The sequence below is a fragment of the Pinus tabuliformis genome, chromosome 3_2, assembly GCF_031772625.1.
Source record: "Pinus tabuliformis cultivar Carrire ecotype Pingquan chromosome 3_2, CPIR1, whole genome shotgun sequence".
In the NCBI taxonomy this organism is placed as follows: domain Eukaryota; kingdom Viridiplantae; phylum Streptophyta; class Pinopsida; order Pinales; family Pinaceae; genus Pinus; species Pinus tabuliformis.
The window spans coordinates 22,926,463-22,998,551 of NC_142302.1; the positions used below are offsets into that span (position 1 = coordinate 22,926,463).

At 39.5% G+C, this 72,089-nt stretch overlaps 1 pseudogene; it reads left to right on the top strand.

Moving 5' to 3' along the window:
• Window positions 1–16,274: 16,274 nt before the first annotated feature.
• Window positions 16,275–54,961, top strand: LOC149179616 (uncharacterized; annotated as a pseudogene).
• The last annotated feature ends 17,128 nt before the right edge of the window (window positions 54,962–72,089 follow it).

Here is a 72,089-nt window from a genome sequence, read left to right on the forward strand (position 1 = left end):
TCGGCTCTGTGCGCCGTGCACAAACCCAGTGCATCGCACGGCCTATATGCGCCACGACCTCCTCCAATGCACCGCAACCTCGTCCAGCACACAATTTTTGGATTTCAAACCCTAGATTCGCTCCTTCCAAACTCAAGTCCACTTCAAATGATCTCTTGGCATACCAATGGTGTTTTAAACAATGAAAATGTCTTACACAGTGGTGGGTTTGATTTTTGCTTCTCCAAAAACCCACTTTCTTATGTTTTAACTTTGGCACTTTTTCATTTTAATACAACTCTGTTCTTTTTGTTTCCTTTTTGATTTTTTGGCTTAGAATGATGAAATTCTTGTCAATTTTTTGCAAGGATGATGGCATCGAGTTTCGGCAAAGGAAGACCAGGGCTGCGCCTGGAGAATTCAACAATTGAAAAACTTTTAAAAATTACATGGCAATTTATTACAAAACGAAATAACGAATTTTCTCATAGTCGAGCATATGATGATGAAAATATTGGAACTGAAAACTTATTAAGGACCTCCCTCATGGTTCTGCTGGCATTGTTGGACATTGTTGAAGACAAAATCAGCTAACCCTAGACCTAGTGACTGAAATGACTTTTGCTGATCAAGAGACTAAAACGGGACTGTAAGTGACTTTAAAACTTGATTTTGATGAACAGACGTGAGCCAGCAATGGATAAGGCATGAGGGGTACTGAATGAAAAGACCCTTCTGTCATATTATGGCATGCCCCTAGCGGAATGCAATTGAGTGAATCGAGCGAGACACCTAAAAATGAAATTCAATAAGAGAAATGATCTCTGACGGAGGGATGACCAGACCGACTCTAACAGGTGCTAAGAGCGCGAAAGGGATACTAGAGCTTGTGCACAGTGATGTGTTTGGATCTCTATCAGTTTGATCACTAGGTAATTTTGTGTACTATGTATCATTTATAGATGACTTCTCAATAAATACATGGATATATTTCCTCAAGAAGAAATCTGAAGTCTTTGACAGGTTTAAAGAATTTAAGGCTCTAGTGGAAAACTAGATAGAGAAGAAGATAAAGGTGCTTAGGATAAATAATACTAGAGAGTTCTACAAGAAGGAATATGAAGAGTTCTGTCAGAAGTGTTATATAGCACAACAGAAGACTACTCCATACACACCTCAACAAAACGGATTTGTAGAAAGAATGAATAGGATGTTGATGGAAAATGAAGGAAGCATGCTTAGTGGTGCTAGGTTAGGATAGGAATTCTGGGTAGAGATGGTGGAGACTACATGTTACCTGGTTAATAGATCGCCTTCATCAGAATTGGAAAATAAGTCTCCACATGAGGTTTGGACTGGTAAGAAACCCTCTCTTTCACATCTGAGGGTATTTGGCTGTGATGCATATGTACATGTTCCAAAGGAGAAAAGAACTAAGTTGGATAGTAAATCTAAAAGGTTCATCTTTATTGGGTATAAGGATGGTTTAAAAGGTTATAATCTTTGGAACCCAGAAACAAGGAAGGTTGTGTAAAACTATGATGTGGTGTTTAGAGAGGTGAAATATGTTATTAAACATGAATTCCTACCAAAGGAACTTGATAAGATAGAGTTTGAGCTAAAGGAGGAAGAATCAGACTGTACAAGACATCCAGAAAGGTATAGTCCAACTGCTTTCTGTTCAAATTTTCTTTATCTATTAGTGATGATGATCCTAGAACTGTCAGGGAGGTAGTAGATTCAAAGGATGGAAAGCTCTAGAAAGAGGCCAGGGTTGGTGAAATGGCATCTTTGGAAAAAAATGAGGAAGGAAACCCATTGGAAGCAAATGAGTGTTTAAGAAGAATATGAATGTAGAAGGTGATGTGGATGAATACAAAGCTCGGTTGGTAGCAAAAGGTTATTCCCAAGTGTCGGGAATTGATTTTGGTAATATTTCTTCTCTTATTTCTAAGGTAGCTTCTATTATATTACTTTTATCTGTTGTTGATTCTTTTGATTTTGATGTAGAAGAGATGGATGTGAAGACAACATTTCTTCGCGGGTATCTGGAAGAAGAGATCTACATGAAGCAACCTAAAGGATTTGTGGTGAAGGGTAAGAAAGAACCGGTATGCAGGTTACAAAAGTCTTTGTATGGGTTAAAACAGTCACCAAGGATGTGGTATCATAAATTTGATACATTAATATGGGGACTTGACTTCACTAGGAGTAAAACAGATCACTATGCATATTTTAAGTTAATTGGTGACCGTGTTATTTCTCTGGTCTTGTATGTGGATGATATGCTTTTGATTGGAGATAAAAAGGAAATTATACAGGAATTGAAGACCCAATTGTCCTCCAAATTCGACATGAAATATCTTGGTGCCGCAAACTATATTTTTGGCACGGAAATTAAACAAGATCAGGCAAAGAGGAAGCTCTAGTTGAACCAGAGGAAGTATGTCGAGACAATACTGCAGAGGTTTAATATGCAGGATAGTAAACCAGTGAAGGTTCCTATTCTTGTAGGTGTAAATTTATCTGTTGAACAATGTCCCATGACATAAGAAGAGGAAGAGGACATGTCTTGTGTTCCATACGCAAGTTCAGTCGGTAGCCTAATGTATGCAATGGTTTGTACCAGACTAGACATTGTACATGCAGTGGGAGTATTGAGCAGGTTTATGTCAAAACCAAGGAAGGAGCATTGGATAACAGTGAAGCAGATTTTCAAGTATTTGCATGGCACTAGTGATTATGATTTGTGCTACCAAGGAAGAATAGGATTGGACAGAGTTTTGGATATCCATGGCTTTGTTGATGTAGAGTAGGCTGGAGATCTGGATCAAAGAAGTGCTACAAGTGGGTATGTGTTCAACCTTTTTGGAGGTGCAGTTAGTTGGATGAGTAAGAGACAGTCTGTAGTGGCACTTTCAACTACGGAGGCAGAATACATGGCAACCACACATGCAAGCAAGGAAGAAGTTTGGTTGCAGATATTGTGTTTAGGTATGAGGTTAGTACGATGAGCTATAAGGATAAACTGTGACAGCCAAAGTGCAATTTTCTTAGCAAAGAACCCTACTTATCATTCAAAGACAAAGCACATTGATGTTCAATATCACTTTGTGAGGGATATGGTTAAGGACAAAAAGGTGTTGCTGGTAAAGGTGGACACTTCGAAGAATATTGTAGATGCATTGAAAAAGTCTGTGAGTACTGAGAAGTTTTCTTGGTGTAGACAAACAATGGACGTTGCAGGGATGGACCAATGACTAAGCACTCTTGTGACCCCCTGTGTGGAAAATAAAACAACAAGTGGGAGAATGTTGGGTGTGTGTTATATTATTTCCACGACTAGCCCAAGCGTGAAGTCGAGGGGTTAGAGGGAGGGCAGGTAGTCCCCCTTCATTGCGCTGGGCGCAGCAAGAGGGTCACATGGGAGGTTTGAGGGGGGCAGTAGCCCTGCTCTACAGGGTACGAGGAAGCACCCTGGGATTTTTTCTTTTGGACCCTATATTAGGTGGGTGGACCTATCTAGGTTTTGTGTATGGATTTTTCACATGGTTTTGGGCTTGATGGTTTTTTTCCCATGGTATCTTGTAGATCCGGTCAAGGGAACTACGATTATGTTATAATCCAGGGTTAATGTATTGGGTTTTATGAATGCTTCGACATGTATATATATGTATTGTGAAAGTAATAGAATGAAAAAATCAATTTGGTAGTCCCAGTTTTGGGATCCAGGGGAAATCTCTGTGTATTTTTTTATATTCTCGTCATTGTATATTTTCTTTTTCTAAGAATTCATTTGAAGGTAATTTATGTACAGGGTTAAAACCTACACAAGTACCGAAAGACACTTTACATAAAAATTAAGATAAAAAATAATAATAAAGAGAAAAAAATAATAATTGAATGCTAATAACTAATCTCAATATGTTTTCTTCAACTATTATTTTCCCCACACCTGCTACCTTACCTATCATTTCATATTCATCATATGATAAAGGAATACCATTCAAACCTTTAAATCAAGATACTTTGGTGAAGTTAATACTATGTCTCTCTTGTTTTTCAATGTTAATAATTGCTTTCTCCAACCTCATATGTTCCTCATAATCTTATTTAAATTCTATTGCATGCTTTTAGTTTGGATGTATTATATATATCTTAATATTATAATGGATTTAAAATGTAAATACTAATAGAAAATTGTGCCCAAGAAAACAAAGTGGCCGACTAGCTTATAAGTGGGAATCTCTTTCCCAACATCACAATAATTTTTTTTGAAAATTGTTTGCATTATGTTATTGTTAAAGTCATTTTATTTTTTAAGATTTGAGCCAACTTACTAATCCTATCAAAAAAAAATTAATCTTGTTTTTTCAATTTATGGATTGAATCTTTCTTCACTATATTACCACTCAATGCACCCTATTGTTTTACAATATGTCATTTTTTAAATCAGTACAACTACTTGATTTCTCTAAAATATTTTTTAATAGGTCTTTCTATGCACCTTACTATTTTGGGTTATATCATTATTGAAATTAATGCAACTAGTCAATTAAATTCATTAATTAACTTACACAGGGATAAGTTTCTTTCATTCGCCTTAAAGTATACCTTTACCATTTAATATGACTCTCACCCCCAAAACTAATAGGCATTGGAAGCTTTTAAAGCACTTCAAAGATCCTATATGAAAACTTAATCAGAATTTAGACTCAAGCTAGAATTCAATTTTTTTATTGATTCAAGAGTTTCAATTTCCTTACTAAAACATACTTGAAGATAAAGGAAAGTAGTTAATGTTGAAACTAGTAAAAAGTCAATTCAAATGGTATTTAATAGAAAAAATAGCTTTCATAGAACCATCATTGAATTAAGCAAGATTAATTTACTAAATTTAAGTTTTAGTCCCCTCCTAAAACATTTTTTAAGATGAAAGAAAGTAGTTAATATTAAAACTAGTGAAGAATTAATCCAATTGGTATCTAATATAGAAATAACTTTCACATAACCATCATTGAATTATGCAAATTCATTTCACTTTGGAGGCTTTAGAGGCTCTAAAGAGATATATTTAAACTTAATTTATAGAGGGCTTAAATGAATCATTTAGTCTCACACCCCTACCCTTGTGGTAGCCTTTCAACCATGCATAGGCGGGTGTGACACCGTCAAAATTTTTCTTTTCACAAATGCTTAAGTTCATGGGCTATGCCTATCCAACACTTAAACAAATTTCACTAAGTGTTTATTATGCAGCAGAAATCATTTAATTATCTTTCATCATTTTTTTCTTCATGTGCAACAGAAATAAAACATCATAACAATATACACATATACACCATATGTGGAGGGTCAACTCCCAAATAATCAAAGTCTATCCAATTTAACAATTTATGCAATTCAATTATAAAAAATAATTTTACAAAGCCTGTGCAGCCTCCAAGTACTGGCCTGCACCCTTTACCAATACTGCGCACACTTGCCAAATCGTCATTCAACCTTGCACACTTCACCCAAGGTTTACCACCATCATCATGCATGCTCTACACGACCTTCGTGTAGTGTTCGACATTTGTCTACTGTGTAGCGCAAACCACCTGCACTGATGGTCCACCATTCTTGCAGTGTCATATTACTTTTCCCGTCATTCGACTGTGCCCACACTACCATATCGTAACACTACCCGACACTATAGTTCAACCCTATCATGGTCTGTTCACACCTTTTTTTAGCCTTGGCGTGCCCTTCACACTTGTCTCGGGTCCAACCGCACCTATCTGCACTGACCTCAGGTTTGGGCGATCTGAGAGTCTGTCACAGTGGCCTGCACCCAGGTTTTTTCCTGCCTGTCCTGTAATATCTTCACCTAGGAAAACCCTGAATTACGACAGTTCAACTATGCCCATTCCTGCGTCTTACACCCTGTCTGCATGCCTTTTCCTTACCTATTTTTTCTCATCATTGCTCTGCAATATTATGTTGTTTCTTATGCTTGGTCAAATGATTCTCCTCTAAAGCTCATCCTTCCCATACTTATATGCCTTTGTCGTGTACGCATTATTGTGAAGACCCATCGGTTGGGGCATCAACCCACCAAGACGACCCGTCCTCGGGCTAACTCCACACCCCCACTATGTCAACTCATGTCGGCTCATGCTTTGGTTCACACGTCGGACTACCCCCTGCTCAGTGTATAAACTTCTATCCACACTTCCCACATGCTCGCTCGGTTGTCCACCTTCACACTCACCTGTGTCTACCTATAAATCACCACCCGAGTCGACCTCCTACAAGTTGCCTCGCCTGACTTCCCAACTCAGTCACACACTTGGGTGTTGCACTAGCCTAGGTGCTCGCACACCATGGTGCCCAACTTGGGTTACGTGGCGTGACTCGCCTGCGCTCACCCACCGTGTGCACTATAACATGCACGACTGCCCGTCACCTTTAACCAACTATTTGTCGCACATAACTGAACATCCACCTTCGAGTCGCATTTAACCGAATGTTCCAACCTAAGTCTCCTTTAACTGAGCATGGGCACCCCTCGCACGTCTCAGGTGTGCCCACACTCCTTTAACTGCGATCATTGATTTTTCGACTTTCTTGGGTGCTCGCCCACTAGAGGCCATGACATCCTCCACCACTCTAAAAATGTTGTCATCCCTCGACAACACCATCTCAACAACCTCCATCACTAAGAAATATATCCATATATCAGCACCTAGATAGCTTTGCCCATGACCTGCTCCATGCCCTAATCTCGTCTAACTCTACAAGAACATCTTGTGTTGTATCCCCCTGTGATGGTGATTAGTTGGGTATCTAATCCAATCGTAAGATATCCTCCACAAGAATGCATGCATCTCACATCATCATGACTGTCATCACATCCTGTCATAATTCGCATCCATCTTGCCCTAGTGTTTGTTCATCTTGTCAAAATAGGACTCACTGCCATGAGCATATGACAATGAAACTCATCCCCATGCTAGTCTAGAAAGAGGGAGGGTATGGGAAAGTTGAAGGCTCTCCATCCTCCTTCTCTAACAACTCAATCCACCTGTCAGGATCTTCCTCTTCCAATATCTGCATGTATGCTTCTCGACGCTTCGAATTTGCACCTTTGTTATCCTCCATTGCCTCTAGTCTATCAGTCATGTCCAAAATACTATCATACAATGTCCTTGTAATATGTGCTTGCTCCATGAGTTTTTCCTCCACACGGTTCAACCTCTCATAGACCTCCTCATCTCGCTTGATGTCCTCCACATTCATCGCTGTCAATTTACACCCAATTGTCACAGCTTCCACAGTAGGTACCCCCAATGGTTCATCCTCCCCCCCATCATAAAAATATAGCTTCTTTATAGGTGGCACCATCATATCTTCATACGGCTTCATGAATTCTATCCTTAGAACTTCTTCATAGTCATCCATCCGCACTATTGTGAAGTCGATCTTCCTATACCACTCACCAATAAGTACATCCACATTATCTGCAATGGAAATGACCTTGCCTGGTGGTACTACTTTAAGACGAGCTTGGGTTAGTGCAAACTTCAACCTAAATTTCCTTGTAGCTTCCTCCTTAATGAAGTTATGGGTCACACCATTGTCCACCATAGTGAGTAAAGTGCCTTGGCCAACCTTCATGTCCACATACTTCAATTTGTTCCTCTCAAGATCGCGCATTGGGATAGCCTCCATTGCTGTTGCAATACCTAATATCTACATCATCCCAACCGCTAGTTCTTCCTTCTTCTTCCCATCATATTGTGTCAAAGCTTCCATAGTTAGTCTTGAAGGACAATTCTTCACTATATTCTCTTCTTCGCACAACCAACTCTTAAGAGGTTTCTTCATCTTTGGTTTTCCACCTAATTTTGAATGATCCTCCTTTGTAGACTTCTCCTTCATTTTTTCAAACTTCTTCTTCTCCTCTTCAGTCCCTTCATCATAATGTTCCACCAATATATCAACTGCAACAAATGCCTCCTGAAGTGTTTTGATCTTTTCCCTTTTCACCTCATTGCGTGCCCAAGGTTTCAATCCAATGATGAAATTGAACACCTTGCCTTTCTCTGCCATATCAAGTAGTTCCAAGACCAATTCCTATTGATATGCTTGCAAACTCCTTGTTTTCTTAATGTACTTAATATTCGTCCTTGCATCCCAAGTTTCGTCTTGTGGGCTAAAGTGAGTTTGCAATGCTTCCTTCATTTCTTCCCAAGTAGAGATATCCTCAACTTCACCATGTGCCATCTTGTCTGTTTTCCTTCTCCACCACATCTTGGCATCCTTTGTAAGGAATTGAGTAGCTACCTATACCTTGGCCTCCTCATCCGTAAGTCCCAAGCATTCCAAGTATTGCTCCATATCCCATAACGAATTACCAAGTTTCTTCGCACTCCTCACCCCATCATAAGAATTGGGTTTCTTGACATTGATGTGGGAAGCTCCTCCAACTGGTCCCTGTCCCAGTGCTTTCTCCAAAATGGCTATCTCATTGAGAGCCTTATTAAGACTCTTTTGCATCTTCATGATCTTTTCTAACCCTTGATCCTTTGCAGCTTCAAAGTTCTTGACTTCACCTGCAATTTTCCCATAATGCTATTCAAGATACTCATATCGTACCTTAAGGTTCTCATGGTCCTCTTCCTTCTTTGTGAACTTATCTCTAAGTTTATCATTCTCATCTTCTAATGCACAAATCTTTGAAGTTATCTCATCCATATGATCCAAAATCTTGTTCATGAAAATTGTCTCGGGACTCATGCTTGATTCACCTGTAACTTGTGGTTCCTCCATGTTGTCTTCCATCAAATTTTCCTTTGAATGTGTTAACACCATACACTTCCCTGTTCAGCTTCAACCCTGACTTGTAGTCTTTCCCCTGCCAAATTTTCTGATGTCACACTGTGATCAACTACACAGTTCCCAAGCTTTAATACCAACTACAACCATTGCCTGTTGTATTCTTGCTTCTTCTTTGTCAAAGCCCCTTTTTGCAAAAATATCCTCTGATACCAATTGTCACGCCCCTACCCTTGTGGTAGTCTTTCAACCATGCATAAGCAGGCGCAACACCGTCAAAATTTTTCTTTTCATCAATACTTAAGTTCACGGGCTATGCCTATCCAACATTTAACCAAATTTCACTAAGTGTTTATTATGCAGCGAAAATCATTTAATTATCTTTCATCAGTTTATTCTTCATATGCAGTGGAAATAAAACATCATAACAATATACACATATACACCATATGTGGGAGGGGGAAATCCCAAATAATCTGAGTCTGCCCAATATAATAATTTCTGTAATTCAATTGTACAAAATAATTTTACAAAGTCTATGCAACCTCCAAGTACTGCCTGCACCCTCTACTAATACAGTGCACACTTTTCAAACCGTCTTGAAACCCTACACGCTTCACCAAAGTTTTTCCACCGTCATCGTGAACGCTCTTCCTAACCTTCGTGTAGCGTTAGACACTTTCCTGTCTTGTAGCGCAGACCACCGACATTGTTGGTCCACCATGCTTGCCGCATCGTAGTACTTTTCCTTTCGTTCGATCGTTCCCACACTACCATATCACAACACTACTCGACGCTACCGTTCATCCCTACTGCGGTCCATTCACACCTTCATCTAGCCTTGTTGTGCCCTTCGCAGTTGCCTCGGGTCCCACCGCACCTATCGGAAATGACCTCGGGTCTGGGCGACCCACAGGTCTATCACAACGGTCCGCGCCCAGGTCTGTGCTAGCATGTCTTGCAATATTTGCGCCAAACGAAACCCCAAATTCTGGCACTTTGGCTATGCCTAGTCCTGTGTCCTACACCCTGTTTGCACGCCTTCATCTTGCCTCTTTTTTCTCCTCCTTGCTCTACAATCTTATGTTGTTGCTTTTGCTTAGTCAAATGATGCTCCTTCACAACTCACCCTTCCCTTACTTATATGTCTTTGTGGTGTACCAATTATGGCAGAGACTTGTCAGTTGGGGCATCAACCCACCAAGCTGACCTGCCCTTGGGCTAACTCCACACCCCACCATGTTAACTCATGTCGCCTCATGCTTTGGTTCACACATTGACCTACTCTCTGCTCAGTGTATAAACTTCCATTTGCACTTTCCACATGCTTGCTCGATTGTCCACCTTCACGCTCACCCGTGTCTTCCTATAACTCGCCACTCGAGTCAACCACTTGCACGTTCTCTCGCCTAGCTGCCTAACTCGGTCACACACTTGGGCGATTCGCCTGCCCAGGCACTTGCCCACTCGAGCACCCAACTCGGGTCACCCGAGGCGCCTCTACCTGGTGACTCGCCCGCACTCATCCATCGTGTCCGTTATAACGTGCCTGCCTGCCTTTCGCCTTTAACCGACAGTGAGTCACCTTTAACTGGTGACTTGTCACACATAACTGAACATCCACCTCTAGGTCGCCTTTAACTGAACGCTCCAATCTGAGTTGCCTTTAACCGAACACGAGCACCCATTGCACATCTAGGGTGCGCTCGCACGCCTTTAACTGCGATCATCGGTTTTTTGACTCTCTTGGGCACTCGCCAACTTGAGGCCCTAACATTTAGGGAGGCTAATATTAAGTGTTTAAGGATGTTTTAAAATGATCATTTTTAATTTGTCCCTTCACTTTGTAATAATATTAAGAAATAGATGTTTTTAATGAAACAAAATTAAGCATCATTATGTGTCTCAACATGGGTTTAGAGTTCTGGAAAAAAAAATGATTAGTTTTGAGAATTTGAAGATCAATCTTCTAAAAAAAGTCAATATACGAATCATAAAAAAGATATTTGTTTTTTTCAATTTTCCCAAAGTATGAATTCTAAAAATGTAATCTTCACTTGAGCATATTATGTTTTTAAGATGGTAATAAGATGGTATATTAGAGAAATGAACCCTTTTATGTTTAAATAAAAATAACCAACAAAATATAAACAATATGCATGTTTATGATTTCAATTATTTCCATGCAAAACAATATATTAGGTTAAATATAATATATAAGACTTGTTTTTTATGTTGTGTTATACTTGTAAATATATTATCTAAAATTACAATTATAATCTGAATTTAAATAAATGATATATATTAAAAGTTTAAATATATAATATATAAATATATATAGATGGAGTGAGCATAATAGTTGAAATGATGTGTTTCTTTATATAAAATTACATATTCAAATTTGGAAAAAGATAAAATATATACACTTAAAATACTAATACAAAAAACCATAATAGATTGAATATATTTGGATTAATAAAATAGACTCTAATAAATTGAATATATTTGAATTAATAAAATATCACTAGCTAAAATTAAATAAAATATCAACCATGAATAAAATACAATGTGTAAATGCAAACAGATTTCTTTTACATTTATCAACACCTTCTCATATGACTATTCATATGGTAAAGAACCTCAATTCGTTGTACCTTCACCCATTTTTTTTCAAAATTATTAGATGTCAAATGGATCTAAGTAATATACTCATAAAAAAATCTACTTGCATAGAAATTAAGTTGAACATTATCTAGTAAAGCATAGTTTTTCAAAACGAAAAAGCTTCGATGTATCATATTGAGATAATATAAAGGACCAAATAGTACATAAGACAGCAGTCAAGAGCTGATAGATCTTGATCTTTTACTCATGACTAAATAACAAAACTGAGAAAAAGACGATTCCCCCACGAGAGAAGGAAAACGTCAGGGCACAAACAAAAATCATCGGACATATACAAAAATCGTTGATAATCACATACCATAAACCATATCCTATATGAGAACCGTTGACACATGCCTTAGGGACAAAAGCATTTCATATATGAGTCCTTTATCACAGGGATTTCTGAAAAGCCATACCTCGGCCTATCCAAAAAAATAACAGCAAAAAGATGATAAAGGAAAAACCTGGGAATACACCATAGGGGAGTTATGATCGGGGGATTGAGAAGTCCTAGATAAAGCAGGAATTCTCACCATCTGATATCTTCAAAGACCATGAACCTGCAGCAAGAAGCAGACCCTCCTTTGACAGGTTGTCCGTTTGCTGATTTTGAGCACGACAGATGTGTTGAATAGATTTGTCTTTCAGGAGGCCCCAATAAAACATGATCTGGTCTAGCCAGCCTGCTAGATGAGGGCTTCTGATATGGCTCGTCCCCAGGACATGATCAATCACAAATTTGGAGTCACCATAAATAGAGATAGCCTAAATATCAAAAAAGATACAAAAAGCGAGAAGACCTGCAAGAGCCCTCGCCTCAGCTAAACTATTTGTGCCCTTTCCTCCATTCCATGAAATAAAGTATTGGAGATCCTTATCCATTATGATGTGAACCCCGCATCCACAAATGGATTTTTGTTCAGCTCCATCAAAAAACGCAAATGGGCATCCAGTGCAGATGCTCACCTGCGCCTTACTGTTGTCTATTTTCATCTTGGGATGCTTCATTGGTATGGCATCAAAGGATGCTATGATCTGTTGCATGATAGACATTAGGGAGATCCTTGATTCTTTGAAGATTTTGTTGTTTCTCCATTTCCAAGTGTACCAGGAAAAAATAATAATCATGGGCCTCCAGGGATCTCTTTGCCCGCTCCACCAGACATAAGCTTCCTGAATTGAGACAAAATCAATGAGAGGGAAACCATATAGGTTTGCCAGAGCTTGCCAGACTTGCAATGAAGATTGACATTTGAGAAACATGTGAAGATTAGATTCTTCACTAGACTCGCACATAGCATATCTGCTCGGACCGTGCCATCTCCTTTTCCTCAAATTTTCCCAAGTCAAATTTCTGTTATGGAACATCAACCATGGGAACAAAATGAACTTTGGAGGGCACCCAGACTTCCATAAGATCAGAGGAAAAGGCGAGCTAGCGGGAGGAGTCTTCAATCCAATCAGATCCTTGTAGATATCTTTTACTTGGGCTGTCAGACAGGCTTTAGGAACTGCCCAGGTCAGAAAGTCAGTTGTGAATGGACGATGAAAGCCACAACTAGTCAATGATTCCTTTACAGTATTCCACAGTTCAGCCTGCGATGCTGGCATGCCAAAATCAGAGGGATCCTTCCAGAGGGGGATTGGACCATTCCATGCAGCTATGAGTTTATCCCAAGTAAAAAAACCATATCTATGAAAAAAAATAAGAAGCTTCCCTGGAAAGGATATGTTTTCCTGACCCCCCATGATGGGATCTATGCCAATAAGAATTCTGCTGCCCGTTTGTAAACTCCACTTCAAATTGTTTAAAAAATATTTCTCAATCTTGCGGAAACTGAGCCAAATAGTAGAGCCATATTTGGCTCCAATCCTACCTTTCCTGAACCATTATTCTATGCCTCTTCCTTTCATATATTTTTTTTGATGGTGGAGCTCCACGGACCATCCCCCAAGACTCCTCTCCATAGAGATTTGCAAAGGAGATCATTTCCAAAAGTCCTTAAATCCAATAAGCCCCAGCCTCCCAAATTCTTGGGCAAAGAGATCTTTTCCAACTTAGTAAGGTGATATTTTTTCTGGTCTGATTTGCCCCCCAAATAAAATTTGCAGAAATCTTATTCATTTTGTGGATGATACATGCGGGGAGGAAAAAAATATGAGCCCAGTAAACAGCCATTTGCATTAAAACAGCTTGAACTAATACCACCCGACTAGCCAAGGATAAAAACTTGTATTCCCACACCGAGATCTTTTTATAGTACCTATCCAGCAACCACTGCCAGTCTGCTATAGAATAACTGTTTGCTTTTAACTGAAAGCCCAGGTACTTTAAGCCATCTTTAATCGATCTCGACTCGATTCCAAACAGTTCTGAGATCCATTTCACCATTTCCAAGTTGCTGTAATTGTGGAAGAGAATAGATTTAGCCTTGTTTATATATAATCCAGTAGCTTTTTGGAATCTATTAAGGATGTCATTGAGGCAGATCCACGATACCCTGCATAACATTGCAAAAATAAGAACATCATCAACAAAAAGATTGTGTGAGATGAAGTTATTCCTTCATATCTTTACTGGCTTGCATCTATCTTCTGAGACCGCCTTGTTTATGTGAAGACTTAGGGAGTTCATTGCCAGGATGAACAGAAGCGGGGCGGGGGGCATCCCTGGCGGAGGCCTCTTTCAGCTGGAAAAAAAGGAGAAGGCATACCATTAATAATGACAGCATGGTTCACATTTTCCACGCATGCCATGATCTAGCTGATAGAGTTTGAACTTAGGCCGATCTTCGCAAGTAAGCATATTATGAAACCCCAGTCTAAGCAGTCATAAGCTTTTTGTAGATCAATTTTAAGAATGGCAGCATCTGACTTCTTAGAGAGCATAGAAAACAGACATTCCTGAGTATTAGCGACGGCATCCAGGATATTTCTTCCCTTCAAAAAAGCATGTTGATCCTTTGTAAGGAAAGTGGCTAGAGTCGCTTTAATCCTTTCCACTATGATTTTTGTGATGATCTTGAAGGTTATGTTGCATAAGGAAATCGGTCTGAAGTCTTGAAAGGAGACCGCCTCCACTTTTTTTGGGATGTGAGCTGATGAATGCTCCCTAACATTCTGGATGCCTCAACCATCCTCAGCAAGTCTTGTTTGATGATATCAAAGAAGTGAATAAAAAACTCTATTGTCCAGCCATCCGGGCCAGGAAATTTGTCCTTTTTAAAGGCCTTCATGACATCCAAGAGCTCATTTTCTATTATAGGCCGAAAAAGGCTTGCATTCTTTTCATCGTCAAACATTTGAGGGACCAGGTCAATACCCCAACGAATGTCCTGGAAGCCGCATCCTTCTCTTCTGCTATATTGGTTTTTAAAATGTCTTACGACTTCTTTAGATATATCTTGCTGTGAGGTAAAAAAGCCCCCCTGACCATCGCTTATTTTCCATATTGTATTTTTCTCGCGCCTAGAATTAGCGAATTTATGAAAAAACTTAGTATTCCTGTCCCCTTCCTGTAGCCAAGTTACCATACTTTTTAGCCTCCGGAATGCTTCCTCCTGCTTCAGAAAGTTCTGTTTTTTCCTTTCCAATTCTTTGATGCGGCATATCAGACTAAAAGAAAAAGAGCTAGCATCCAAATCCTTTAAAATACTATCCATCTCCTTCAGCGTTTCTTGAAGACTGGCTCTGTCCCTTTGTCTTTTTTTAAATTGCCAATCTTTGACCACTTTCCACATGGTTGATAGCTTATCCCTGAAAGTCATGAAAGGGGGGGCTGTATCGCATGTAGATAGATCCTTCCAGGATTTGGCAATGACCTCGTTGAACTCTGGGCCTTCCAACCATGCCCTATTAAATTTAAAGGAGTACCCTTTTCTGAAACCACATTCCTTCCAGCTGAGATAAATTGGTCTATGGTCAGATATGAATGCCTGCCCAATAGCAGACTATGGCATACCCAATTTATCAATAACGCTACCACGAACAATGAAACAATCAATCCTTTTAGCAATGTACGCCTCCTCTGATCTTCCATTGTCCCAGGTCGGCATCATTTTAGATGGAGCTATATCTACGAGATTTATGTGCAGAAGTTCATACTTCAAGCGGTCAACAAGCGGATCACTACGCCTGCAGTTTCCCCATCGTTATTCTGGGCTTAATGTTACATTTAGGTCACCTGCAATTATCAATGATTCAATATCAAGAATTTCTGAATCAAAATTTTTTTCCCAAAAAGGGATCCTATTCTTGTAAGGAGCATAGGTGTTCAGAATATTAATTGGGCATTCTTTCCCTCTGATAGAAGCTGAAATGAGAATACCAACAAAACATTTGTACGCCTTTGCCCTGATCCAATCAGGGTCCCACAACACCGCCAGCCCTCCCGAAAGACCCTTAGCCTCTGAAGCTACCAGGAACCATGAGGGAAACATTTTCCTGAAATAAGCTATGGACACATGGTTACTATGCATGGTTTCTTGTATCAAAATGATTTTTTGCTTAACTGAGTAGAAAAGATCCTTCAACGCCAAAAATTTAAGGTCTGCTCCCAGACCTCTGATGTTCATGGAGATCATAAAGGTCATTTGGAAGATTCTCCAGCCGTACTTGCTCTAAGAGGCTGAGATTCTGGAATTTCATAGATGGGAACATTGGTCAGGGATAGGTTCCTTATCCCGCTGTCATCAACAGTTGTCCTTCCTCTAAAATGTCTGCTTCCTCCATTATGCTTATTTCTTACTATTATGTTCCTTGTTGAGTTTAGGCTTATAAATGGCAGGGTCGGATTTGAAGGTTTATGAATGGTCAGCGATTCAAGCTCCAAGGATCTTCTACTTAGGAGAAATTCTAAATCACTATCATATGGATTTGCAGGGGAAGAGGCCGGGGAATTTAGTGGGGTAAGAGTCGACATCGGCTCCTTGCCTTTAGAGGATGGAGGCATGTTCTTTCTAGGTGTTGGCGATGATGAGGATATAAGAATGGGATGGGATCCCACTATAAAGTCTTTAAACAGGATGGGAGGAGGAGACGGAACAGTTCTGTCATCGATCGGTTCAGGAATGGGCGAACACTGCAGAAGAGGAGACATGGTTTTCTTCGAGCATACAAGCTTGCTCGAGCTTTCAGGTTTTGACTCCTAGTCACAGGAAAAGTCCTGAGGTAAAAGCTGTGGGGATAGGATGACATTGTTATTCTACCCGTCCACTATAACCGTCGGGGATACGCTAGTTGAAGGAGATGGGACCTCCCTTTCAACGCGCGTGGGCGAGCTTATCCGGATCTTTCGATGCGCTAGTCTACCTTTCGGTTTCGGCATTCGATGGCAATTTTTTATCAAATGACATGTTTTGTGGCAAGCAGAGCATCTGAAAGTGATGCCCCAAAAATCCAGCCTTTTCTTTATTTTCAAGTCTCTCCAGGAAATCTCAATATGGTCTGGGAACCCACCCCTATAGGCCTTTTCAATGAGGATCCACGCTATTCTCTTTTCCTTCGCACCAAGGCACCAAGGATCAACATAAACAAAACGACCAATGGAGTTGCCTATCTCAGCTAGAGTCTCCTTGGACCACATCTCCAGGGGGAGGTTTGGGAGCTTCACCCAAATTAAGTTATTCGAAGGAGTATTTTTTAAAGGGTCATATCCAATGTACCATCTATAGAGAGCGAGAAAACTTCTTTTAAAAACCCAGGGGCGATTCAGGATGGATTCAACATTAGAGGCCTTTAGAAAATGAAAGCAGTACCATTCTTTCATGAGATTGGAAATGATGGGGGTATATCCAATCACCAGTTTCCATTGTATCTCAATCCACTTTCTCATCTCACTATCATCCATTTCTGGAAAGTTCCACTTACCCACCAAGGCGAGATCCTGTAGGCTATCTATTCTTTCAATCAGATGAGAGTTGTCCAGCTTTATTACAGCTGGCGGAGGAGAGGTCTTAATGGGGTTCCGGGCCTTATTATAACTGTTAGCGTGTTCACGCAACAACTCTTCCTTCTATTGAATACCGCCTTTTCTATTCTCCTCCCGGGAAGACTATTCTCTTTGGGTTCTTATCCCCTCCCTATCAGCTTCATAACACGTCGGCTTCACCACCATGTCATCACGGGTCGGTTGCCTTTCACCCGGCAACGTGGCATTCTTCCATGCTTTTCCGACCTGGATTGCGGTCCTGACCATGGCCTCCGTGGCCGACGCATCCAATCCACCATCCATGCGCCACCAACTCCTTTGCCTCAGTAATTATCGGGATTTATCTATGTCCTAAATAGATTTTCGGATCAGACTTGGTACCAACAATTAATCAATCTCTGACCATACTCTGGATATAAAGCATGGAGAATATTAATGCCAGATGAGGGGAATTTAAAATTGATCTGACACTGAGACTGAGACCCAGAACACTCGAGAAGTATGATTCCAGGGATCAAGGCATGCATGGGATTAGAAAAACAATTTATGGTCAAAGATATTAACTGATGGGAGCCGTCACTGCTGAAGGAAATTAACTAAGAAAGGATGATCCTATATTGAATGTACTCTCAAGTACAAGAAAACGTCACCCAAAGGACACTCTTCAAATCCCAATGAGATTTTGAAATTTCTTTCCTGATTTAGCTAAAAAAATCTGGTCCCGTGGGAAATTTTCCGATCTTGAGGAAGGAAAAACTCCGGCAGGCGGGGAAACAAGCTTTTAGGGTTCAATTCCTGGAGGTCACAGGTTTTACAGGGGATGAATCATTCAACAACTGGATGAGGCTCATGAGATATGCTATCTTCCTGTGGATTGTTAGCTAGTAGAGGAGTCATTACAAACCAAGCAGCAACAGTATATTTCCATGATGCACCACCACCCCCCTATCTTAATACGAATGTCTGAGCAAGGTTTATGAATAACTATGAATCTCTTCAAATTGTGGATGATTGCCCAGACCATTGTAAAAAACCATAACAATGCTCATAGACTTAAAATAAACACTCTGGTAAACACACAAACAAGATTTATCCATATATTCCTTCCATCTATAGTGCTTAAAACAACGACGTGGTATTTCGAATTAGAAAAATAGCGTTCACGCCCATAATATTATACCACCTCTGTAACTTAGAGTTTAAAAAACTACTTCCATAAAGAAACGAGATACAGATACAGAGATAAACTAGAGACTATAAGGGGTGATGTACTGACCTCTTTCCAGGGGCATGTCGAGGGGAGAGCGCCAGTTGACCTCTAGCAAAAACCGCAAAACAAAAAATTGAACACTAAGACCTCTGATAAAGAGATAGAGAAATGCTCAGGGGGAGAGGCTCCGCTGACACTAGGGGTCGAAAGGGTCAGGGAGAAGCCAAAAAACTAGCACTCTTTGCATAAGCCTATTACAAAGGGCATAATGGTGATAGAGGAATGCATGTCTGCCAGACGGATAGGGAGGATGGCTAAAAAAACACTCGGAGTTGTCATGACGAGAAATAGGCATGCATGGAATCAGAGGATATGGAAAAAACTAGTGTAGTGTGTGCCTTGGATGTTCAAGATACCTTTGAATCACGGATTGGTATGGCCATAGCTGACTGAGTTGAGCTGAGGCGACTAGGTTGGTCGCTGTTTGGTCTGCATCTCCTCACGACACGCGCCAAATACCTTGTCAACAACAAAAATAATAACTTATCACTTTAATCTGGTAAAGCATAGTTATCAATAATGGATATTTACTTTGATATTTTATATAGATACGTTGGATAAATTTTCTAAAATAAAAAGTGGAAGTGCAAATTAAATTATTGTAATTTTAAGTAATATTGTATTTATATCTATATTGTTAGTTGTATTGAGAATTTTAAGAATAGAAGTGTATCTTAATATTTAACTAATTTTAAGAAATGTCTCATGCACTTTTTCAAAAATTATTTCCACATTTCCATGGATTTTCTCCATTTTCTCTTTTACGGAATTCGAATACTTTTAGGTTAATTCCTAGAAATGAATGAATGAGAACTGGATTGTTTCTACCTCGTTTCCACACATCCATTCATTTTCTCTCAGAGTTGCATTACTGCTTTGTTTCCTTTAATCCATCGGCCGTACCTGGCTTCACTTTATCTGCCGTGCTTTTCGGACGAGGGTACCTGCGTGCGTGCCTTCACTTCCAGGAGAGAATAGAGGAAGTGAATTAGGTTTATCAAAATTAAGATCCTATTTTGAAAGTGGATTGACGTACAAGTTAGTGGTGAATCCAATAAAGTGAATCAACGAATACGCTTTAATGAATTGATTAATATTGTTCTTTCTCATATTTATAATACCATTTGCTTTAATGATTATTTCAAATTTAATTCATATCCTAAATCCTTTATGATACTGATGAGTCCATGTTTAGCCTTGTCATTTGCCATTTATTCATGTATACATCTTCTAATCTTCTGATCTATCAGTTTCATTGGATAATAATCATTAAAATTTTATTCATATCTTAAATCTTTTATGATAGTGATCAGTCCATGTTTAGCCTTGTCATTTGCCATTTATTCATGTATACACCACCTAATCTATCAGTTTCATGGGATAATAATCATTAAAATTTGACTCATATCTTAAATCCTTTATGATAGCGACGAGTCCATGTTTAGCCTTGTCATTTGCCATTTATTCATGTATACATCTTCTAATCTATGAATTTCATCGGATAATAATCATTAAAATTCGATTCATATCTTAAATCCTTTATGATATTGATAAGTCCATGTTTAGCCTTGTCATTTGTCATTTATTTATGTGTACATCTTCTGATCTATCAGTTATAATTAGTTAATTTTTATGTGATAAAAGTCATGGCGAGATTTATTTTAATTTAAAATATTTAATATAATATAGAAGGCCTGTCAAGATAATGCTCTTCTAATCTATTAGTTTTATTAGATAATTTGTTGATTTTTATGTCAATAAAAGTCGTGACAGATTTATTTTAATCTAAAATATTTAATATAATATAAAAAGTCTATCAAGATATTGCAATTCCTAAACATGATCTGCAATTCATAGACATGATCTTCTAATCTCTGTGTTATTTCACATTGTGATGAGCCATTTAGAAATAAGGCTTATCTATACATGTAGTGAAATTTAATTGATAAATCACCAATATTTGGTCACACAACAAAGGTTCCAATGGGATTTATAGATTTTTTTTTTATCTAGGTGGATATTGGTGGCCACCCGCCTATTCCACTTGGACTCCCACCATTGTTTCTTTCAATTTTTCAACTTCCTTATTTGTAGCACAATTTACTATTTTTGGCAGTTTTTCGGGTTCTGAACTTCTGAAGTCGTTTTGAGGCTCTAAATGATGTTTTTTGGGAAAACCGAGAGCAACATGATTAATCATGTTGCTCACTCAAAAGTTGTAGTCCTCGGATAGATCTTTCTAACAAGGTATTGTGCACGTCAAACAGAGATCGTATGCCAAAGTTACGACGCCGAGAAGTTGATGTACCAATTTACCCAAACAGGGCCCATAGTTTGACGCTTCATCTCCTAGGTTTAGGTTTTTGGATATTTAGGATTTTCCATTGTTTCTCAATAATAAATAGGTCTTGGAGCTTTATTATAACACAGTTCAGAGGCATGTAGCCGCCACATCTCTTCTCAGAGATAAGCTACCATCGCCCGAGCTAGTCTTATTTCCATTCTGTTTGTAACCATATTTCAGTGTTTGATAGTAATGAAATGAAGTGTTATTTCTATTGCATCTTTGTATTTATGGTTATATCTGTAATTTGTTACGTTCCTATTTTAATCTGGATCAGTGGCATTAGAGCGGTTTGCTCTTTCTCTGTTTTTCTTTGCATGTCCCCAACGAGGTTGAGATATAAGGAGTTAGGGCTTGAACTGGTCGAACCTTTGCAAAACCAGCCTCGCAAATCCTGATAGCCTCCCATAGCAAATGAAAAGAAAGACGAGGGGGCAGGAGATCCTATCAAAATCTTGCTCGAAGAAGCTCTCGAGCGACAAAAGAACGTGATGATGGACAACTTTGCCCAGATCCTTTAGTGGCTACCCAAGGGAAATGCATTTACTTCTGGCAGCTACTCTAGAAGTGCCACACCCTTTAAGGTACAAGTTAACTTTGACATTCCCATATTTGAGGGTCAGATAGATGTAGACACTATAGATAAATGGTTAAATTTGTTAAAAAGATATTTTTCCATTCATGATTTTTCCAGTTGGGAAAAGATCACTTTTGCACTTCTCAAAGCAGCCCCGCACGTCAAGGACTGGTGGGAAACCTACTGTGAGCAGAAGGATGAAATTAAAAACTCATTGTTTTCAGCTGCACCCACTTGGAAATCATTCCAAGATGCCATCAAAGAGCACTACTACCCTGCCGGGAGCTATGAGAATAAATACATAAAGTCGACAACGCTGCGACAGGGAAGGGACCAAGATGTGCCATAGTTTACCAATGTTTTTCATACCCTTCGCACAAAGTTGGGTATCAAAGATTCTGAGAAGCATTTGGTTCTCAAGTACTGCGGCTTCCTACATAGGTACATCCAAGACGAGATGGAGTTCCTGGACATCTCCTCGCTCGGCGCGGCATACCGATATGCCGTCAAGATCGAGCAAAAGTTTAAACAAAAGAAGCGAGACTTTGGATCTGCGAATTCGAAGCAAGGGAAAGGTGTACCCAAACCACAGAATAAAGGACAAAGCCAAGGCAGGGTGGCCCAGGACAACCCGTCAAAGTCGCAAGCAAATAACAACACCGCAAAGCCGAAGAAGGACATGAGAAAGTGGTGTGAGTTCCATAAGAGCTCCACTCACAACACAAATGAGTGTGGGGCAAGCAGTCACTGCTGGCCGGGCAAAAGGCTTCGGAATCAAATGCATGTTCTAACTCTGAGTCAGAACCCGACAAGGGGAATGTTAAAATGGAAGCAGATTATTGATGCGGAGCCCAACGCCACCGTTGCCACCATGAAGATCCAGAAGGAGGAACCCAAAGATCCAGAGGAGGAGGAGCACCTATTCCACTCTCAGATGTGGGTAAACAGTTCCCCGCTACAGTTCATTATCGACAGCGGAAGCCAAAAGAACCTCATTTCGGCAGAGGTCGTGAAGCGGTTGGGCTTACCGACCACAACACAACCACAACCGTACACCATCAGGTGGCTTCACCAAGGATGGGATCTTCGCGTGAGCCAGCAGTGCCACCTTCCATACAACGTCAAGCCCTTCATGGATGAGGTTATGTGACGTTGCTACCCTTGATGTTTTTGATGTATTATTAGGCCAACCATACTTATGGAAGCGACATGTTGTGTATGAGTCAACGCCTCATGCTGTTATTGTTACTTTGGGAAATAAGTTGTACAGGATACCGGAGGTAGCACCTCCTACTGCCATCTCTTTGTTTACTGCAAAACAATGCAGTAAGCTCATTTCCAAAACCAGGAAATTCATTTTCTTAATAATACGCCCTCAGGGAAAGAAGAAGACAGTGGCCACGACCTCTAGACAGGGCCCCTCCGCACGACAACAACATATGGACAAGGTCGTGGAGGAGTATGAGGACATCTTCACCTCCCCCACAGGGGTGCCTCTTCACTGTCAGGTTAAGAACTCAATCGATCTGACCCCAGGTGCACCACAACCCAATGGACCAATCTATCAGTGCTCTATTCTGGAGAACAACGAAATCAAGAGGCAGATTCAGGAGCTGTTGTAGAAAGGTCACATCTGGCCGAGTTCATCACCCTGTGGGAGCCCGATCATGTTGGTACAGAAGAAGGATGGGATTTGGAGACTCTGTATTGACTATCGGGTGCTGAACAAGATCGCTATCCGGAATAGGTACCCAATCCCACGTATTGATGACCTTCTAGACCAACTGAAGGGGACAAAATATTTCAGCAAGATCGGCTTGAAATCAGGATATCACTAGGTACCAATCGAACATTGGATGTGTGGAAGACTGCCTTCAAAGCCAAGGAGGGCCTTTTTGAATGGTTGGTTATGCCTTTCAGGTTGATGAATTCTCCTGCAACCTTCATGAGGCTGATGGATGACATCTTGCGGCCATTCACCAACTCATTTGTAGTGCTATACTTGGATGACATCCTGATCTTCAGCCAGAGTTGGGAAGAGCATCTCCACCACATCCAACAGGTTCTCCAAACACTGCGGCAACACAAGCTATGTGCCAATTTGGAGAAATGCACTTTTGGCATGACCCAAGTTCAGTATCTAGGATACATTATTGATGAACGGGGGGTGCATGTGGATCCATCCAAGATCCAAGTCATTCGGGATTGGCCATCTCCAACCACTCTAATAGAGCTCCGCAGCTTTCTAGGTCTTTCCAATTTCTACCGCAGGTTCGTGTTGGGATTCTCTCATATCACTTGGCCCTTGAGTCAAGTCACCAAGGGAGGAGCGAAAGAAAAATTCTTTTGGTCTGAATCTCAACAGAAGGCATTCACAGAGTTGAAACATTGCCTCTGCTCTATACCAATTCTCACATTACCAGACTTGCAACAACCATTTGAAATCGAGACAGATGCCTCTGACGATGCTATTGGGGCAGTCCTTACTCAACAGGGGCATCCAGTGGCATATCACAGTGAGACACTTTCAGGCGCAGTCCAAAAATATCCCACTTATGACAAAGAGATGTATTCCATTGTGCAGGCCTGCCGACAATGGAAGCATTACATTTTGGGGAAGGAAATGGTCATCCACACAGACCACTGGCCCCTGCAGTTCATACAGACACAAGGGAAGTTGAAGAATGATCGCCATAAGAAGTGGTCCACATACCTGCAACAGCTCCATTTGAATATCAAGTATAAGAAGGCCAACACCAATAATGTTGTATATTGCCTCAGCCGACCACCAATCATGGTGTTAACCACCGTGCTCAACTCTTGTGGGCACAAGACTTCTGATTGGCCACTTCTCTACAAAAGCTACCCAGAATTTGGCCACACATACCAGACGCTCTTGGAGGGTCAGCAAGTTCGATATTTTCACCTGTAGGATGCCCTATTATGCCACCTGGGATACCTTTGTGTTCCTTCAAGTGAGCATGCCAAGATGATTTGGGAAGCACACTACAGGGGCCGTTGGGCATCTCAGGGTTGAGAAAACGGTGGCAATACTGCAGAAGTATTTCTATTGGTTGAATCTTCGAAAGGATGTCGGGAAGTACATCATATCCTTCACTGCCTATGCCATTGCCAAACCAACCATCAAGAAGCAAGGCCTCTATACTCTGCTGCCTACCCCTAGTCGACCTTGGGAATCCATCTCCATGGATTACATGTCGAGCCTTCCTTCTACTAAGCATGGCAACGATTGTGTTTTTGTGGTCATCGACAGATTATCAAAGATGGCCATTATGACGGCCTGCAAGAATAATATCACAACGGAAGCCACTACTAAACTCTTCTTTGAACGAGTGTGGGTGCACTTTGGGATACCACAGTCTATCATCTCAGATTGGGACAGCAGGTTCCTCAGTACATTTTGGTCTAGTCTCTGGTCGATGTTGGACACCAAGCTCACTAAGTCCACAACTTTCCATCCCCAAATTGATGTCCAGACAGAGGTCATCAACAAGATGATCGTACACATTCTGCGCATGTACAACTCAAAGCATCCACACACATGGGATGAGAGCTTCCCCTATGTCCAGCACAGCTATAACTGGGCTCTCCACAGCTCGACTGGCTGCAACACTTTTCAGGTGGGCTTGGGATTCCAGCCACTATGTCCCATTGATGTGGCCATGCCATTTGCAGCTACTCCAATAGATTTGGCTCATGTCCATTCTGAAACCGGTAAGGAAAATAGCTTCATTGAGCACATCCAACATATCCGCCAGCAGGTCCACGACATTTTGGAGAAATCAAATGCCAAGTACAAGCAGCGACATAATCAACATCAGGTGCCACACAAGTTTCAGGTGGGCGACAAAGTCTAGTTGCATTTGCAAAATGAACACCTTACCAGAGCCTATTGGAAACTCAGACCACTCTTATATGGTCCTTACACCATTACCAAGGTTGTGGGAGACAATGCATTTGATCTCAACATTCCCCCATTCCTTGGCCTGCACCGAGTGTTCAATGTGGACCGCCTTTGACCACACTTCCCACCATGGCTAGACACATCAGATATTGCAGAACATCTCACACCTACAAAGTTAAATCCAGATTGCATGGAACAAGGCACAACTGATGGGATCATGGACACACAAATCAGGAACACCTGACAACAAATGATCAAACTATATCGAGTTGTTAAAGCAGGCCAACTCCATCACTAGGGAAAGTGGCTCACCAGGGAACAAGTTCAGCAGAAGTTTACTCATCTCATGGAGGAACTCAACGAAATGGGAACCATTGCTTCTTAAGGGGAGAGGAATGATCCAGGTGGATATTGGTGGCCACCCACCTATTTCACTTGGACCCCCACCATTGTTTCTTTCATTTTTTTAGTTTCCTTATTTGTAGCACAATTTACTATTTTTGGTAGTCTTTTGGGTCTTGAACTTTCGGAGCCATTTTGAGGCCCTAAACAATGTTTTTTTGGGAAAACCAAGAGCATCATGGTCTATACCCATGTTGCTCACTCAAAATTTGTAGTCCTCGGATAGATATTTCTAACGAGGTATTGTGTGCGTCAAACATAGATCGTATGCCAAAGTTATGACCCTGGGAAGTTGATGTACCAATTTACCCAAACAGGGCCCATAGTTTGGCGCTTCATTCCTAGGGTTAGGTTTTTGGATGTTTAGGGTTTTCCATTGTTTCTGGATAATAAATAGGCCTTGGAGCCTCATTGTAACACAGTTCAGAGGCATGTAGCCGCCAAATCTCTTCTCAGAGATAAGCTACCATTGTCCGAGCTAGTCTTATTTCCAATCTGTTTGTGAGCATATTTTAGTATTTGATATTAATGAAATGAAGTGTTATTTCTACTGCATCTTTGTATTTATGGTTATATCTATAATTTTTTGCGTTCCCGTTTAAATCTGGATCATTTTTTCTCAATATTAGAGTTATTTTAAGTGTTTTTTCCAATTCACGATATTTTATAATAAAAAGAATCAAAAGCTATCATAAAAAATAATAGACATTAAATATTCCCAATACATAAATATAGATTTCAAATTCAATTACAAAAAAATTGAATTCAATACACATAGATGATACCAAAAACTTTAATGAAAATATAAAACTTGGTGGAAAGAAAAATAAGTTTGATAATCCAATGCTTATTTTCTTAACCATTCTTCCAAATATAAATTTAAAATTTGGTTGCAAGAAAAATTAGTTTAATGCACATACCATATGATATTCAATGACTTTAATATATATCTAAAACTTGGTTGCAAGAAAAACTAGCCTAAATCCATTTTAGCAATAAATCTATCAAGAGTTAAGAAGGAACAATTGAAACTTGAGAAAAAGTTTGTACCTTAAGACATTTGCTCCCTCTAACTCTCGATATATCTAGACTAGTATGGCTCTAGGATGGTTCCAATTGTAGGTGGTCATGGAAAAAACTTTAATTGACCATCATTGTGTACCCATATACGGTTTAGATGAACTTGATCTTTTGAAATTTACCTAGTATTATCTATAATCTTAAGATTACTATCAATAATGATACTTCAATTAAATAGTCATTAAGGTGAATTGTGTAGAAATCTCACCATAGATTAAAACTGATTATGCAATGTACTAAAGCAAAATACTTAATCTACTTCTACAATCAAACTTGCGGAAGCTTAATCGATTTTGAGCAAGATAAAATAGAACACATATAACATAGAAGAAGATTCAATCACACATGAAACACATAAGAATACTCTGGGCAAAGCCTCATCTAAAAACCCTGCTATCTGTATTATCATACAAGTGGAAATATCTCAGGAGTACATAAAGCTTTAGCTCATAAGCTATCCAACTCTCAGTACAATCCCTCACTTCTGCTCATAGACAGAATAGACAACACATATGCCTTCCTTCAGTCCTCGAAGTCTCCTATTTCCTTGCGCGGTTTCTCCTAGGTCCTCTAGTTGTATCCTGTGTGATTCTCACCTCACACACTGCTTTGACCTCTGAAATAACTGTGCAATCCTAAAGGAGTGAATTTCTTCTGCATGAATGAGTTTCCTTTATAGGAAAATTCCTCCAACTGATAGTACACTATCCCTTCCTTTAATCTCAACTGGTTCTTTCTCTGAACTGACATGCATGAGTTATTTATGAGAGAATATTCAGTTATCTGGAGAACACTAGTTGCATGCATGCATGCATTAACTGATTGAACTCACAATTGGTTCCTCCAACTGTTTAGAACTAATTTAACTAGACTTAACTCACCTAACTGAGCTAACTAATTACAACTCAAATACAAAACTCATCCTTATCTCCTTAATTAAGGGATAACTTCCTCAATCAAAGGGATAACTGTTGCATGTCTTCACAAAGACTTCATGTTTGATTTTCTCCAACTAATTAACTCAAGATGAATTAATTAATTATTTTTCAAACAGCTACTAAGGCTAAATTCAAATTCTAATTCAGGGACTAATTAAAATTGGAATCTATCCTGAAATGCTATTTATAGCAATGTTATTTTTAGCATTTCTATTTTATCATTCCTTGTTGCTATTTTCTATTTTTATCATTTCTTGTTGCTATTTTCAATAAATTGTAATAAAACAACAATATTCAACAATATTCCAACTTTATATGTTCCTTATAATTATATTTACATTCTATTGCATGCTCATATATATATATATATATATATATATATATATATATATATATATATATATAGGTGGGTGCAAGTTAATTATGGTCTCTTATGATGCGTTAGTGGCAATGCATACTTGAAAAAACAACCTATTGACTCGAAGGAATAATTAGAGGTACATATACAATGAATTTGAAGATGATGTTAAAAAATGAAATGTAAACAAATTAATTAGCTTTTGGAATATATAGTCTTTATCTATAGAAATTACGTTTAACTATGTGAATTTCAAGTTTTCCTATCATTGATATGTTATTTCATGCAAAATATAATACATATCTTTCCCTTAGCACAATGTTTGAGTATCTAAATGATGGAATTTTGTTACAAAAACTTGTAGAGTTGTAGAGAACAAAGTGCTCTTGTGTGCAACTATTTTTCAAAAATTATTATCTTAATTCTATATTTTTTTAAATTATGAAACTCAGTATATCCTTGAAATTACAAGACCCTCTATTAGTGCAACCTAAAAGGGTCTTAGCATTATAAAACACTCCTTTTTTTTAGGTTGTAGGTCTCAATATCCTCTAGTGCACCATATGAATTTTTTATGTCCAAATGACTAAGGCCCAAAAATGTTATAATGGAAAAAGAAGAGGGATGTATTTCAAGATTTTGACATGTGTCAAGAGAACAATATATTGAAAATAGTAAACTCTATAGTTTCATGAACAATGGATTTGTCTTTTCGTTATAAAAATGTTGTGAAATGTGTGTGTGTGTGTGTGTGTGTGTGTGTGTGTGTGTTCTAAAAAATTGATGTTACATGTATTTTTAGCCCCAACCACTAGGTTTGTGATCTTGAACCTATATCCAAAGCAACCAACTCATCACACATGCACGCTTCCCACTAGAAACAAATTCAAATTAAAAAAAAAACATGTGCCCATATCTAGGGCTCAAAATGTGCACATATTCCTAGTGGTAGAAATATGCTAGCATTCTTGCTACTAAAAATTTGCATACGTCCCTAGTGGCAAGAATGAACATGCATTATTTCTGCTAAAAAATGACTGCATTCCTAGCAAAGGAAATGTGTGTGCATTCCTACCACTAAAATGTGTGTGGATTCCTAGTAACAAGAATGTATGTGTGTTCTTATTGGTAAGAAATTTAACACATGGGAAATTGTTGAGGTCGGCATGGGGGTTAGGAGGTTATGGGGGAGGATAAAGGGAACAAGGAAGGGAGGGGGGAGGAGAGAGTGAGAGATAGAAGGAACAAGGGGGGAAGGGGGGGAGAGAGAGAAAGTAGGAGGTGGGGGGAAGGGGGAGAGAGAGAGTGGTAGGCTGGGAAGAAAGAATAGGTGAGTGAGGGGAAAATAGGGGGAAAGAGAGAGAGAGAGATAGTTGTAAAGTGAGAGAGATAGGTAAATAGGTTGGGGAAGGGAGAGAGGGAGATTGGGCAGGGAGAGAGATAGTTGTGAGAGACATATGGAGGAATATAGAGACAAAATTGGAAGTGGATTTTTATGAAAGAGTGAATGGGGGAGGGATAGAGAGAGAAACAATGGGAGAGGGAGGGGATAGAGAGAGAAACGATGGGAGAGGGAGGGGATAGAGAGAGATAATGGGAGAGGGAGGAGAGAGAGACAGTGTGTGAGTGAGTAAGATTTGGGGGGTGTTGAGGGCCCTGAAATCGGGTCAACAACAAGGGGGATACCCACCCGGTCGGGAACCTGGTTGGCGGCTCCGTGCCCGTTTGGTGTAGCGGGTCCGACTGGGGATAACGGGACCAACTTCCCGTTCTAAGGGGGGTGTGTGTGTGTAGAGTTTGGTGATGTGTGTGTGTGTAGAATATGATAATGAAAATATGGAATTATTTCTAAGCTAATCTAGTTCTAAACTCTGAGACTAAATTTTATACTACTTTAATCTATCAAGAACAACACATCTAATCTACGCTAACCTGGGATAGAACTTTTTCCATTATGCGATCTAGAAAGATTTCACACAATAACTGGTAATGAAGATTATTCAGCTATTATGAGAATATAAATCAATTAAGATGAACCATCCTGCATAAAAAGTTAAGCAAAACGGTTGTGAACAACATATCGCATAATCAGTTATTCATGTATTAAGCACAAATCAATGACTCCACCGTACAAAAGTGCCAAATGGTAGTACACTCATTCATACGTTAACATATAAACAACATCAGCTGTATATTACTCTAAGAATGCAAGCAGAAACTCGTCAAGAGATAAAAGTACCATTTATGACTGACTTTATACTCACAGACCTGAAGCAATAATGATCTATTTCTACTTACTTCTAATGCCTACTAAGAGTACAGAAGTGCAACATCAGTAGCAGGTATTAAAATGCAAACATAAATAAATCTTGATCCGTCCATTCATCAAAAACCCCCTCCGAGGGTGCAAAAGTGCATGTTCTGAGGACAAGTTTTTTGACAAATTTCCGGACCCTTCTCCAATGCAACGAGAAGGGTTAAATACTACTAACCGGCTAATTTTAATTACACAAATTTAGGGAACGGCTTCAAATGACCGCCCTTTTACTAAAACAAATTTATTTCTAAAAACTGAATCTAATTTCTAACCATTTCTGTATCTGCTCCTTAGTGTTGTAAGCGATGCGCTGTTCGCCGTGAAAGAGTCGGCTGCTTGTCCTTTCCTTTTGTTAAAGCTTGAAAATTAGAAATAACAAGAGCTGGCACCTCTTTCTGACAAACTAGAAGATATTTTTGAAAGTGTTCTTCTGGAGGAGTGTCTTCACGGCGTGTATACTTAGTACAACTCAGATTTCTTTCGAACTGATTGTGTTGTTGCTATTTCGGTTTCTGGCCGTGCGAATGACTCAATGAGCTGGGGATTTTGTTGCCTGAACGATTTTCTCAATTGAAACTTGTTTCCATTCTTTGTTCCAGGCTTTTCTGAGACGTCTTTCCCCTTAAGCGTTTTTCTTTTTTCTTTACCCAATTTGGGACTCAGGATCTTTCATAAACGCTTTGCTTTTGTGCGCCTTTGACTCTGAGTCCTAGATAGCCTATTTCCATCAGCATTTGTTGAGTGATACTCTGGGATCCGCGGTCCTGCTGTATGCGGTATCCATCTACGAAGTCATGTCCTCTCTGTTCTTCTAGTTCTGGCGCTTTTCCTTAGATGTTTCCTGCATATAGATTTATATCAGTTGCTGACTTATAGTTCACGTAAATGAAAAGAGACAGAAGAAAAGATTGACATGAAAGCAATTAAGTTCTAATGAATGCATAATCATGTCACCCATTATGACTTGACTCTTCGAAAAACGCAACATAATCATCTTTGGATATACAGGCGTACAATCATTAATTTCCCGTAAGGTGCACGCCTAATTTTAGGCTCACAGATCATGCCGAGGAATGCCTGCGACGAATGGCTTCCGCGATTTGCATCGCAGCATCAAAGATTGCGATGTAAATAAGTGGTATCGCAACAATTGATGGTCTCATTTGTCGCACACCATAGATCGCAGGTCGCAGATCGCATATCGCAATATTGCAAGGTTTTTCGCTTTGTCACTTTGTGCTGCTTATGCGACATTGCGACGTGCGACGTCGCGTATCGGCCGTCGGCAGCTCCTTAGGTTTTCCCCTTTTGAGCGCCTTTAATGCACGCGATGCGATGAGTTCTCGCGTCGCTCCTCCTCAGTGTGTTTATGCGCTTTGGGAAAGCGCTCCTTTTTCCTTTGCGACGCGATATAGCTCTTAGGGAGTTAATACAAAAGGTTTTTTCAAACAAAAATATTTTTTTGGATTTTTTGGTTAAGGGTCCCCCTTTGCTTGATGTTATTACTAATATCAAACAAAGATGGGGGTTGTTGGTGACCACAACAATGGCGATTCACTGTGAAGAACCAGTTATCTCTGCATTTCTATTGACCGTTCACTTCCGAAACAGCAAAATTTTTATATGTCTAAATTTTGTTATGGACAGATAGAGTAGATTGCCTCTCACCTTGTCGACGATATTTTGTCTCAACCCTTTTTATATCCCAATTTCTTGCTTCCTCAGGTTTTTTCTTGCATTCGCATCAGACATTACTTGGTCTTGATAAAAGATAAAATAAGGTCTTCTCTGCGTACTGGCTTAAAAGTATGCTCATTTGTCGTAGGTAGAGCCTCTGCTGCCCGCAAGCGTCCATAGCCTCGACAGGGTTACCATGTTATCTAGCAATGATCCTTTTTCCTGCTTGAGGTTACTCGCAACATTCCAGAGAAAAATCCTTTTTGACACACTTTTCCTTTTTTAATTCTCTAAAGAACAATGTCTTGGTTTGGTGGCCAAATTATGACACAGTCATTCACCTGATTTACACTTTTGCTGAACAAGCCGGCTCGTGATGAGACCTCTTGTCTTTTGATTGCAACAATCTTAAGTCATTGCCCTGTTTTGATAGACAGTATTGGCAAAGTCAGCAAGTTATAATATCTGTGATCATGATAAGCCGGCTCGTGATGAGACCTCTTATTCTTTGAGATATAGTGTTTTGTTTGGATTGTTTCTCTGGATGCTGTAATTTCCTTTTAGCAGGGAGGAAGTCATTGTTTTTCCTTAAGAAAGCTCTGGACGACAATAATAGAGTTTTTGAAAACAACAGCTTTGCAGAGAATGCTTATTTTATTATTGATGATACCCTTCATGGTGCTGATACAAAACAATTTTTTTACCAGAGGTTGCTTTTGTCAAAGTTTTTTTAGAGGTCGAAACGAGTATCGTAATCAAAGTGAAGTTAACTCTATTTGTCAATAATAAAATTCAGATTTTCAAAAATTTTGCTATTTGTACAAACGAAATCAAAATTTGATAGAGAATTGGCGTGCTATTTCATGAATCCTTTTTAAATGATCATTTACAACGGGTTTTATTCATAAAAAGAGAAAAACAAAATAAAATAAAAACTAAAAACTAAACCTATCCTACAAAAAATATAGAAGATTTATCTTCTATGGAAAGTATAATTTAAGAATCAGTCCATTGACAGGTAAAGAATCTCTCCTTCCTGCCAGATCCTGCAACACGAATGTAGATGGGCCTACGACTTCTACAATCTGAAAAGGGCCAAGCCACAGCTTCTGAAATTTCGTATGTTTGCCCTTTTCTTCATGAGCCTTATCCCATTTCAAAACTAAATCACCCATCTGAAAGTTTTTTCTGGTTATGATGCTTGAGTCAAAAGAAGATTTTATTAGCGCTTGGTGATGAGCATGGGTTTTCCTAGCTTGTTCTCTTTGTTCTTCTAGTTTGATTATTTCCATTTGTCTTAATTGTAAAGAGGAAGTAGGTACTTCATTGACATATTGCACTAAAGACAAAGAGGGAATGACTAGGTGAGTCGGAAGAACCACTTCTCTCCCATAAACTAAATTAAAGGGAGAAGTGTCGATTGAAGCTTTCTTTGTGATTCTATCAGCCCAAAAAGCATTTACCAGCGCTTTGTGCCAATTCCTTTGGTTTTGGTCGACTGTTCTTTTGATAATTCTGATTAGGTTCTTGTTTGTTGATTCAGCCAATCCATTACCTTGCGGATAGTAGTTGGCAGAATATTTTAGTTTGAACCCTCTTTTAAGCGCAAACTCAGTCATAGTATTTCCAGAAAAATATGAAGCGTTATCAAACATTAATGCTGTTGGCAATCCAAACCTAGTGATGATAAATTGATCTATGAATTCAATAATATTTTCAGAATGAATTGTCTTGAGAGGAACTGCTTCTACCCATTTGGTAAAATAATCAGTTGGCGTAAGGATATACTTATGCTGCTTAGAAGAGTGAGGAACGATCTCACCTATTATGTCCAAGCCCCATTGACTGAATGGTTGGTCGATGATGACTGGTTGTAGCGGCATGGACGGTTTCCTTTGTTTTCCTGCAGTAGTCTGGCAGACTTGGCATTTCCTTACGTGATTGTATGAGTCTTTGAACAACGTGGGCCAATAATATCCTGCACGCAAGATTTTATGTGCAGTCGCATCTCCGGCGTAGTGTCCGCCCGCTGGTCCATCGTGGAGTTCCTCGTACGCTTGTACCTCTTCAGATGAGTTCTCCGGGATTTGCGATGATCCAGCTAACATCTTGCAGAAGCCTTGACCTCTTACGATGTTTGTTGGTTTGATCTCAAGATCATATTCTTGTAAAGCGGTAATCCAATTAGCTCTCTTTTCGCCCACGTCTTTCTGCACTAAAAGGTTTCTTACCGCCGGAAACGGTACTACGACTTTAGTGTGGGCTTTAAGCAAGAAAGGTCTGAAATATTTGATCGCTTTGAAAACAGCATATGCTTGTTTCTCTACGTCTGAGTAATTAATTTCAGCACCTTGTAAGTTTGAGCTAAAGAATGCGATTGGAGCCTCCGCTTTCTCTTGATTTGCTTGGGTCAAAATCGCGGCATAGGATTTCTCTGAGGCAAAAGTGTATAAGGTAAAAGATTCTGAAAAATTTGGGGTGGCCAAAGATGGAGCATTGATGATAGCTTGTTTGATTAAGTTGAACGCTTCGTGCTCATCTAGACCCCATTTGAAATTTGAATTCTTTTTTATCATATTTTGTAAGGGAGAAATAATACGTGAAAAATCCGGGACAAATCTTTTGACAAAATTGATCTGTCCAAGAAAGGATTGCATGGCTTTCTTGTTGTGGGGTATGGATATTTCGGAAATTTCCTTGATTCTGTCGGGTTCTATATGAATACCAGATTTCGACACTATGAATCCGAGCAATTTCCCTTCGCTTAACGCAAAGAAAGATTTCTTTGGGTTGAGCGAAATCCCATACCTCAAGCATCTTTGAAAGATTTGCTTCAAATCTTTGAGATGGTTGTTTCGTTTTTTGGAGTACACTGTTATATCATCCAAGTAAATCACCACTGATTTATTGACTAAGCCTTTAAATGCGATGTCCATGGCTCTCTGAAAGGTAGCTCCGGCATTGATCAGCCCAAATGGCATCTTCCGATATGCATAAGTGCCCCATTTGGTTCGGAACGTAGTCTTTAACTGATCATCGGGATGCACCAGTACTTGATTGTATCCTGAAAATCCATCCAGGAATGACATTAATTCTGAGCCTGCTACTGCCTGTAATATTTGCTCCATAGGTGGGAGGGGAAAGTTATCTTTCTGACAGGCTTTGTTGAGATTTCGGAAATCGATACAGATTCTAGTGTCTCCGTTTTTCTTCCTAACGGGCACCATATTGGATACCCATTTAGAATGTCTGACGGGGAAGATTATTCTGGCTCTCAACAGCTTATTAAGCTCAGTTTTTATCTGATTTTCTAGGTTAGGGTGTATTTTTCTGAGCTTCTGCTGGACAGGTTTTTCATTGTCAATCATAGGGATAACATGTTGAATGATAGAAGTGTTGTATGTTTTTAGCTCATCGTAATTCCAGGAAAAAACGTTTTTGTATTATCTCAGAAGACGGATATATGCTGATTTCTCTTCAGGGGCTAGGCCGTGACCTAGGTTAATGTTTTGTGGCTTCTGATCGGTCCCTAGGTTTACTAATTCATAGTTCAGGGTAGAACTGCAAAGTTTAGCATTGGCGTACCTTTTAAACCAGCTTTTCAAATCATATAAATCTTCTAACTTGACCACCGATTTCGGTATAGCATTGTCGGAGCCATTTTGTTGTATTTGATGATCATGATGGTCTTCGTCGATTATCTGATTTGAGTAGGATCCTTCAGAAGTAAGGAAATTTACGATTTCAGGATCGTCGTTGAACACTCTCCAATTGGTGATATTGTCAGGGATGGATGGTCTAAAGATTAATTCTATTGAAAACCTATCAGGACTAAAATCTTCAGAAGGGATAAGTCTAGAGGCTACGTTAGCTAACAGGTCTGCGCTCGCATTTTGAATTCTTGGAATTGACGAGATGTTGAATGCTATGAAATGTGCAGTGAGATCTTGAACTAATGATTGATAATGCTTTAAATGACTTGACAGGCAATGTATGGTGTTACGTACCTGTTTTACGACGATCTCCGAATCTCCAAAGACTTGAAGATACTTAACGTTTAATCCGATTGCTTTGTATAGGCCTTGAACCAAGGCTTCGTACTCCGCTGTGTTGTTCGTGCAATCGAACTCAAGTCTGCATGTGAGCATAATCTTATTCCCGTCTGGGTTAATCAGAACGCATCCTGCTCCTTCTCCCTCATTTGATTTAGATCCGTCAAAATATAATTTCCAAAATAAAGATGTATTTACAGAATTATCTAAAAAACTAAAACATTTTGAGTCATCAGTTTGGGAGAAATTTTCAACTTGGGATAAAACTGAATTCTCTAAGTATGGCGAAATATGAGCATTGAAATTACCTAGGAAAGAATCTATTGCGTAATTGCCTACAATGCTGCTATTGTACGTTATGGCCTCATTTTCTCCTTCCAGTTCTGTCACTATGTATTTTTGGTGCAACTCTTGTTCAACCTTTATCTGATTTGGTTTACCATTGTATGGTAACCACATGTGCGACAAATCGGTTGAAAAATATCCGTGGAGCTTTTCCGACCAATCCCTGCTAAGAATCAAACCATAGAACTCAGGGACATCAGCTACTAGAATGTCGATAACCTGACACACTTTTGGGTTAGACGACAATCTTATGGTCACCTGATTGAGTTCACCAATCACTTCGACTTGGGATCGATCAAGTTGAACTATACGTACTGCGGATTTTTGAGGTTGCACATTCAATTTGGCACATATTGACCTGGGTAAAATATTCGTTGAAGCACCAGAATCGACCAAGCAATTGTGCACGTTTTTTTTGAAGATTTCATATGTGAGAAGAAAAGGAGTATGAGATCTTGATCTTCCTCCAATCAAGGCGATGTCATTTGGATCAATTTTATTGATCGTGTTGGTTGGAGGCCTTCCCAGATTGTGAGAAGCTACAGCTGTAGGTAAAGATGTAGTAGGCACAGCATGTAATTCTTTCATCATTATTTTCTGCTGGTGTTTCAATTTACTCAATTCGTACAGAGTGATATTAGCCCTAGTCTTCTTCATATCATCAATGATGTTATATTCCATTTCATCCGACACTATTAGTGTTCTTGATGGAGGCGTTTGATCAGATTGGACTGGGCTAATCTGGGTCGCTTTAGCAGTTGTCTTTTTTGTTGCGACCTTTTCTTTTGTTGCAAGGCTTGCGCCCTTTTGTTTTGGGGTAGTTAGGGGAGGATCAAGTTGATTTCTGCTTCTCGTGCTAACAGGAAATGCTTCCTGATCCTCTTCTTGTGGGAGGATGAAGTCCCACATTCCTTGTAGTTCTACGACCTCTTCCTCGTCGGTCTACCCTTCAGTGGTATTCTCTTCTTCTTCGTCTTCTTCAGATTCAACGTTTGAGACAACACTAGGTGGTCTTACCTCCATGGGAGGATTTCTTTTAAAAGTCCTAAAGGGCTTTTTCGAAGAAGTCTCTGCTACTTGTTTCTTAATATCAATCATCTCGTTTGACATGGCTTTCAACACTTTTTGTAATCGTTCCAAATCGAAAGGATCTTTTGTTTGCTTCTTCTTGGTGTCTTCTTTGAAAGAGATCTTCTTAGATTTGCGTTCTTCTATAGCGGATCTCTTTTCTAGGGCTACCACGCGTTTTTCCACTGCTAACACTTCTGTCAAGTTGTTGACTAAGGTGGTCTTGTTTGCCCTATCTACAAAGATAGCCAAGTTTGGAGGTAAAGCCGTGATGTACCATTCACATCTTACTTCCTCGCTGGGTTGTGAGGCAGCGGGGATTTTGTTGAGGATCTTATTGAACCGTAAGTTAAAATCTTTAATGGGTTCTCTAGCCTCAGCCTTAAGATTAGATAGGTCATTGATCAATGTCGCCGTGGATTTGTCATCACCAAACTTGGTGAGGAACTGACTTTGAAAAATGTCCCAGCTTGTGATGGATCCGGAAGGTAACGAAAAGTACCATGACCCGGCTGTTCCCTGCATTGTATAAGGGAAAAGCCGGACAACAACATCTTCGTTAGTGACTCCGTTGAGATTAACAGAAAGCATGAAATTATTGATATGTTCCTCGGCTAGCATTCCTGCTTCCGGATTGAATTTAGGCAGCCATTTCTCAGGATGGGCCAGTATAGGGCTCAGGGGTGGAGGCATTAAAACCGCCCCAGGATTGTTCCATGGAGACTGGGCCATCGTTGAGCTGCTAGTTAATGGAAGTGCAGAAGACGATCCCTGATGCTGAGAAGATGAAGATATTAAGATCTTTGATGTTTGAAGAGGAAGGTTTGTAGAAGATGGGTGAGTGAGTTGGAATGAAAGAGTGGGTGGTTGACTTCGCGGTGAGGGAGTTGATATGGACGAAGTGGATGAAGGAGTCTGACTGTCAGACTCTGGTGGTGTTTTCCTTGCTCTTTTCCTGGTAGGGAGAGGGAGTTCACTTGGTTGTATGCCAAATTTTTCACTCTTTGATCTGGTAAGGGAATGAGCAGGGTTGTACTGCGAAGTCACGCTGCTTTTAGATTTATCAGACTTATGGTTAAAAATAGAGAATCCCTGGAGTTTACGAATCAAAGTTCGAATTTCAGGGGGTTCAATGATAGATTGGTCTGATATATTCGAATATGTAGCAGCGGTAGATACTTGAGCGACTTCAAACTCTGGGTTTAACCGCGTTGGAGAAGTCGAGGGAGTTGATGAGGGTGTATTACTCTCAGAATGGTATTTAGATGTTGCTTTAGGTGCCATTCATAGTTCGTGCCCTCCTTCTAGCGCCAAAATAAGTTGAGGGCCCTGAAATCGGGTCAACAACAAGGGGGATACCCACCCGGTCGGGAACCTGGTTGGCGGCTCCGTGCCCGTTTGGTGTAGCGGGTCCGACTGGGGATAACGGGACCAGCTTCCCGTTCTAAGGGGGGTGTGTGTGTGTAGAGTTTGGTGATGTGTGTGTGTGTAGAATATGATAATGAAAATATGGAATTATTTCTAAGCTAATCTAGTTCTAAACTCTGAGACTAAATTTTATACTACTTTAATCTATCAAGAACAACACATCTAATCTACGCTAACCCGGGATAGAACTTTTTCCATTATGCGATCTAGAAAGATTTCACACAATAACTGGTAATGAAGATTATTCAGCTATTATGAGAATATAAATCAATTAAGATGAACCATCCTGCATAAAAAGTTAAGCAAAACGGTTGTGAACAGCATATCGCATAATCAGTTATTCATGTATTAAGCACAAATCAATGACTCTACCGTACAAAAGTGCCAAATGGTAGTCCACTCATTCATACGTTAACATATAAACAACATCAGTTGTATATTACTCTAAGAATGCAAGCAGAAACTCGTCAAGAGATAAAAGTACCATTTATGACTGACTTTATACTCACAGACCTGAAGCAATAATGATCTATTTCTACTTACTTCTAATGCCTACTAAGAGTACAGAAGTGCAACATCAGTAGCAGGTATTAAAATGCAAACATAAATAAATCTTGATCCGTCCATTCATCAAAAACCCCCTCCGAGGGTGCAAAAGTGCATGTTCTGAGGACAAGTTTTTTGACAAATTTCCGGACCCTTCTCCAATGCAACGAGAAGGGTTAAATACTACTAACCGGCTAATTTTAATTACACAAATTTAGGGAACGGCTTCAAATGACCGCCCTTTTACTAAAACAAATTTATTTCTAAAAACTGAATCTAATTTCTAACCATTTCTGTATCTGCTCCTTAGTGCTGTAAGCGATGCGCTGTTCGCCGTGAAAGAGTCGGCTACTTGTCCTTTCCTTTTGTTCAAGCTTGAAAATTAGAAATAACAAGAGCTGGCACCTCTTTCTAACAAACTAGAAGATATTTTTGAAAGTGTTCTTCTGGAGGAGTGTCTTCACGACGTGTATACTTAGTACAACTCAGATTTCTTTCGAACTGATTGTGCTGTTGCTATTTCGGTTTCCGGCCGTGCGAATGACTCAATGAGTTGGGGATTTTGTTGCCTGAACGATTTTCTCAATTGAAACTTGTTTCCATTCTTTGTTCCAGGCTTTTCTGAGACGTCTTTCCCCTTAAGCGTTTTTCTTTTTGCTTTACCCAATTTGGGACTCAGGATCTTTCATAAACGCTTTGCTTTTGTGCGCCTTTGACTCTGAGTCCTAGATAGCCTATTTCCATCAGCATTTTTTGAGTGATACTCTGGGATCCACGGTCCTGCTGTATGCGGTATCCATCTGCGAAGTCATGTCCTCTCTATTCTTCTAGTTCTGGCGCTTTTCCTTAGATGTTTCCTGCATATAGATTTATATCAGTTGCTGACTTATAGTTCACGTAAATGAAAAGAGACAGAAGAAAATATTGACATGAAAGCGATTAAGTTCTAATGAATGCATAATCATGTCACCCATTATGACTTGACTCTTCGAAAAACGCAACATAATCATCTTTGGATACACAGGCGTACAATCATTAATTTCCCGTAAGGTGTGCGCCTAATTTTAGGCTCACAGATCATGCCGAGGAATGCCTGCGACGAATGGCTTCCGCGATTTGCATCGCAGCATCGAAGATTGCGATGTAAATAAGTGGTATCGCAACAATTGATGGTCTCATTTGTCACACACCATAGATCGCAGGTCGCAGCTTTGCATGGTCGCAGATCGCATATCGCAATATCGCAAGGTTTTTCGCTTTGTCACTTTGTGCTGCTTATGCGACATTGCGACGTGCGACGTCGCGTATCGGCCGTCGGCGGCTCCTTAGGTTTTCCCCTTTTGAGCGCCTTTAATGCACGTGATGCGATGAGTTCTCGCATCGCTCCTCCTCAGTGTGTTTATGCGCTTTGGGAAAGCACTCCTTTTTCCTTTGCAACGCGATATAGCTCTTAGGGAGTTAATACAAAAGGTTTTTTCAAACAAAAATATTTTTTTGGATTTTTTGGTTAAGGGTCCCCCTTTGCTTGATGTTATTACTAATATCAAACAAAGAGGGGGGTTGTTGGTGACCACAACAGGGGGAGAGAGAGGGAGAGGAGGGGGAAGAAAAAGGAAGAGAGAGACATAGAGAAATGATAGTGGGGAGGAGAACAAGAGAGGAGGAGGTAGTGAGGAATAAAGAGAAAGATAGAGGAGGGAGATATATAAAGGCTTGGATGGAAAACACATAAATATTTAGAGGGGAGTTGTTGTCAAGGAGGAAGGGATAGATAAATAGAGGAAGAGGGAGGTAGGAGGGGAGATAAGGGGGGAGAGAGAGGGAATGAGTGGGAGAAAGAGAGAGAAGGAGAGAGGGAGGAAGATAGAAATAGAGATTGAGGTGGGTCATAAAGGGGGAGAGAGAGAGAGAGAGGGAAGGATGTAGGGAGGTAGAGATGGAGTTAGACGGGGGAGATGGAGGGAGAGAGAGGGGGGAGAAGAGAGATAGCTAAAGTGATGAGTGAGAGATAAAGAGGGAGAGAGGGAGTAAGTGAGAGGGGAAAGGGATAAGGAGAGAGAGGGAAAGAAGAGGTGTGAGGGAGAGAATGAGAGATAGCAAGAGACAAATCTGAAATGGAGTTGTTGTTAAGGAGGGATTGAGAGAATGATGGAGGGATAGAGAAAGAGATGAATAGGGAAAGAGGGGGTGGTAATTAGGGAGGAAGTGAGAGAAGGAGCGAGGGAGGGATTTAGAGCCAAAGCTAGAGTGGGGAGAGAGGGAGAGATAGAGGGAAGAAGAGAGAGAGATAGAGAGATATATAGGGGGGGAGAGAGAGATATGGATAGAGAGAGAGAGAGAATCGTGGGGAGAGAAGGAGAGAGACTGTGAGGAAGTGAGGGAGACAAAGAGAGAAGGAGAGATGGAGGGACATATAGACATATATGGATGAGAGAGAGAGAGAGATAAATTTGTATGGGGTTTGTTGTGAAGGATGGACTAAGGGAGTGAGGGAGGGAGGGAGAGTGAGGGAGAGAGGGAGAGGTGAAGAGATAAATTTGGATGGGGGTTGTTGTGAAGGAGGGGCTAATGGAATGATGAAGGGAGGGATATAGAGGAGGGGCAAAGAGCAGAAGAGTGAGAGATAGAGAGAGTTATGGTGGGTGAGAGAAGGAGAGAGGTGGAGGGAGTGAGAGAGATTCAAAGATATGGAGATAGGGAGGGAGATATAGATACAGATGGAGGGTAGAGAGAGAGAGAGAGGGAGATTAATGTGGATGAGAAGGAGAGAGATAGTGACGTCGTGAGGAAGAGAGATAGAGGAGAGAGGGAGTGAGGAAGAGAGATAGAGGAGAGAGGGAGGGAGATAGAGATATAGATGGGGGGAGAGAGAGATATAATTTTACATATGGAGATATAGAGAGAGAGAGAGAGAGAAGAGAGAGAGAGAGAGAGAGAGAGAGAGAGAGAGAGAGAGAGAGAGATGGGAAGAGGGAGACACCTCTATCTCCCACTCTCTCTCTCTCTCTCTCTCTCTCTCTCTCTCTCTCTCTCTCTCTTGCATGTTCACTCACTCTCTTCACATCTTTATCTCTCTTGCGCTCTCTCCTTCACTATTCCACTTTCCCCCACTCTCCCTCTCTCTCCTCTCTCTCCCTCTCTCCCTTCCCTACTATCTCCCATTTCCTTCTTCACCTCTCTCTCTTCCTCCCTTTCTCTCTTTACTCCCTCACTCTTTTCCTCTCTACCCCCCTCCCTTCCTGTATCACTCTCTTCCACCTCCCCCTCTCTCTTTCACTTCCTCTCTATATCCCTCCCTCCCTATCCCGTTCTCATTATCTCTCTCCTCCATACTATTTGTTCATCTCTCTCCCTATCTCCCCACCTATCACTCCCTCTCTCTCTCTTGCTTAGACACACACACACCCATCTCTACACCTCTCTCCACCTCTATTCTCTATCTACCTCATGTAATCCCTCCTTCACAACAACCCCTACAAAGCTTTGTCTCTCTCCTTCTCCCTCCTCTCTCTCTCTCTCTATCCCCTCTTCTCTATAATCATTCCTCTCCCCTTCTCTCTATTATGCACACTCCCTCAATCTCTCCCCCTCTCTCCATTTTTTTGGCTCTCTTCCTAACTCTCCACATCTCTCCCTTCCCTAATATCCCTTTTCCTTCCATATTTACCTCTTTATCTTCCCTCCTCTCTCTTTGTCCCTGGCTTCCTTTATCTCTCTCACTCCCTCCCCCCCCCCTCTTGCTCTCTATCTCTATTCCTCTCCCCCCCCCCCGCCTCCTTTCTATATATATTCCCCCCACTCTCCCCTCCTCTCTCTCACTTTTCTCTACACCTCTCTCTCCTCGCTCGTTATCCCCTATATTTCTCTCTTTTTATGTGTGTGAGTGTGTGTTTGCCCCTCTTTTCTTCACTCCCCATATCTCTCTTCCCCACATCTTGCACATCTCTCTCTCACCCCTACCCAACTCCATTCCCATTTCCTCTCTCTCAATCTCTCTCACCCTCCTCCCTCTCTCCCCCTATCTCTCTCCCTTCTTTCTCTCCCACCACACTTTTTATGTCTCTTGCATTCTCACTCAGTCTCTCCCCCTCTTCCTCTCTACACCTCTCCCCCAATATCCCTTTCGCTTTCTTCCTCACAATCCCCCATATTTCCCTCTTTACCTCTCTTTTTACTAACTCTTCCCTTATATCACCAACTCTCTCTCTCTCTCTCTCTCTTTCTTTCTCTCTCTCTCTCTATCTCTCTCTCTCTCTTTCTTTCTCTCTCTCTCTCTATCTCTCTCTCACACACACACACACACACATTCCCACTCTCTTACCTCTCTTCCTTCCCCACTTCCTCTATCCCATTGTGCCCTCCCTCTCACTCTCTATCCCTACCACTCACTCTCCCCTCCCTCCCTTTTGCTCTCTCTCTCTCTCTCTCTCTCTCTCTCTCTCTCTCTCTCTCTCTCTCTCTCTCTCTCTCACACACACACACACACACATTTCCACTCTCTTTCCCCCTCCCCCTCTTCCTATCTATCACCCACACACTCTCTCTCTCTCACCCTCATTCCTCTCCCTTCCTTTATTTATCTATCCCTTGCTACGTTATTCTCTCCTTCACAACAAGCCCCCCAACTCTATCTCTTTATGGCCCCCTCCTTGCCTCCCTGCTTCTCAAATATTATAGACATAAAAAAACTACATGCTTTGAGGAACATGTGTGCACTTTCAAAAGCATGCACACATTTTTGAAAATGTGCACATGATTTTACAAATGCACATGTGCTTTTGAGAACACACATGTGCTTTTCAAAGCGTGTGTGCACTTTTGAAAACATGAATGTGTTCCTAAAAAATCTAAGTTGGCAAGCATTCTTGGTGGTTCATATAGCACCAAAGCTATAGGATAGGGAACACATGTGTTAGGTAAAATTGACTTGGGGAAAGAGTCAAAGTTGACCAGGTCATTAGTAGGGGTTTTGTGACCATGGTTTTTTGGTTTCCCTTGTAATTTTCATGTGGATTGTATGTAATGGAGCCTTTAAAAGGCTAGGAAGACTTCATTATAATTGTGACCAAGGAGGTGAGTGGTGGAGACTCACTTGGGCGACTTGGCTAGGGTTTTGGCTAAGGGATCAAATGAAATCTTGTTAGTTGGGTTTTTCCCTAGAGTTGGGGTTTTCCTAGGGTAAATATTGTGTTTATTGTGTTTCATGTGTTTTGTTTCTATTAGTAATTTTAATGTTCCTCTCAGTAAAATTATATTTCTCTGGTTAAAATTTTCTACAATGTGTGATTTTTAATAATGTGACTTCATTCTTACATGAGTGCATTTGTGATTTACTCATTGCCACTTTTGAGGCCATCATCTTCATGAAAGTGCATATGTGTGTGTGTGTGTGTGTACACCTAGGAAAACAAAGTGGCATACTTCAACTTATTTGTGGTAATCTCTTTCCCAACATCATAATATTTATATTTGAAATTGGTTTACGTTATTTTATTGTTAAAATATTTTTGTTTGACAATCGAGTTGTCTTGCTATTGAAATAAATTTACCCGACAAGCGCCCAATTCGGCATCTTTCTAGCACATGTCTAAGACATTTTTGGACATCTTTTTCCCATTTTCATATCATCCCAACAACCTTTTTCCCATGTAAATAAAGTTTGGTCAAGGTAGAATTATTCTCTTAATATGCAATCCTAATGCTTATTCTTATGTGTTTATGAAGTTAATTACATTTCTATGCTAACTAATGGAATTTAGGATCCAAAGCTACAAAGATACCTTCAGACATAAGCAAGACACATGTGCTACAAATAACCATGTATAGATGCTACAAATACCTATTGATAGGTGTTGCAATTTCTAGTTTCCAGGTGTTGCGACTCCCAGTTGTTAGGTGTTGTAGCTCCTACTTGGTACGTGCTACAACATCATGTTGTCGGTTGCTATGAATTGTCATTCTAGCACAATGATGTGACTCATAGTTCCATTGCAATGTTGTTATTCCAAAATGTTGTGACTCTGAGTTGCTGACATTTGTGCTGCAAATCTAAGGTGTTGACACTCATGTTGTGAGTCCTTGTTGTTACAACTCACCTCAGTATCATTGTTTTAACTCACTTCAAAAGCCATTATTGTAACTCTCAATCAGTTAACCATTCAGGAAAGTTGTTGCAACTATAGTCAATTGGTACAACGCGTCATCTCAACCACATATTTTTCACCAATATATCACCTAGAATGATCAACCAACCAATCTCCCATTGTAGGAAAGTGATAAGATCAATTGGTTAATCCACCACGAAAGTGTGCCCCAACTATCACTTGTCACAAAGCTAATTGAATTGGCATTTCTATGATTTTCTATCTTATAAAAAAAATTATTGTAACTGGATGGAACAATAATATTTTCATGACTATCCATCAAATCCATAATTTGGTTCAACCATTTGAATAAGTAGAACAACAAGAGATGGACAATATAATTAATCAATCAGAATTTGAAATCTAGAACCTAAAAGACTTAGCTAGTATATAACTATAATTTAATTTATCCAATATAAGTTCAAGTTCCTTTCCAATTCAAATAGATGGTGTGTTGATTGGTTATTGTGTTGTTGTTCCTTTAACTAGTGCCTTGTCTAAGGATATAGGGTCCGTTCCATAACCAGAAACCTATAGTTTGATTTTCCTTTTTTATCTCCAGTAAATTCCTCTATTTACCATATTGTTGCAACTTTGATATCTAATTATGTTATTTACACAATGCTATAAAGGCTAATATTTAAATTGGTTAATTATATATTGTTGCAACTCTTGAACATATACAAAGTTTCAACTCTTACAATTCCAACACGTGATTTTCTTATTCTTGCAATTCATGTGAAAATATAGTTGTAGCTCACAATTTAGGCTAATGCTACAACTCACATTGCTAGGACTCTTTAATTAGCATTACAATACATTGTTTTGAAGGGTTAATTGATTACACTATTTTCATGTTTATTTTACGCTTTATCTTATTTTCTAGAAATCACAATTGTCCTTGTGGCATGATTCGTTATAGCACAACTTGGTTTGGATCTCTTACGACTTATGATTTTCTACAGATTGTTAGCTATTGCATTTCATGTGTGTTCGTGTTATAAAAATCAATATCATCTAAAACACTTTAAAAAGTCACCTTCTATTGCTAGTGTGTTTACTTTTCAACAAGCGTGTTTACTTTCCTACAAATGTGTTTAATTTCCTACAAAGTGTTCTCTTTACTTTCTTATACGAGTGGTTTTGATTTCTAAAATTGTATTCATGCATAATTAATTTAACAAACTAGCTCAAATGGATGTAGTTTATCTCCGAGAACAGATGTGATGATTACGGCCTTCTAATTGTGTTTCAATGAGGATCTAAGGGCATTTCATTATGAATAAGCAATGAGAAACCTTAAACATCCAAAAACCTAACACTAGGAGATGAAGCACAAAGGCTTATGGGCCGCGATGGGGTAAGTTGGAACGTCAACTTCCTCGTTGTAACTTTGACGTACAATATCCATTTGGCTTGCATGATAGCTCGTTGGAAAGGTCTATCCAAGGAGTACAATTTTTTATTGCTGACATTTTTTGTTGGTCTGTTCCCAAAAAAAATCATTTAGGGCCTCAAAAAAACTTTCGAAGTTTAGGACCTAAAAACTATCAAAAATAGAAAACTACCAAAATAGGAAAAATGTTTCATGAGCCAGTGGAATAGGTGGGTGGCCACTGACATCCTCGTGGATCAATTGTGTAATATTTCTTTTGGTGACTTCTGAAAGCATATCAATATATTTCCCTATGACTAATTTAAAATACTACAACTACCATTTGTACTACTATATATGGTGCATGATAGTTTGCAAGTTCCATATGAACCTCAGGTGAAAATTAAATGCACAAAGTTTTGGTTGTTTTTTTGAGGAATTAGAAAGGTAATTAAAAGCCAACCATTTTTGGATTCTTTGTTGCGGAGCTATCAATAGTACAATAATTATTTTATTAACTGATTTTTTCTTTTTATTGTTGCTTGCTTTAGTTGAGAGAGTTTCCTTTTCAGTAATTGATGCAATCATTTTTATAGCAACTTACTATAGATAGTGTTGTCACTTGCTGCAAAAAGTGTATTCAAGTTACCCAAAGCACAAAAGAGCAGAAAATTTTGCAGCCATCTTCCAAGCCACATGAGATCTTAAAGATAAATCAGACCCTCTCCATTGGATAGGGCTCAGAATAAGCTTTCTAACTGTATGTGGAAGTCCAAAAATGGACTTCTGTATTAGAAGTTAGAGCAGATTGAAGTTACCATTTAAAAGCCAGAAAACAAAGAGAAAACAACCAAGGGTAAGGTCTCGACTCATCACAAATCACAATCGAAGTTTTCTGAAAGAAACAGCAAGGGAGGGCAGTGAAAACCAACGATCACCAATTATCAGATATCGATGTTCTGGGAGCATATCGCAGATCACAAATCAAAGGATCAGGTAACATGGCATATCAGAGGTTCCAGTGATATCACATATCGGTGCATCACACATTAAGGCTCCGATATATCGTAGGTCATGTAGCGGAGCAAAAATAAATCAATGATCAATGATCGCCAATGTCGCAAATCGATGATCAGGGGTTTCAAAGTACAGTGCAATCAACAATCGGTGGCCAAGTCGTATCGCATGTCGGTGATGGGTGTTTTCAAAAGTGTCAACTCTAAAATGTTATGGTATCGCGAGTTGTGATACATTAGTGTTAAAGTGTCAGGGAGGGTTGATTATGATTAACAAAGAAATTCAACGCAAAACCAAGGGGTAGGCATGCCTTACGTGGCAGAATACTATTGGATCCGGAAAAGACACTGTGGTGCTAACGTCAGGATAACGTGGAAGTACAGAGGACACATGGCATGCAAATTTTCCATTTTCAAGGGTCCAAAGAGGCCATATCCTGTTGACACGTGTCACCACCCAAGAAGTGCCACGTGGCAGTGATCACGTCACATGGAAGATCGCAAATCGGCATTTGCAGGTTGAGGCATGTTTTTACATCAAGTTTAAAACCTCAATTGTGATCCATTGATAAAGGGGCTCTAACATAGGGCTGGCCCATAGTCACATAAAGAGAAATAACCAGGGGCTAAGCATGGAGGATGATTGACGATCAACGATCAACAGTTGTGGTGAGCAAAAAAAAGAAATCGTTGATTACGAACCTCCGATTGGGGACTTTGATAAGGGGACTAGCCCACGATCACATAAAGGGCCGAGGAAGCAAGGGTCGAGCACTAAAGAGCTATCGCAATCGGAGGTCACAAACATTTTGTGGCTCAAATATAAAAGTCCTGAATGGAAACCCCGATTTCGATCCGCCGAGAAAGGAGCTCAGATAAAAGGCACACAGTCGTGAAACTTAGGGAAACCTGGCGCAAAGAACTTATAAAGGGAAAAATGCCCTCGGACAAGAATCTAAAGGCTCTAGTGCCTTAGGTCTAAGCTCCAGGTCATAGCCCCCCGTTCATATGAGAAAAAAGGCAGAAAGTGGCTAAAACAAAGGGGGCCAAAGGAGATCGGGACTTCTTGTTCTGTAACATCTCTTAGCATAAAAGTCTTGATATAACGATGACCCGATAGTGTGTTACAGAGCTTTGAAGGCAGATGGGTCGGAAGCTGAGACATTGAATGAAAGCATGGTGTAGTGGTAAATCAATATGGGGACTCAGGAAGACTTAATGCTTCAGCATGGAGCTCCACTAAGTCATAAATGTAAAGGGCTACCCAGACAAACTTTGCTTCTGCCCTGTGACATGCAAACACAGTTGATCACTACCAACTCCAGAGAGTGGAGAAGTCAAAAATTTAAGGTGAAAGTGAGATGGACCGAACGAGCAGCAGGAAAGGCACATCATGGCAGAGACGTGGCCTGATCAAGGGCCTTCATAGGAACAAAAAGGGATACTTCCTCCATCATCTCTCTGTTTTCCTTTTCTTTTCATTATTTTGTAATTTCTGTTTATTTTCAAGAAAGGAATCAAATCCTTGGCAATCATTTGTGGCAGCAGAGTTATCGTAGACTGAGGTAGCTAGTCAATCAGACAACTGGCCCTTGGTTGAGATATTTTGTAAATGTTAATTCAAATCCCCCCCCCCCCCTTTTTGTATAAATAGCGGGGAGAAACAATTAATAGAGGATCCAGAATTTTGCACTTGCGGTGGTCCAATTTTTGTGATTCCACTTTGGTTCTAATTGCCTGTTTATGAGGGACTAGAAAGATACACTGTTGAATGTAAATGGACTGGTGAATGGGACTCCTTTTGAAGATTAATGAAACTCTTTGGTGATTCCAATCATGGCAATACACAATATGTTTTCCCCTTTGTAAATCTCATTTCATATGTGTTTTTTCTTTCTCTGAAATAATGTAATGAAGCTGCGGGTTTCACCCGTGTTCATGATTGTATATTTGTTACTAAGTAGCGACAATACCTGTGTTAGCTACATATTTACTTAAGTACCTGTAATGTGCACAATTTTCTTATGATTTTAGTGACAAATGTGCCCATGAGGTATATTCCATGAAACCTTCATTTGTGCTCCACTGTTTCTACCATTCCACCTCTTCAATCTTCCATACCTCTGCTAGAACATTGTTTCTTAGGATTCTGCCACAGCCATATGCATCGAATCCCCTCCTTTCTCTCCTCCTCTTCACCTTTACTACAACTACAATATTAAGTTGCATGTTGTTGTGTGTTGGACATGAGAACTGGACATTCCTCTTTGAGGTTGGCCTGATTGACCCCCTGAACATTTGGATCCATGTATTGGCTTGAGTTTACCTTCATGAAGGCCGATTGAACCAAGCCTCCCTTTTATTATCTTTTTAAACTACGTGACAATTGGAATGCAGCATAAATCCTCATACGACAAATCTTCCAAAGCACTCCTCACTTTAAGATGTCCTAGACACTGTTCTACAATCAACCCAAAGTTTGTCTCTAGGAGAATTTATATGTCTCTTGAAGCACTTGTGCTACGAGTGCCAGAAAAAGCAACAACAGATAGAATGTGTCTCTAATTTTTCATTCCCAAAGTTAGAGATCAGGGAGGTAGATTTACCAAAACCCCCCAAAAAATAATAGTGCATATTACTCTCAAGAGGAAAAAAGGGCACATTCAACCAAACTACTTGACTCCCACAACAAGTTCTCTTGTCAATATAAAAATTGAAATCTCTACCTAGGAGTTGAAAGTTGCACAAGCTTCATTCTCTACACCTATGGAAACTCTATTTCCTAAAGATCCAATCAATGAAAAGTTCCACTCTGAAGAGCTCATTTTTCTTGACTCCCCTAAATCACCTTCATAAGAAGAGAACAAGCCCCAAGAAGAGATAACCCATAATTTTAAGGAAGAGGCAACTACCTTAAGATTCCCTATCCTAAAGTCAGATTAGGAAACAAAAATGAAGAACATTCCTCACTTAGCTCTGCCAAAATTTCAAGATCTATCCAAGGAAGACATTGACACATTCCTCTTCAAATTTGATGTACTTTGTAGGAGTTATGATTACGTGACAGGTGCTCATAAGTTGAAATGATTTCCTACCACTCTCAAGAATGCTACATTACACTAGTTCATGAGTCTTGGCAAGGGAAACATATGCATTTAGAGTTAGATGAAGCATAAATTATTGGATAAGTACAAAGATTACTATAATTATAAATAAATATGGGAGGAATTCTTTAAGGTGACACAAAATGATGATGAAAGTCTTGAAGATTATCTATCTCATGCATAGGGATCTGAATATGTGAAACAAGTCTCCCCCCAAGTCACAACTCAACAGGTAGGTTAGTTGGTTATGTGGTATGGTTTTTTCAATGCAGGTCATGGGTTCAAATGGGTTATTGGTGCACCCAATTTAACCATTTCGTCGAATAGTTAGTCATTTTGTAGAGCCCGTAAAGTCATATTTTGTAGAATGTGTCTTTAATCTATCATTCTATAGAATGCTTAATTTTTGTAAGGTTTTATATAGTTCCATATGGTTTTTGGAGGTTTCTGGGCTCATTTTAAGACCAAATTGAATTCCGGAAGAAGCATGATGATTGGGTTTCATTGGTGAATAGTCCTAGAGGCATGAAAAGTCTTGATGGTGTCTTTTTTTATGATTAGAATCAATGTTATATGTTTTATAAGCTTATGAGTAGGTTGTATTTGATGTTGGGTATAAGATAAGAACAAGTTTCTAGAAGGGTTTTGTGTGACCAAATTGATGAATAGGTTGGAATAGAGTATGGATAGGTTGATGAAAATATTATAACAATAGTAGTATGATCAGCTTGAAGATGTATATTGATTGAAGAGCAAGTGGATCCAATTTGAAAGATTACGAAAAGTGCTCCACAAGAGGTTGAATAAGGAGGTGGGTGCCTCAATCAGGTTAAATCCTACAACAAGTCGAAGCTTGCTAATTTCTAAGGTTGGTGCCTCAATCAGGTTGTATCTTATACTGAGTAGCTACTTTCATATTTTCGAGGTTGGTGGCTCAATCGTGTTGTAGCCTACTGCAAGTTGTTGCTTGCATATTTTGGGGTTGGGTGCCTCCAATAGGCTAGTGCTTGCAAATCTATGTAATGAACTGAAGAAGAATTGGTAGTTTTCTCCCATAAGGGTTTCCATATAAAATATTGTTTCCTCTTATGTTAATTTGATGACTTCTTGATGTATTGGTGATGTAATGATGACTTCATGATGTATTGTTCTATTTATTGAAATGTTGAAAATAGTTATGATACATTGCTACATAATTGTTCATTGATAAAAAGTTGTGAAATGATAAATTTGTTGGCACATTGATTCACCACCCCTCCTCTAGGCCCTCTTAGTGTGATCTTTGGTGAAACAAGTGGGATTAGAGAAGGTGCCTTCAAGAATAGTTAACTACTGGGAGGTGGATCTAAGGAATCATGGCAACATGGATCTAGATGCAAATTTCATCATACTTTTGGAATTTGAGTTGGAAGAGTTCAAAAGGAAGTGTGAAATATTTACAAAGCAACTAGGAGAAACATAAAAGTAGCTAGAAGAAATGCACAGGTTACTAAGAGAAAGGGATGATATGGTTGTCCTTCTCAAAAAGGAAAAAGATATGGCAAGACAGTCAACAAAGGAAATTCGGGAAAGTGTTTAGACCAAAATAAGTAGCAAGAAACAATCATCTAAGTACCACACATTCCTTTATGGTTATTGTTATTTATGTCACACATTTGGTCATAAGGCAACTAACTGTGGTTATGAAAACAACTTGTCTAGAAGTATGTTTGGTAAAAATGGAAAAGACTATTTTCAAAATCATATCGAATGTTTTATATGCCATAACTTTGGACATAAGGCAAGTACTGTAAAATCTTATAGCCATCAATAATAAATATTTACTTAAATGATATTTTATATAAATATGTTTGACAAGCATTCTAAAATAAAAGATAAAAATCACATTATTATAAATTTTAACATATACATCTATATACATATTATTGGTTGTGTTTTGCTCATTAAATTAATACAAAAATAATTGTAAATACTTTTTTATATAATTTCTATTTTTTTTATAATATTTAACTATAAGACACTTCCTCTACCTTATAAGTTTAATTATACATTCTTAATTACATTTAAAAAACTACATCATATAACCTTTAAAAATTACTTTAAGTAACTTTTGGAAATGCGTGAAGAGTGAAAGGATACACAAAAATTTGAAATCTAGGCAAACATAAGCCAAGGATGCCCCATCTCTAGCTTAAGCTAGTTTAAGGAGTATCATTTAACTCTTAACGGATTTTTTCAGCTTATACTAATTTGAGGAGTAACATTTAACTCAAACGATTTTTTTTGTCTTTTCATTTGGAACTTGGAATCACAAAATATGTGTAAATTTAATTTCATCTTCTAACTCAAAAAAAAAAAACATGTGCTTTTAGGTTAATTTTTACAAATCAATGAGACTTGGATTGCTTCTATCTAATTTCCACCTTGCAAGGGGAATAGTTATCGGGCCCGCGACGCAACAATTAATGCATAAGAACTATATAGGTAAATTGTTAAATAATTCCACCGTAAGGCGTTCCCTTTGAAATGAACTCCCCTCTTTGCCGACGTGTCATCCTTGTACACCATACGATTAGATGTTAGACGATTAAGAAAAACACAGCGTTCGATCAAGAAAAAGTAGTAACTCCCCTCTTTGCCGATGTGTCATCCTTGTACACCATACGATTAGATGTTAGACGGTTCGATCAAGAAAAGGTAGTTACGAATATTGGTCGATGGCCATGTTCATAGTCTCTGCAGCAATGGCTTCAATCATCGTGCAACTTCCTAGAGGTAATTCTACAGTGCCCCCAACCCATTATATTTTATTTGCAGTTTTTTTTTTTCCGTCGAGACTCCCAGCAATTTTCCGACTGACGACGAGATGATGGAAGAAGGGTCCCCTGCTGGGAAGTGGAGAAAAACGATGCCCAGAGACCTCTCATAGACGGACTTGGATGCTGTTCGTGAGATCCTGGAGAGCCTAGTGAGTCGGCAGCGGAGGTTTGTTGTGGATCTGCTGGATTCCATGGAGCGGAAAGAGGAAATCCACGAGCGGATTCGTCAAGAAAAGGAGGAAAAGTGGCGAGCGGAGGAAAGAGCGGAGCGGTGTTTATTTAATAACGCAATGATTGTTTTAGCCAAGAAGCTCGTCGATGGTGACTTAGTGTTTTGCGATCGCGACCCAGGGTTTTGTGGCGCTGACGAATTTAAACCCAAACCAACCACTGGGGGTTCTGACCAGACTGATCATGACGGTGGCGTAATTGTTCCCAATTTTGGCGGTGGTGGCGGAGGGCCAAAGAAAAGGTCAAAGAATTGGAAGCGAGCGGAGGTTCTGCGGTTAATTAAGTTTAGGGCTGAGATGGAGTCGAGATTTGCCAAGTCCGCTCGGCGGGCGGCGCTATGGGAAGAGCTTGCCGAGCTTTTGGGGGCGGAGGGTATTAAGTGCGATGGGAAGTAGTGCAGAGAAAAATTGGACAAGCTCATGGAAAAGTTCAAATATGTGAGCGATGGTAATATTTACTTCACCAATCCACCTCTAAGTGTCGAAAAATCCAAACAATATGGTCTCGGGGTGAGATTTAACATTATAGCTCAGAGTAATGTATGTTCATGATGTTGCCATCACAGTGAAACAATTTTTGTTTGATTGTAGATTGAAATATGATAGGAGCCAAGTAAAATAGTTGAGTTCCTTTCTGACCTTTTAACCAAAACATTATTTATTTTTGTTCATATCACGAGAGTGAAAGCAATTTAAGGTAACTTATGTTATGTTCAAATAATTAGGATTAGTTAAAGTAATTTGTATAATTCATAATTTATATTGTTTACAGCATTGCCATTGCAATGAGAAATTTCCATTGCACTGAACACAGTCTTATCATTACAAACGTATCATTTTAAAAATGTAAAGGATTAGTTGAACACATTTTTAAATTTTTGAACAAACACTCATTTTTAAAATCGTTTTATTCTTATCCCGAAGAACGCTAAATATAGTCCAAGCTTGACAAGATGCCCTGCATTACATTCCGTTACCAAGTCTGAGGCTAGGACCTCGACTATCGGCCAAAACCCATACATGGAATTTAAAAGCCCTAAAGAAAAAAACCGAGGATATAAATTTCCAGTACAGAGGAAAAGAACTCTGCGAAAGAAGATAAGAGCTCGAGGTTTGAGGGTCTGGGCCGTCGGCGTCCCTATACCTCGAGCACCATAGTTCATTTGCAGAAGGAAACATTTTCCGGGTTTAGAGATTGAGGGTTTGAGCCCGAGGGCGACCCCATTTTCCTTGAACACCCTCACAAATTAGCATAGCTCACTTAACATTTATGTTAGACTAAACATGATCTGAATTGGATCCATGAAAATTATCAGAGTTCTATGATTGTATCAAATCCATGATTGTTAAAACTTAAGAGTGAATGATAGACTTCAACAACTTGTGGACAACGAAGCTATCAGAAATAACCTCTGTATAATCGCAATTTGTAGCCAGAAAGGAACGACGAGGACCTCGGTCAAAGCGCGCTGACCGAGGCTGATGGAGACCGCGCAGTGGTGTAAACTGGCAAATAGGAAGCTCAGATCAGAAAATGGAGGCTGAATCGCGCATCGCTGGGCAAAACCCCTTGAGAAGGAAAAGCCCTGAGCGCACAGTCACAAAGGAAGCCAAGAAACCATGGGAAAAGCGCTAAAGCAAAAGGCAGGTCCCGTGCTCCAAAACCAGCGGTATATCGGAGGCGTTTTGGGTAGTAAGCAGATTTGGCAGGGGGACGAGAAATTCCATACGTTGATTGATGCGTTTCCGGTGGATGAGAGAGAAAACCGCTCTCGTCGCGGGCTAACATCTGAGCAAGTCAACTGCGCGATAAGAGCGATAACTGTAGGATCTGGAGGCCCTAGATCTAACGACGGAGATTACGCCCAATGGGAAACTGGATTCAGAGGGAGGAAATAAGCCACGGCGCATAAATGTTGAAGTCTGATTCAACCGCTGAGTTGGCGAATGAATCATTACACAAAGTAACCGAAATACCGAACCATTTGAGGAATAGCTAGCACAGTTCGTGAGAGGATAAGTGGCCACTTCCCTGTGAGACATTACACAGTGGCGATGACGCAAAGGCAGGGAATTCCAAGCGAACATCAGTATGCGATCCAAAGAGGCAGAAGAGGAAATGAACAGTCAAGGGACGGATTGGCTTTAAGCCATGAACAAACATAGAACAAAAGGGGGAGAAAAGAAGAAGGAGACAGTGAGACAAAGAAGCAGAACAAAGAGGAAGCAAGAAGTAGAGAACAGAGAGCCGAGCTGACCTGCAGAGCTAAGGCAACATCGAGCAGACAGAAGGCTTGAGAGGTTCAAGCGATCCCTGTGAGGATATCTGTTGGGAACTAAGTACCAAATTGGACTCATCCCATTCAGACCAGTTGAGGTTGAGACTTGGTAAGGAAAAGTCTGTGCACTCTAGTGGCTTGGGGGATCCAAGAAACACCCTACTAAGCATCATATGTTTCAGGAGACTCAAATTGAGCCCCTCATTGTAAACACTCTACTTTAAAGACACAATAAAAGAAGGCCACCACTGAGATCTAGACCGGAGACATAGCCCAGGAGGATTGGGTGAACTCCTTATAAATTTTGTTGTGTTCTGTTTTGCTTGTTGTGTTTCTCTTATTGTTTTCCAGTGTTTGTGTATTTTGCAATCTTATCGATCCGTTGCCTAAGATAACATACACACACACACCAGCACATGAGTCTGTAATACCTTCATCAATTAATTAACTGAGATCACTCACAAGTGATTTTCAGATCAAGTGGTATCAGAGCTTTAGGCTGTTAAGGTTAGACAAGCTTGTGCTGGATTTAGCTGTTGAATGCTAACTAGATCAAATCTCAAATTAGGAGAAGGAGAGTTGGTCGAAACTAATCCTGAAATTGGGAGAGTCTATCCTCAGAAGACAATGTCAGAGGAAGGTTCTGTGGGGCCAGACCCTCAATTCATAGATAGTTTCCTAGCCATAAGGTCCATGGTAGAGGAAATGTATAAGGACTTTAGAAAACATAAGGATGAAGAATCATCAATCTCCAAACAAGATAAAGGAGAAGAAGAGTCTCACTTCCATGACCACTCAAAAGGAAAAGGGAAAGAAGAAAGATTTCTCACACCTCCTAATAGCCCTGAACATAAAAAGAAGACATCTTTGATTAAACTAGATGTTAAATTTGATTTACCAATATATGATGGAGAGTTGAATGCAGAAAAGTTGGACAATTGGATTAGACAAATTGATGTTTATTGCAGAGTGCAGAGTATTGATTCAGACAAGAGCAAGATTCAGCTGGCAAGCCTACGCCTTGGAGGCACTACCTTGGTTTGGTGGGAAGGCAGGACCCAAGCTGACATGAAGAGACATGGTAAGACTATTTCTGTCTGGAGTGAATTTGTTTCTGCAATCAAAAAGCATTTCTATCCATTGGCCTACATGCATAAAGCCATGATGACTTGGCAAACTCTTCGACAGTTGAAAGGGCAAAGTATACAATGTTACACCCAAGAATTGAGAAAGAGAGCATTGATTCTAGGAATCTCATTAGACTCACCTGAGACTCTGTTGAAGTACATTGGTGGTCTACACAACTACATGAGGCACACTATCTTCATGTTTAATCCCACTAGTATAGATGAGGTATCTGTTCAAGCTACGCATCTAGAAGCTAGAGCAAAGAATGGAAATCCAGAAGTTGGGGGATCATCCCAACCCACTGTAAGCAAGAATAAGGAGAAAAGAAAGAAGAAATGGAAAGCAGGGAAGGCCAACACTGCACAGAAAATCAAGGCTTCATGCACTCACTGTAAGAAGGATGGGCATGATGAGCATTGTTGGATTCTGCATCCGGAGCTGAGACCTAAGAAGTTTGAGGGCAAGAAGAAGAAGACTTCTGCAGCTATTTAGAAAGATTTGGGGTCAGACTAAGGAGATGAAACAACCATTGCAGCCACAGGTATAAAAAGTAAGAATTTTGAAGCATCTACTAGTAATTCTGCACAATCTAATATTGATGAAGAAAATGAGAGAAAAAGACATGAGCTTTTCCATATTCGAGTTATTTCCAAACACCAAAAGATTGATACTTTGTTTGATAGTGGCTCACAAGTAAATTTAATTTCTGAAGCAATTGTAAAGAAGTTGGGATTACTGACTACACCTCACAAGAAACCATACCCATTAGGATGGTTAAGTGATAAAGCACAACTACAAGTGACTAGACAATGCAAACTCAAGTTTTCTTTTGGGTCAACATTTGTAGATGAGGTTGAGTTAGACATAATTCCTTTGGATATATGTGGAATTGTTTTAGGAAGTCCTTACTTGTATGACAGAAAAGCTATTTTCTATAGAGCTGAGAACAAGTATCTACTCGTTAAAGATGGAATCGAATACTTTGTAAGAGCTCGTAAGCTCAAGAATAATTATACTCTCCTAAACTCAGGGCAGATGAAACGAATGATAAATTCATGCAAACAATCTTTACTGATGGTTGTAAAGGAAAATAAACTTGATAAAACCAATGTATTTGAGGGTTGTGATGCTAAATAGCAAGCTGATTTAGAAAAAGTTGTTTCAGAGTATGATATCTTGTTTCAAGAACCTAAAGGTCTGCCACCCAAAAAGGAAATAGTGCATGAAATTAATTTGCAGCAAGATGCTCCACTGCCTAACATTGGATTGTACAGGTTGCCCGCTTTAGAGAATGCATAAATCAAGAAGTAGGTGTAGGAGTTGCTCGAGAAAGGGTTCATCAGACCTAGCACATCACCATGTGGATCTCCAATTGTTTTGGTGAGAAAGAAATATGGCTCGTGGAGAATGTGCATTGATTACCGAGCACTAAATAAGATAACAATCAAAAATCGTTATCCCCTTCCTCGCATAGATGATCTGTTAGATCAATTGAAAGAAGCTGTTTATTTTTCCAAGCTAGACTTGCATAGTGGATATCATCAGGTCAGAGTTGCAGAGCAAGATGCATGGAGGACTGCTTTCAAAACAAAGCATGGATTGTATGAGTGGCTGGTTATGCCTTTTGGCTTAACTAATGCTCCTGCTACTTTCATGAGAATAATGAATGATGTACTCAGACCTTTTCTTGATGATTTTGTTATTGTGTATCTGGATGACATTATGATATTTAGCAAAACATGGGAAGAACATTTAAAGCATGTTAAGCAGACACTAGATGTTTTGAAAAGAGAAAAACTTTATGTTAAACTCTCAAAATGTGAATTTGGCAAAACATATCTGAATTATTTGGGACATATAGTAGGGGGTGGTGAACTGAAGATAGATCCCTCTAAGGTGTAGTCATTGTAAACTAGCCTAAACCCAAATCTGCTACAGAACTTAGGAGCTTCTTAGGAGCAGCACAATATTGGAGAAAGTTCATTTCTAACTTTTCCTTAATTGCAGCTCCCTTACATGATTTAACAGTATTGAACAAGGTGTTTCACTGGGGAGGCAAACAACAGAAAGCCTTTGACACCTTGAAAGAAAAGATTAGTACATCACCTGTACTAGCACTGCCTGATCTTCAAAGACAATTTGAGATACAAACGGATGCCAGTGACTATGCCATGGGAGCAGTGTTGACACAGCACGGTAAACCCATATGTTATCATTCTAAGACATTTAATTCTGCAGTAGTTAACTATCCTACACATGATAAAGAATTGTATGCATTAGTACAGAGTGTGAAAAAGTGGAAACATTACTTAATGGGCAAAGAGACAGTAGTACATACTGGTCATCAACCACTTCAATATCTACACTCCTAAACTAAGTTGCAGCAATCAAGACACTATAGATGGATGGGTTTTCTACAACAGTTTCATTTAGTCATCAGATATAAAAAGGGCATACACAATAAAGTTGCAGATATGTTATCTAGACCCATTATAAATGCATCTACTATACTTAAGCATAATTCTGTGTTACATGAGAGCTACATTAAACAATATGCTCAAGATATAGACTTTAAATATGTATATGCAACTTTAAGTCAAGGCAAACGAGTAGAATAATTGGACTATCATGTAAAGGACCGACTCCTATATCATTGTGGGAAGCTATGCATTCCACAAACTGAAAGAGTAAAGATAATTCGAGAAGCACACCCTTCTCTAATATTAGGTCACTTTGGGGTTAGAAACAGTTGTACAGCTGCAAAGATTTTGTTATTGGCCAAAAATGAATGAGACAGTTTCTAGATATGTAAGAGGGTGTACTATGTGTGCTAAAAGTAAGCCCATCAATAGAAAACTAGGCTTGTACACTCTATTACCAGTTCCTTCTCATCCTTGGGAAAGTATTTCCATGGATTTGGTTGGAGGACTGCCTAAATCTAGGAAAGGTCATGATTATCTGTATGTTGTTGTGGATAGGTTCAACAAAATGTGTATTTTGATACCTTGTAATAAACAGATTACAGCTGAACAAACTGCAAAAACTGTTCTTTCAACATGTATGGGTTCATTTTGGATTACCCACTTCCATTGTATCTGATCGAGACACTCAATTTGTGGGGAATTTTTGGTCAAGTCTATGGGAACTGATGGACACCAAACTAAAGAAAAGCACAGCTTTCCATCCACAAACCGATGGCCAAACAGAAGTAGTTAACCAGAAAGTGATCCAGTTACTCAGGGGATATTGCAGCAAACATCCTAAGCTTTGGGATGAACATTTGTGTTATGTACAACATGCTTACAACAGAGCAAAACATTCTTCTACACAGAGATCTCCTTTTGAGACCTGTTTTGGTTTGACATAAAGGTCTCCTTTGGATTTTGTCTTTGGTAAAGACACCACAGTTGAGGGAGACAGTGATGTGGACATGGCAACTAGGTTCATTGAACAGATCTAAGAGATCCACTAGGCAGTACAGGAATAGATGGAAAAGAGCCAAGCCAAATACACGGCAAGGCATGACAAGCATCAGATGGAGCATAGTTTCCAAGTTGGTGACCAAGTCTAGCTATATATCAGCAAGGACAAAATGCAAGGTGAAGGTAAAAAGCTAAAGCTTATCAGGTATGGACCTTTCAAGATACTTGAGAAAATTGGTGAGAATGCTTTTCACCTTGATCTACCAGCTTACATGCACATCTACTCAGTCGTAAATGCAGATAGCTTGAGATTATTTGAACCTTCTCTAATTGAGGATCCCGAAGAGCAGAGCCAATTGCTTTCTATTGATGACCTGCTACCTGAATATCTTAATGAATTGCAAGAAGACACAGTTCTGGACAGGAAGGTGAGGACGACGCACCGGAGAGATGTTGAGTACCTTAAAGTTGGGCTTAAGGGTTCAAAGCCGAGCAGTACAAAATGGATAGAGATTGGACAAGTGAGACAATTTTACCCTCGCTTAGTCAATGCTTGAAAACCAACTTTTGGTGGTCCAAAAGCTTTTTTAGTGGGAAGGTCGTGATCCGAATTGGATCCATGAAAATTATCAAAGTTATTTGACTGTATCAAATCCATGACTGTTAAAACTTAAGAGTGAATGATAGACTTCAACAACTTGTGGACAACGAAGCTATCAAAAATAACCTCTGTATAATGGCAGTTTGTAGCTAGCAAGGAATGACGAGGACCTCTGTCAAAGCACGCTGATCAAGGCCCATGGAGACTGTGCAGTGGTGCAAACTAGCAAATAGGAAGCTCAGATCAGAAAACAGAGGTTGTTTCTTTGTGCACAAAACCCCTCGAGAAGGAAAAGCCCTGAGCGCACAATCACAATGGAAGCCAAGAAACCGCAGGAAAAGCGCTAAAGTGAAAGGCGAGTCCCGCGCTCCAAAATCGGTGATATATCGGAGGCTTTTCGGGCGATAAGCGGATTTGGCAGGGGGACGAGTGATTCCATACGTTGATTGATGCATGTCCGGTGGATGAGAGAGAAAACCGCTCTCATCACGGGCTAACGTCCGAGCAAGTCAACCGCACAATAAGAGCGATAACGGTAGGATCTAGAGGCCCCAGATCTAACGGCGGAGATTGTAACCGATGGGAAACCAGATTCAGAGGGAGGAAATAAGCCATGATGCATAAAGGTTGAAGTCTGATTCGACCGTTGAGTTGGCAGATGAATCATTACACAAAGTAACCGAAATACCGAACCGTTTGAGGAAGAGCTGGTGCAGTTCGTGAGAGGACAAGTGGCCACTTCCCTGTGAGACGTTACACAGTGGCGATGACGCAGAGGCAGGGAATTCCAAGCGAACAACAGTAGGCAATCCGAAGAGGCGGAAGAGGAAATGAACAGTCAAGGGACGGATTGGCTTTAAGCCATGAACAGATAGATAACATAAGAGGGAGAAAAGAAGAAGGAGATAGTGAGACAGAGAAGCAGAACAAAGAGGAAGCAAGAAGTAGAGAACAGAGAGCCAAGTTGACTTGCATAGCTAAGGCAGCATCGAGCAGACAGGAGGCTTGAGAGGTTCAATTGATCCCTATGAGGATATCTGTCGAGAACTGAGTACCAAATTGGACTCTTCCCATTCAGACCAGTTGAGGTCGAGACTTGGTAAGGAAGAGTCTGTGCACTCTAGTGGCTTGGGGGATCCAAAAACCACCCTACTAAGCATCATCTATTTTAGGAGACTCAAATTGAGCTCCTCATTGTAAACACTCTACTTTAAAGACACAATAAAAGAAAGCCACCATTGAAAGCTGGACCGAAGACGTAGCCTAGGAGGATTGGGTGAACTCCTTATAAATTTTGTTGTGCTCTGTTTTGCTTGCTGTGTTTCTCTTACTATTTTCCAGTGTCTATGTATTTTGCAATCTTATCGATCCATTGCCTAAGATAACATAGAGAAACACACCAGAACATGAGTCTGTAATACCTTCATCAATTAATTAACTGAGATCACTCACGAGTGATTTTTAGATCAGAACAGCTAGTAAACTATAATAGATATTTGCGAAGTAAAAGTGTTCATAGCGCAAAACAAATCTAGTTCAACTGTTGGAATAAGAAATATTAAAATTTCTGGAAAAACAAGACTGTAATGTTTCCCTTCAGTAACAAAATCTTACGGAGAATATCAAAATAAGAAGATCATGCTTTTCATCAACACAAAGATAGGGAAATACAAATACCAAAGAGCATCTGAGCAAAGAAATTCATTGAAACTATAAACACATATATATAAATAATCTTGGACCGAGTCTAAGAAACCTTACATAATGGAAATACCCCAAAAAAAATAACCACAAAGGTTCCTTGCAAGCCGGTAACAGGTCTTGCCTAAATAATTACAAATTTCGTTCCCAGTGAGGCTTCAACAAAATTCAAACCTTGGCATGCTCCGAACGCCATTAACACATTTAACCGAGAAGGGGAGTTACCCATCGTGAGAGCACTGTGTGCGGTGTTATCAATTAAGAAGCAATTTCTAAATTGTTCGCATCAGTCTGATTGTAAAGGTTAGGTGTTAATCTAAGTTCAGTATTTCCACATTTAATTTAGTGTCTAAGCCTTAGGAGTCTTGGTGGTATGGTTAAATAAAGGTCAACTATCCATTCTCATTCATCACGGTCTCATAACTCACATACTTTCCATGTATAAGCTTTGTTCGAAGGTTCTTATGTGTTACGAAACTGTTTAGGAGTTTTCGTAGCGCATAAACACTGTTTAGGAGTGTTCATAGCGAATAAACTCTGTTTAGGTGTTTTCGTAGCGCAAAACCCAGATTTTGCACTGGCTGCGCTACGAAATCAGGGATTCGTGCGGATTCGTACCAAATCTTGCTCAACTGTCATATCTATCAAAATCTGGTATGTTTACATCATCATTTGTTAGCGTATACACTTCACCTATCATGTCCAACCGCTTATCCTCATCATTAGAGTCGTTAGGTACCTTGGTACACTCAGATTTCAAGTTTCAAGAAGAGCCAAGTATTCACAGTCATGATTTGTGTTTGGGTTCATGCATGAGAAATAAATTGTTAAGCCTTCAATTTGAATTCCCTAAAGATCAAGCGAGGCCATTTTCAAGCGAGGTAGCTTTCAAGAGAGGCAGCGATCAAAGATTAAGGCAATGCTAGTATTTCAAATTTCTATTCCGCTGGAATTTCATGGAGGGGTCTGAAGAAAGAAAGGAGCACAGGTCAGGAAAATGTTTGAGGAATGAACTTGAGGGGTTAGACAACATCCTAAAGAATTACGAAGTTGAACAAGCCTTCAAACAGGTTGGCTATTGGAGGTTTTGCGAAAAACTTCGAGGCCATATGCAAGTCACCAAGGAATTTGCCTTAAATTTCATAAGATTGAATTTGAAAGTTGGGGTGCTCAAATTACCCATCTCTCCAGAGGTCATATCTACAGTTACTAAAATCCCGAGGGGAGGGGAAAGATGGTTTAAAAATTTCAAATTTGATATGACCCCCTGCAAAGAATTTTTGAAGCCGGAGTTCATTGATTCAGATTTAAATAAGTCCGTGCCCAGGAATTTTGTCAAGGAATCATATGCCAATTTACTTACCTTCATACAGAGGTACTTTACCTGCGAGGGGAGGTATCATAAGGTGTATTCATATAACTTCAAGCTTCTGCTGCATTTCACAGGAAAGATATCTCTTGATTTACCTTTCTACTTGTTTCGTAGCCTAGGCAAAATGTGTGACAAGGTTCAGCTAAAGAAGGAAGCCTGTGAGACCTCATTGTTTCACCACGACTTAGTCAAGTTGATCATTTTGCATGAGCTCCAAAGAGTAGACAGGGACTGGTCCACGTTCATGTTTATGTCTGGCTTCAAAAATGAAAATGGCCTCATTCCTTAGGCTGTAAAAAATTCTCCACCAGGAGCTAATGATCGTGCAGAAACAAGATCTAGGAGATTTGTAAAAGTGAAGGCTAGGAAACAGGTAAAGGAACCCACTAGACCACTGATAATCCAAGACACACCACAAAAATCCCATAAAGAGAAAACATAGATCAAAGAGGGCGTACATGAATCATCTACAGGTGAAGTAGTCCAGAGAAGAATAACCAGGAGTCAATTAGCTAAAGAAAAAGGCAAGACCGTGGTTGCTGAGGAAAGCCCAGTTTCAAAGGGAAGTCTAAATGACTTACTGCAGGCTATTGATATTGAAGAATCTCCCTTAGTTCGAGCAGATTTGATAAAATCAGGTAAAGACAGGACCAAAAAGATCAAAGCCTCGAAAAAGCTCAAGTTTGATGATCCGGTTGATAAATTTGTCTTTAAGCTAAGAAGACCTGTGACGAGGCATTCAAGACAAGTACAAGAGACACTGCTAGAAGCAAGCGAAACAGAGGAGACAGTAAAATCTCATGAAGGACTGGAAGCTCCATCAGAAACATCATCTCAGTTGCATAAAAGAGATAAAGGTAAGGAAGTTATCCCTCAAGAGGAATATAGTGTTGAAGAGTTAAAAAAGAAGTTGAAATTAGCAAACCTGGAAATTGCTAAACTTAAGAAAGCCTCAAGGAAACATGCAATCAAACAAGCTCATTTTAACAAAATGGAGGCTCTATGGGAAGACAAAACAATTCAAATACCCAAAGTGGTCGACTGTCATGCTCAATACTACACCTGGTCAGTTCCCGCAATAAAGGAAGCAAAATTCATCAGAAGAGTTAATATGAGACTGAGAGTTGGGATCAGAGTTATGAAGAGGCAAATTGAGGATTTGAAGATACAGCTAAGCCAACGGGAAAGATTTCCTTAAGGAAACCACACAACAAGTAATGTTATATCCCAAATTTTGATGATTTACCTTGTTGCAGTTTTTCTTGAAGAATGATGCATCTCCATTCAGTTTTGAATAGCTTCAGGGCAGTTGAAAACGACATTTCAATATAAAGAGGCTCAAGACACTTAGATTTTGGTATTAAAACCGTGTTTTGTGATTATACAGCAATTTCGTAGCGCGCTACGAAACTGCTGAAGGTGACGCATAATGCACAACAGTTTCGTAGCGTGCTACGAAACTACTGTAGCTGCATAATTGAACTCAATCAACCAATTTTGAGTAATCAAGGGGAAATTTTTTTGAATGGGGATTTCAGAAAAGGATAATTTACAATGTGCAAGCAACTAGCAAGGGTAAAACAGGCGGGGGAAAAGATATATGAACTCTAAGTTTTTGTCATACAAATGATCACCGCTAGTATTGCCCATGACATTTCAAACAGCTTTGAAGAGGTTTTGTCTTCACACAGGTATATGGAAAAGGTCTACAACACATGAAGAATGTGGCACTCCAATCTATTTTTGTGTAATCAAAGAAGAACAACATGGATAATTGATTTCGAATATCCTTGAGGAGACCAAAAGCAGAAAAACAGGGGTAGTTTCCTACTTTCCAGGAGAAATAAAGAGATGAGACATTAAGATCCATCAAGGAGTTCTAAACATCCACCAAAGCTAAACTGAAGGAGAACACTTGTAATAGAATGAGTTTTGATTGTAATAAATGCTATTACCAACATGATGTGGAGTTAGATTCCTAATTGTCTTAGGTCTCTAAAAACTTCCAGTTAGTAGTATGTTGCATTTAATAGTTAGTTAAAGTTTGAGTAGGTGTCATAGCAAGCAGAATTCGAGTTCCCCTCATGCTGGAGGAGGAATCTCAAGAATTCTATATATAGGAGAGAGAGCAATGTACCAGGGGTTGGAAAATTATTGAGAAAAGCTCTCATATTGTGCTTTGTGTAAAGACTCTGTTTTCTAGTAATACAGTATTGGCCTTGCTTCTCAGGAATCAAAAGGAATTCGATGTTCTGAATGTCTTGTGTTGTCTTTTTCCTATTATCTACAGTGTTATGAATGTCTGATTACTTAGAAATCACTAACAGTGCTCTAATTTCCTTCATACATTTGTAAACTGTGTTGGTCCTCTATGTGTTTGGTGTGTTTACATATGTTGGATTCTGAATGCCCTGACTTCTATGCAAAGCTAACCTTACTGTCAATACTGAAGCATATCTGACTCCATAAGCCCAATGGATACTTTTTAATTGTATTTTAACCTCTTATACTTGTTCATTTTGTTTCATAGAGTTAGCCATCTTATTCATTATCCAAATCTTTAATCTTGTGAGAGAGCCCTCTCAGGTTGGGGAGGCTAAGCCTTAGCCTAAAGTAGGTTTGAAATAGTTACTTAAAGTCTACCTGATCACAACAGCCTATCAAGGTCTGATTTTGAGATAACATTTTGGTGCGTCTGCCGAGAGCCGAAGATTATTCATTCCCGAAAACAAGAGATTGAACTTCTGAAGGTAACAGGAGCTCTGAAGACTTTTCGAGGCTGCAATCTACCTTGGTGACTCCATACATTTTCAAAATTTTAAAAGGTGGCTTCGAGAGGGAGATATACACGGAGCAATCATGACCCAGATCCACCTACTTTTGTGGACAATCCAAACACCATTTCAAGGAGCAGACAAAGATTTACTGAAACACCAGGTACTCCATATTTTTCAAAATCTTTGCTCTCTGAATTTTCAAGAAGTCCTGAGGATAAAATAGTTGATGATAAGATTCATGAGGTGTTGTTGAGATCTGAAAACGAAGAAGAACTCATTGGAATTATTTTAGATTTACAAAAAAGAGGGATTGATACTTCATCTCTAGTATCACAAAAAGATAAAGAGGAATTTTGGGAAGTTGTTACTTCTGAATTATTGTTAGAAGAGGAAGATTTAAATAAACTCAAAGAACTTGATCCTTTTGAAGTCTTACTAAAATCTAAAACTGGTCTACCCCTTCCAAATTGGAGTACATTTGTCAGTGGTTTGCAAAGCCCAAGCAGTCCTTTCCGTATCAACACCTTATCCTCTGCTTCTACTAGTCCTAGTGGTTCTCAAACACCAGGAAATCCGCCTCATATCAGTTCTGTTTCCTCTGTCCCTTCAGTACCTGTCATTATTGTTCCTCCATTAATCATGGCCGTACCTGCTAGGTACGCTCCATTAGCACTCCCTGCTGTTTTACATGACCTTCCTAGCAAATATGCTGCTAGAATTCCAACATGGGGTGGGGATGAAGAAATCACAGCAGAAGAACATGTAGACAGATTCAACGATTTTGTTGACAGAGAGGAAGTTGATGATGAAGATGTGAAACTCAGATTATTTGCACAAACCTTTATTGGAGAAGTTAGAAAATGGTTTAAAGCCCTTGCAGCTGGAAGCATTCACAGTTGGACAGAGTTTGAAGATAGTTTTTTAAGGAAGTGGGGAAATAGAACTAATCCCGTCCAAGCTCTTACTGAATACAATAATCTTAGAAGAGCACCTGATGAAACCATTCAAAACTTCTCCAAGAGGTTTAATAAAGTGTTCAATTCCATCCCAGTCCGTTTGAAACCTCCTGAGGCCTTGGCACAACTGAGATACGCCGAAGCATTTGATTCTGACTTCTCTCTGTTACTCAGAGAAAGAGATTCTGCTACTCTTGCTGACATGCAAAACGATGCAATTAAAGTAGAGGTGAATATGGTCGCTGCTAAAAAGTCAAAGATGGGAAAAGCCAAACTGAAAGAAGAAGAGAAACCTTCCTCTTCATCTCTATAAGATAAAATTGATTCAATGATGAAGACCATGGAGAAGCTGATGGATTGGTTGGCTCTTGGAAATACTTCTGCTCCTCCTGTACAACAGGAACCTCAATTTAGAAATCCTCAGTTCAGAAGACCTCAAAATCAACAAAGGCCAAGAGAAAATAGGAATCAACAGCCTGATCCTCCAGTAAGACCTCCTTTCCAGCAGAACTTAGTTGATGAAGAAGATGAGCCTGAAGTTCCTGAAGAATCCATCCATTGTCTTGATGAAGAAGTGTCAGGAGTTTTCTTAACTAAGGAAGAACATGATGAATCCAGTATAACCAAACAAGGAGAGGAACCTTCAGACTATTTAAAGGGTTATCAGCACGCTATCTTTGAAATGCAGAAACAGTACAATCTCAGGAATAGAAATGTACCAATTACAGCAAGCAAAGCACAACCCAAGAAGGATGCTTCAAAGGCTATTGAAGACAAGAAGGATAACCTAAAGGCTGCTGAGGGTAAATTTGATTCTCCATCTGGTAAAAGAGACATTCAAACTCCATCTCCTACTAAAGAAATTGAGAAAACTATTTCTGTTTTTAACCTTGAGAATGAAATTGCGAAAATCAAAATATCAATCCCCTTTAGTGAAATCCTCAAGGTAGACAAATACAGAAGTAAGATTGTAGAGATGCTTAATTCACAACCAGGAGTAGCTGATATCTTAAATGTGCAAGAAGATAATCCTATTATTTACTTGGGTCCAAGACTTGAAGATGAACAGAATGAAGAGTTTCCTCCTTTCTACATAAGCATTAGCATTCATGATATGACTTTACATAATGCTATGTTAGACTCAGGGGCATCTCATAATCTTATGCCCAAGGTAATCATGGAAAGGTTTGGGTTGCAGGTGACTAGACCATATAAGGATTTATTTTCTTTTGATTCAAAAAGAGTTCAATGCATTGGTTTGATTAAAGATGTTGTTGTGGGGCTAACACAAATTCCAGCAAAGACAATTGTCATGGACATTGTTGTGGCCGACATTCCACCTAAGTTTGGGATGCTGCTTTCAAGATCGTGGGCAGCAAAGATCAAAGGCACGATGCAGATGGACCTTACCTATGCTACTATTCCTGTTTTTGGTGAGCAAAGGAGGTTGTATCGGGAGACCAGAATGGCTTATATGGTAAGCAACAAAGACAAACCTCAAAATTTTCCTATTTATTCATTTGATACTGGCCTCGGATCAACCATCCTTTTCAATGAATCAGTTGGAGATGAATCAGAGGAGATACTTTCAGAAAATCAACGCCAAGGAAATCAGCAAGAAGATGAAAAAGAGACAATAGGCTGGTGGTCATTATACTTTGATGGATCAGCAGGAAGAGAAGGGGCAGGAGCTGGGATTTGGATCACAAGTCCCAATGATGAAAGTAAGTTTTTCTCCTACAAACTAAATTTTGATTGCACTAATAATATGGCTGAGTACGAATCTCTGATTTTGGGCTTAGAAGCTTTGTTAAAGTTGAAGGCTAGAAACATTGTTGTTTGTGGAGATTCTGAATTGGTGATTAAACAAGTGGAAGGTGCTTATCAAACCAAGGATGTAAGGATGAGAGCATATAGAAACTTAGTGTTGGATATGTTGGAAAAGTTTCAGGCTTATTCTTTCACTATCAAAACCAGAGACCAAAACTCTATTGCAGACTCTCTTGTTGTTTCCGCCAGTCTTTTTATTATTCCAATGCACTCTTCTGGAAAATATGAGGTGGAGGTTCGTCATCGACCAGTTATACCAGATAACATCACTAATTGGCAAGTCTTTGAGGATGATCAGCAGGTAAAGAATTTCATTGAATTAAAGGAAGAATTTGAAAGCACTCAAATGGATCAGCAAAATATGTTTGTGGACTCAAAGGAAAAATCTGAAGTCTTACAACTGAAAAATAATTTAATACCTAAAGTTCTTATTCCTCTTGAGAAATTGTTTGATCAAAATGATGTGTTTAAAGCTCCAAAATTACAGGCTGATGAGGAGGAAGTAGAGAGCTGCAATTTAGGAGATTCAGTTGTACCTAGGATGGTTAATATTTCGAAATTTCTTTCAGCTGATATGAAGGCTAAATATGTTGAGATGATGAAAAGGTTCATTTATGTTTTTGGATGGAGCTATGCTGATTTGAAACAATATGATTCTTCTATTATCCAGCATACCATTCCTATTAAGGAGAATGAAAAACCTTTCAAGCAGAAGTTAAGAAGAATTAATCCTCTCTGCCTTCATGCGGGTCTGCTCAGGGCGCTTATCTCCATGTTGTGCACTCTACGCAGTGCCCTTAGGCCCGCTTGGTGATCCAAATCGTTGTGCCCAACATTTGGTCCATATGCCCAACGTGTTGTGCCTATGCTCCACGCTTGTCGCATTGCACGACTTGGGCACATACGACCTGTAAATTTCCAAGGATTGTCACGAGCGCATGTTTAGCCTTGGTGCTAACTTAGGGCCTTGATGCACAACCATCATTAATGGATGTTTACTTAAATGATGTTTTATATAGATATGCTTGACAAATTTTCTAAAATAAAAAGTAAAGATTAAATTATTTTAAATTTTAACATATACATTAGTTATGTTTTTCTCATTAAATTAATGCAAAAAGTGTGTAAATAACATTTTTGTATAATTTTTATTTTATTTATAATATTTAGCTATAAAGCTCCTCCTCTGTACACTATAAATTTAACAATCGATTCCTAATTACCTTTAAAAATAAGTACATCAGATAACCTCTAAAAACTACATCAAGTAGCTTTTGGAGATATATGAAAGGTAAAAGGTAGCTTTTGGAGATATATGAAAGGTAAAAGGATGCACAACCAAAATTTGAATACATGTGTAAAATCAAACTATTGCATCAAGTAGCTTTTGGAGATGTACGAAGAGTAAAAGGATACACAAAAACAAATTGAAGATGTATGTAAAACCAAATTATTACTTCAAGTAGTTTTTGGAAATATTGTTAAAATAGCTAATAACTCTAGCATGAAGAAGTTGGCTAAAATTAGAGATTCAAGTTGAGTGAAGTCTTGTTAAGTCGTATTTTGAGTAAAGTCAAATTTAATGTGTGGTTGCATGTCAAGTTATTTTAGGAG